Below are 60,948 nucleotides of genomic sequence, written 5' to 3' on the forward strand. Positions count from 1 at the left end.
GGAATAAATGAATTTAAAGCACATAGCAAGCACTCAGTGAATCTGAGTTCTTCCTATCATTCATCCCTTTTCCTGGGGTTCCTCCGAGACACTGGGGACAGGAATTCTCCTTCCTTTAAAAGGTATTTGTAGGCCCTCCTGCCCCTTCCTGTCCTCGTGAGGCTGAACAACCCCAACCCCTGAATGAAGAACCCAGAGAGGCGAAGCAGGCAAGGTCCCCCATCTAACCAGATCTGCCCTCCAGGTCTGTCCCTCAGTGTGGACGGTGACAGTAATGAGGACCACCTCTTGCACAGGTTTACTGATCTCCAGGGCACCAAAAGCTCTGACACCCATTGACCCTCTTCTAGCTGAGAGATGAGGAAGCAGAGGTTTGGGGAGGTTAAGCCCCAAGGGGTCATGTCACAGTCACATGTCCAGGGCTCTGGGAAGCTGGAAACCAGTTTTTCACCCCACGACCTGGGGAAGGATCTGCTCAGCTTCTTCTGCATGGGCTCTGCCCTTTGATGGCATTCCCCACTCTCCTGCTTCACGAACTGCAGGTGCTGGGGAGTGGTGGGTGTGGCGAGATGGTTAAGTAAGTGATTGCTAGACTTCTGGCTTCAGCGCTGCTCAGCCACGTGACCTCAAGTCGTGTTTTTAACCTTTATAAAGCCCAGTTTCCTCATCTGTAAAAAGAGGGTAATGCCTCATGCCTAGAATGAGAAGCTGAGACATGGTTTCTTAAACATGTGATCTATGGAGGGCGTGTTCTCAGGAAAAGGGGTGTGAGGGAAGCAGAAGGGAAGAAAAAGGGGAAGGTTAAGTGAGGCTGCAGTCTCTGCCAGAGACTAGCTTCGGCCTGGATCCCATGGGGAGCTCTGGAGTACAAGTTGCATCCGAGAGCTGGTCCCACCTTGAGATAAGGGGACTGATTTTTTGTTCCCATCTCCCTGAACTAATTGCTTCTGGACTGCATGTACCCCATCTGTCATACGGCGTGAAGGAAATGGTTCAGGGATTCAAGGGATCATGAAAGAAGAGATGGAAAGAAAAAGAAGAAAGCGAGCAGGGCTCATATGACATAAAATCAGTAGACAGATGTTCGCTCCTTTTTATACAAAAGGCTACATCACCGTTCTCTTCAATTTTTCCCCTTAAGAAGATAACTAGAATTTGCTTCCAAATAATTTAGGGTGCAGGGGCACCCTAAGAATAGATAAGCGGGGGGTGGTGTGTGGGGGGGTGTTGGGCCAGGATACAGATAAACAGTATTAACCAACAACTCTCTCCAAATAGAGTTGGTTTCACTCCCACCACCCAGACAAAGCTGCTCATTTTTTTTTTTTTTTTTGGTTTTGGTTTGTTTTTAGGGCTGCATCTGCGGCACATGGAAGTTACCAGGCTAGGGGTCTAATCGGAGCTACAGCTGCTGGACTCCATCACAGCCATAGCAATTCAGGATCCGAGCCTCGTCGGCAACCTACACCACAGCTCATGGCAATGCCGGATGCTTAACCTGAGCAAGGCCAGGGGTCAAACTCCCAGAAGTCCCAAGCTACTCTTTCAAACACCATCAATGGTCACTTTGCTAGTTCAACGATCAGTTTTCAGACCTCTTTTTATGTAACTTAATTAGCAGTTTTGACATCGGTAGTCCCTACCATCCTTGCAAAACTTCACCCACTTGGCTTTCGGAACACCACCACTCCTGATTTTCCTGCTAGCTCAGGCCCCACGCCTTTATGCTTCCTTTTGCTTACTCCTAATCATCTTTCTGTCCTCCTCTGGAACTGATGTTCAGGCTTCCTCTCATCTTTACTTGCACTTACTTCCTTGGTGATCTCATCTAGTGTCTTTGCTTAACTACCACCAAAATGCTGACAACAGCCACATTTTTTTATCTCTAGGCTGGGCCCCTCTCCTCCCCACAACCATCCCAATGCCCACCTGACCTCTTCCTTTGAGTGTCTAACCATGCTCCCCACTCAACAGGCTCCCCTTGCTCTGCACAAAACCTGCTGCTGCCACTCTTTCAAATCTAGTCAAAGGAAACTCTGTCTTTCCCGGTGCTCAGGCCAAAGCACGTGTCTTCTCTGTTTCATACTCCACTTCCTGTTCATCAGCATCTCCAACTTACTATAAAAATAATTTAGAAACTAACCGCCTTCACTGCTAGCCCTCTTGTCAATCCATCACAATCTTCTCCTGGCTACTGCAACGGCCTCCCAACTGGTCTCCATGTTTCTGTTCTTGTCTTTATCAACCCGATAGACAAAGTGTGTTTTTCTTGTCTTTTTTTTTTTTTTCTTTCTTTTTAGGGTTGAACCTGAGGCATATGGAAGTTCCCAGGCTAGGGGCTGAATCAGAGCTACAGCTGCCGGCCTACACCACAGCCACAGCAATGCAGGATCTGAGCCGAGTCTGCAACTTAACACCACAACTCTTGGCAACGCCGGATCCTTAACCCACTGAGCGAGACCAGGGATCTCAGGTATACTAGTAGGATTCATTTCCACTGTGCCACAACAGGAACTCCGATCTTTTATTTTTTAAAAAAGTTAATTTTTTTTTTCCTTTTTTGGCTGCACCTGCTCTCAGGCCAGGGATGGAATCTGAGCCACAGCTGTGGCAATGCCACATCCCTAACCCACTAGGCTGGGCCAGGGATCAAACCACCAATGCCACAGAGACAAGATGGATCCTTAACCCACTGTGCCACACAGGGAATTCCCAAAGCATCCTTTTAAATCCCCATCAGATCATAGCACTCCTCTGTGCAAGCTCCTCCAGGATCTTCCCATTTTTCTCAAGATAAAAGCCAAAGCCTTGAAAGTGGCTCACAGAGCGCCATACACTCTTCCCCCATTTGTTGTCACCCTGTCTTAATCTACTTCTCTTTCCCTGGCTCCCTCGGCTCCAGCCACACTGACCTCCTTGCCACTCTTCAAACAGGCAAGGCACACACACTCCTGCCCCAGGGCTTTAGCAGAGGCCATGCCCTCTGCCCAGAAGGTTCTCCCCAGAGAAGTCCACGTGGCCTGTTTCTTCACCTACTTTGGGTCCTTGTTTACATTTCGTCTTCTCCATGAGACCTTTCTTGTCTATTTCAAAAGAGTGCAAGCCTTTCTCTCTGCCCCCAGACTCCCTCCTCCATTTTCCTGATTTATTTTTTCTCTACAACAGATACACCTACAGACATGATATGTATATTATTCTTAGTTATTTTGTTGTCTGTCTCCTCCCACTAAAACATAAGCTTCACAAGAGCACGGATTTTTGTCTATTTTGTTCACTGTTTCATTCCCAGAGCCTGGCACAAAGATACTCAATAAATACTTATGGATAAAAAAATAAACACACTTCCTCATCCTTATCTTCTTTTATTTCGCTCTTAATTTCTGTTATTATACTTGAAATTATGCTTTTAATTTAATTTAAAATTAATTTTAATTTTAAAATACAAAATTCATCCTTCAATTTTTTTCTCAGAATATTCTTTTTTAATTTTAATTTTAAATTACAAAATTCATCCTTCAATTTTTTTCTCAGAATATTCTTTTTTAATTTTAATTTTAATTTATCTTTTGCTTTTTAGGGCTGCACCTGCAGCATATGGAAGTTCCCAGGCTAGGGGTCAAATCGGAGCTACAGCTGCTGGCCCATGCCAGAGCCACAGCAATGCCGGATCCGAGCAGCATCTGCACCTACACCACAGCTCATGGCAATGCCGATCCTTAACCCACTGAGCAAGGCCAGGGATTGAGCCCACATCCTCATGGATCCTAGTTGGGGTCGTTAACCGCTGAGCCATGAAGGGAACTTTCAGAATATTCTTTTTTTTTTAAACACATTTTTTATTTCACGATTGCAATACCTTGGCTCGCTGACAATTTTTAGGGCAGCATTTCTCTAACACGAGGGAGCATCAGCATCTCCTGGAGTTCCTGCCGCAGTGAGTGTGGAGCGGGACCCTAGAATTTGCATTTTTCAGTAAGTTCCCAGGTGATGCTGACACTGCTGGTCCAGGTACCACAGTTTGAGTTTTTCTGTTTTGCATAGTCTCTTTCAAGGAGCTTTCATGTGTTTGACATTTAATTATTCTCCTAGGTTTTATCTTAGAGGCTTTTCTCAGCTGTCTCTCTAAAAGTTTTAAATTAACGCTCACATATGTCAATTGTCCAGGTAATGGCTTTTGCCGTATCCATTAGCCTCAGCGGCCACCATCCCACTCAGGATGTAGAGTGCTGGCATCACCCCCCACAAGCTCTCTCACGTCCCTTTGCAGTCAATCCCCGCCTCACGCATTCCAAGCAACCACTGATCATCTTTCTGCCACTAGACGAGTTTTTGCTCCTTCTACATGTCTATATAAACCGAGTTACACAGGCATGTAATCTTTTACGCCTGGCTTCTTTCACTCAGCATAATGACATTCATCCACATTTTCCCAGGTACCAGTAGTTCCTTCCTGCCATACAGAGCACAGTTTGTTTACCCATTTACCTGCTGAGAAACACTTGAGTTGTCACTACTTTAGCTTTATTAAGCTGTCTGCTGTGAACACGTGAGTAAAGTCTGCAGTCGATCACAGCCAGGGCTAGGGTGAGGCAAGCCAGGAAGCCTAGGTGACAAAATTTAAGGCGGTCCTCACTCCTGTGTATGTCGAAGTGCCAACCCTGCATCTGCACATCCCCGAGAGTGAGTCCCTCCTTAAACTGTCCACCCAATGTAATTTAATTTAATTTAAATATCCACACCGTGGACCTCGGTGTGGATATGTTTCTGTTTTTCTTGGCTAAATACTTACAAGTGAAACTGCTCCATCAGAGGACAGGTATGTATTTAACTTTATAGCAAACTGCCAAAGAGCTTCCTAACGGGGTTATACCCTTGTACACACCTACCAGCAATGGATGAGGGTCCTGCATGCTCTGCATCCTCACCAACACAGGTATTTCCAATCTTTGCTTTTCTGTTGTCACAGATGGATGGCTCCAAACATGGCTTATCGTTGCAATTCTTTCATCATCTTCATCCCCTTGGCTTTCCTGATCTAAACCAGATTCAGGAGAGTTTGTCTTGTTGGTCTTACTCAGCTGCCCCTGCCTGTTGTTGCAAAAAAACAAACAAAAAAAAGGAATACCGCTGTGCAGCTCTGAGTGAGCTCTTCACCTTCAAGAGGAGAGTTTTTACTGATGCTTTTCTGAGATCTTCCCCCTACCCCTGGGTCCCTTCAGTGAGTGAAGCTGTCTGATCTCAGGTGCTTTTGTTAGCTCTTACAGGTAGGTGTTTTGGTATCTGTGGATTCTATTTATCTTGTGGCTTTGCTGTAAACAGAAGTTTCAGAGTTTTTTCCTTTTTTGCTTTTGTATAGTTTCTAACAGTAAAAGAGTCAAAATGCTTATTTACACATCCATTCTGCACTGGAAATCTTGATCTGTCTGAGTAAACAGTGGGAGCAGAGGTAGAGATTTGTATATTGGGGGAAAAGCTATCTGGGAAAGTTAAGGAGACGTTATTGTATGCTAATTTATAATTAGGACTGCAGAATGATAAAACCGATGGAGTCCTAACAGTATCTGCAAACGGTGCAGCCTTCTTTTCAAGGGACTCTCTAAAAAGGGTATGGTGGTTAGGTCAAAGGAAGAACTTTATCTAGTTAATGCATCGCAGGTGCAGGTGGGGGAGGCAAGTTCCCACTTGCATCTGTAATTCCAAAGGGGGAGCTGCATGATTCTCATAAGCTCTGCTTTCCTGGGATAAAACTTTAGGAGCTAAGGAATCAATGAAATTCAAGGCCTGGAGGTGACCTAAAGGGGGTATTCCTTGACTGGAGCTCAGCAGCATTCCAAGGACAGCTCCTGGCCCTGAACAGTTAATGCACTGGGGAGTTCTTCCTACGGATGCAATGAACTCATTTGTCTTCATATTTTGAGCATGAATCTACATTCTTTTCTCTTTTGCTGGCGAAATGAACCAATTGTAGTAGATTTTAAAAAACATATGTATAGTTTATAGAACATGGAATTCCCATGGTGGCTCAGTGGTAACAAACCTGAATAGTGTCCATGAGGATGTGGGTTTGCTCCCCAGCCCTGATCAGTGGGTTAAGGATTCAGCATTGCCGTGAGTTGTGGTGTAGATGTGGTCTGGGACCTAGCGTTGCTGTGGCTGTGGTGTAGGCCAGCAGCTGCAGCTCCGATTCTACAAAAAAAAAAAAAAAAAAAAAAAAGAAAGAAAGAAAGAAAAAAAGAACACACAGAGATTTTAAACATACATACCTATATAAAGTAACATGTTTATGGAACCATACAAACAGCACAGACAGGCCTTCCTGTTGTGGCTCAGCAGAAAAAAACCCAACTAGTATCCATGAGGACGCAGGTTTGATCCCTGGCCTTACTCGGTGGGTTAAGGATCCAGTGCTGCTCTGACCTGTGGTATAGGTCACATATGCGACTCAGATCTGGCGTTGGTGTGGCTGTGGTGTAGGCCAGCAGCTGCAGCTCCGATTCGATCCTTAGCCTGGGACCTTTGATATGCTACAGATGCAGCCCTAAAAAAGGCTAAAATAAAATAAAATAAACAGCACAGATAGTAAAAAGTGTTAAGCAAAACAACAACTACTGGTATTTATGATCCTAAATTTTAACACCAGGCATCTGCACATGTCTATATAAAGATATTTCTATAAATACATAGCGTTTGGAGGATAATACGTGCTGGTAACTATAAATCTTTGGAGAGGAGAATAAATTTGGAGAAGGGGAATTTCCACTGTTTATACACTTATTTCTACACTTATACATTGCCTAACAGCTCTAATAAAATATGTTAATGTTTTACTTATACAATTTAATGAATATTTTAACAGATTTATTGAGGTATGATTTACATACAATAAACTGCACATATTTAAATTTCATAACTTTCAACATATATATTCGTGCAACCATTACCACAATCAAGATAATATATTGGTCACCTTGAAAGTTTCCTTATGCCCCTTTCTAATCACTCTTTCTTCTCCTGGCCTCCCCATCCATTCCCAGACAACCACTGCTGTGCTTTCTGTCAGTGTAGATTATTTTAAAATTTCTAGAATATTGTATAAACAGATTCTTTTCTCTGACCTCCCCCCCTTTCACTTGGCATAATTAAGATTTATCCATGTATAATTATTTTAAGATTTATCCATTTGTAGCTGTAGCAATATTTTTTTTTGGCTGGGTAGTTAATTTTCAAAAGTAAAATCTGCTAAGAGGAGGAAAGAGAAGCTTAGATAATACATACACCTCAAACATACAGAAATGTTGCCATTCATTTTAAAAGGTTACTTGGGAGTTCCCCTCATGGCTCAGTGATTAACCAATCCGACTAGGAACCATGAGGTTGCGGGTTCGATCCCTGGCCTTGCTCAGTGGGTTAAGGATCTGGCGTTGCCGCGAGCTGTGGTGTAGGTTGCAGACGCGGCTCGGATCCCGCGGTGCTGTGGCTCTGGCGTAGGCCGGTGGCTACAGCTCCGATTCAACCCCTAGCCTGGGAACCTCCATATGCCACGGGAGCGGCCCAAAGAAATAGCAAAAAGACCAAAAAAATAATAATAAAAATAAATAAAAATAAAAAGGTCACTTAAATTTTTAAAATAGGAGTTCCCATCGTCCTGGCTCAGTGGAAACAAGTCTTACTCGTATCCATGAGGACTCGGGCTGGATCCTGGCCTTACTCAGAGGGTCAGCGATTCAGCGCTGCTGTGAGCTGTGGTGTAGGTCGCAGATGCGGCTCGAATCCGACACGGCTGCGGTGTAGGCCGGCAGCTGCAGCTCCAATTGGACCCCTAGCCCGGGAACCTCCATATGCCACAGGTGAGGCCCTAAAAAGACACACACACACACAAATTGTAAATATATTTAAAAAGGCAATGTTGCCTTACCTCACAGTTCTGTGTCCGGTGGCAAGCTCCCGTTTGTGTAAAACGTCTAAAAATCTGACCAGAGGAGATTTTTTTTTAGTGTACTATTTTTCGATTATAAAAGCAACAAGTACCCATTGAGACGTGTTAAAGAAAAGGCCGCGGGTGTAAAACGGAGCAATCTTTCGCAAGCCCACAACTCAGGGGACGGTGCTGCGGCTCCGGACTGGCGGCGGGCGCTCGGATCTTCCACGCCCGACTCAGTCCCCAGCCACATCATGCTGCCTGTAGGGACAGCATCCGGCCGCGAGGTGGCGGTGCGGAACCGAGTTTCCGAGCCCCGCGAGAGGAAAGCAGCCGCCTCGCGCGGGAGCACGTGACCCGGCTCTCGGGTTTGGGCGCCTGGGTCACGTGATGGGGCCCGGAAGCGGCTGCCAGGGCAGCCGGCGGTGGAGATGGCAAGGGTTCCACGCTGAGGCAGGGACAGGTGGGCTGCTGGGCTGAAGCAGGAGCCAGAGCTCAAGTCGGAACCCCGAGCGGTGAGTCCGTGCACGGACGGGCTGGGGCTGGCGGCGGGTCAGCGCCTTTGCTGAACCCATGTCCCCTTCCTCCCCGCGCCGCAGAGGCTTCGGGTTAGACACTGACTGGCCGACTGGCCTGGGCTGCGGGTCCGAGTCTCCTCGGCTCCCCGGCCGCAGCTGCGGTGTGGTGCACACCCCTCCGGGAGAAGGGGAGCTGGAGAATCCCTTGTCCTTCGCGCTCTTCTCCCATGACCTCCCTGACCTGTTTGACAGGTGTGGAAACAGATGGGAAAGATTGCCAAACGACCACAGGGCTTCTGCGGAGGTTCCTGAAGGGGTCAGGAGATCGCGGTCAAGTGACCTGCCCGCTGTGGGAGCCCTGCTTGGAACTTGCTAATAGCGGGTCTTTGAGTCGTAGAGTAAGGAACCGCAAGGACTCTGGGAAATTATCTTTTATAGCCCCCGTCTAGGGCTCTTGGGGAGATTGAGGTCCAAGAAGGAGTGGCGGTTGCCTACGGTCATGCAGTGAGTTAGTTGCAGATGTGCGACGAGAAACCAAGTCTCCCTGAGCTCCAGCGGCTCTTTGCTTTTCACTACCCTGCCTCCTGCGAAAAACTTAATAGGTGAGAAGTCACCGTACCCTTTTGCTGTCCCCTTGTCTTTCATTCCACTCCCCTTTTGTAGCTCTTCGTTCTCTCTCGCTGGGATCCGGCTCTGGGTGTGGTTCCCTGTTTTCAATATTCAGGATTTTTCTGCAGACTCATCATTCGGTAGGTTCTGTTTCTAACCGTCACGCAATTTTGTGTAAACCATACTAAAACCTGAAATAAGAGGCGGAGTATGCTCCTGGGAGGGTAGGTGGCTCCCAGCTCTGGTTGTGAAGAGCTCTGGCATTAAAGAATGTCAAGACCTTTGCTTTATTTGTAATGTAGCTTGTCAGATTCGAAGAATGCTGGTTATTCGGATGGATGTTTTGCAGTTATTTGAGGCTTGCTGAAAGTAGATAGTGTGAGGTAATGGAAGGAACCGAGATTGAAGAATCAGGAAATTTTCTTATAGTTCTGACCGTTGGCTTTGCAACCTTGAGTGACTCCCATCCTTGCCTGGGTGTAGGTTTCCCAGTCTGCACAGTGATGGGGTGGAATCTCAAAGGGCTCCTTCTGCTTTGCCATTCTTTGCATCTCAGGCTGTTTGTTTCCTAATTAGAAAGGTTTTTTCTTTTCCCCTGTGTATATTAGTATCTGTCTGTAATAAGGCTTAATACAGTTGGCCAGGAGGCAGTTTCCCTTCTTGTTTGTAGGTTGCCATGAAATCTACCTCCTCTTTCTTCCTATCTCTGTGTTATGTCTAAGCTTAATGCTGATAGCTGAAAATGGTTTTAACTTTTATTATTTTAAATATGATCAAGGCTCTCTTTGAATTTTGTTGAGAGTCTAGGCTATAGTAAGTAACTCGTACATTTACAGTGTGTGTGTTTTTTGTTTGTTTGTTTGTTTGTTTTGAAAGATGTCCTTGAAGGCAAAAGGAGACAAAAGACTTGGTCATTTGCTCTGAGTTTGGGACTGTTTGGGATGCAGCCCGTTTTTAGCAGAGGTTATACTTATGATGTTAAATCTGTCTTCCTTTGTTTTGTAAACAGTCACAAAGCCATGTATAATTGTCTGCTATTGAGTTCTTGTTTTCCCTTTAAAGCATATATCTGTTCATTTGACCTTATCCCTGTGGCAGCTTGAAGTGCTCAGTGCTGTCTTTGTCTATTTTAAAGGCGCTCTGAGGAAGTAGATTCCATTTTTTTGGGTAATGTTCCAAAGACCACACCTTGGACCTGTGGATAGAAGTACCAGGAGGGAGGTGGTTTTGAATGAGCATGAATAAGGGCTTTAAAAGAATCAGCGCTCTCACATCACAACGTGGTGGTCTCTGTCACTGGAGGTCCTTGTCCCTGGCCAGTTACTTTGGAGAATGTAGTAGATTGGATCACCGTGTTGGGTAGAGGGTTGGACTAGACAAAATTTTAGAGTTTCTTCTAACTCAGAAGGCCTGTGAAATTCTAGGACGGAATCTCTTGTTTCGTAGGGCATGAAGTTGTGTAGATGGAACAGATGTCTGCTCTTGTGACTGCTTTATCTTCCTCCTTTACTCAGATAACCATTCTCATGTTGAAAACGCCTCCTGTTTCTTTTTATCCCTCCTCCCTTTGCCAGTGAGTGTCTCAGTCCTTTATGTTCTTGTTACCTCTTCCAGGGTCAGAGGCTGGAGAGTCATCTCTATTGATAATATAGTGCTTATTTCTACCCTGACCCGAAATGAGATCCCCAAACGGGGCTGAGTGAATGGCTTTGGCTTCTGCTTTGCTCTCTGGTCCTGGAAGTGTGGGACTAACCACTAACTCTTAGGCTAGCTTTTGTCTTTTTCCCATACAGAAAACCTACCTTGAGTCTAAACCCAAGCCGTGGAAGAATCCTGTAGCTCCTTCCTTTGGCCAGGCCTTACTGGGTCTGAGCACACAAAGCTAGCCTCTGTTTAATGGGTATGGGGCCCAGTGGTTAGATCATTCTGCCTTTGCCAAAAGAGAAGCTATAGGATGCTATTATTTAGTGCTCTTTTCTTTTTTTCTCCCAAACTTTTCTCTTGTAACCCTGGCCACCCAGGGCTGGTTCTCAGTGGCCCCCCTCTAGTAGGAAAGCCTCCTCTGTGTTTGCCTTTTCCATGAAGTTCAGATATCTGTCTCCATGGGTTACTGGGATGCTCATGGCACATAGATCACTGTTTCTGAAATGGGGACCTGGCTCAGCTCTCCAGCGATGGAATGGAGGAAGTCCTGAAAGCTTTGTTTGTGTAGTGACTCCCTGAATTGAACTTCTGACTTCCTGTCCCTGAACTCCTCTCCCGTAGTAATCACAGTTGCTACCACTAATGAGCCTGCATTATGGACCAAGCAACATATATAACATCTTTTCCCTCTGACTTTATAGCAATATTGTGACATAAGTATTATTAATGACATTTTTCAGATGAGGAAACTGAGACAAAGGGAGGTTAGGGTCACACAACCAGGGTCTGAACTCATGTACTTTTTCTGATGCAAGAATTCTTCCTGCAGACCTAATCCTGCCCCATTTTTGTTCCTTCCTTGTCCGCCGCATATAGGAACACAGTTTGCATTGTTGTTCATGTTTTTGGAATCCCAACAATGAAGAACAGAACATATATCAAGAGAATTCGCTGCTTCTCTGGGTTCCAGAGAATGTAATTGTTTCAGAATAACAGGTAGAACCCTTAGTCTGCATCTGTCACCAATCCATGAACTTTGGTAGGACGTGAGGGCTGATAATAAGATCACATCTGTATATTTCTTCTTAGTGCTTTAGAGAAATCTGCCTGTAATCAAGACCTTCTAAGAAGCTGGTTACGACTAGAATGCCCAGTTTGAATTAGGTTGGGCCCAGAAATTTGTGCGTGTGTGTGTGTGTGTATTTTTAAAGCTCTTTGTTGGGATAGAATTAATATAGCATACTTTTCAACTATTTAAAGTGTACAGTTCAAAAAGCTTTTATATTGAATTCAAAAAGTTGTACAACCATCGCTACAATTTTAGAACATTTTCTTTTTTTTTTTGGCTTTTGTCTTTTTGTTGTTGTTGTTGTTGTTGTTGCTATTTCTTGGGCCGCTCCCGCGGCATAGGGAGGTTCCCAGGCTAGGGGTCGAATCGGAGCTGGAGCCACCGGCCTACACCAGAGCCACAGCAACACGGGATCCGAGCCGCATCTGCAACCTACACCACAGCTCATGGCAACGCCGGATCGTTAACCCACTGAGCAAGGGCAGGGACCGAACCCACAACCTCATGGTTCCTAGTCGGATTCGTTAACCACTGCGCCACGACGGGAACTCCAATTTTATAACATTTTCATCCCCCTAGAAGAAACTCTGAACCCTTTGCTGTCACCCCCTAATCCCTCCCAGCTCCCTCCCCCAAACCTTAGGCAGCTACTCATCTGCTTCTTGTTTACAGGTTTCCCAATTCTGGACTTTCATATAAATGAAATCATGCAGTCTATGGTCCTCTCTGGCTGACATTTCATTTAGAATATTGTTTTCAAGGTTCATCTGTGTCGTAGCATCCATCAGTATTTCATTTCTTTTTAGGCTGCAGAGTCTTCCATTGCATGGGTCTACCACATTTCATTTGTCCATTAGATTTTTCTTTCCGTCTTTTTGGCTGTTAGGAATAATGCTGCTATGAACATTTGTGTATATGTTTTTCTGTGGACATCCATTTTCATTTTGGTAGGTACCTAGGAGTGGAATTGCTGGGTCATATGGTAAACATGTTAGCCTTTTGAGGAACTGCCAGCCTGTTTTCCAAAGAGATTACACCATTATACATTCCTACCAGCAGCGTAAGAGGAATTTCCCTACAATTTCTCTACATCCTTGCCAGTCCTTGTTATTGTCTGTCATTGAGTCTAGCCATCCTGGTGGATGCGAAGTGATATCTCATTGTGGGGTTTGTTTCTCATTTACCTGATGGCTAAGAATGTTGAGTATTTTTTCATATGATTATTGGCTCTTTTCAAATCTTTGGACAAAAAGCTATTCAGAGCCTTTGCTCATTTTTTAATTGGGTTGTCATTTTATTATTGAGTTGTAATAGTTCTTTGTATGTCTGAACAGAAGTCCCTTATCATAAATGCAATTTGAAGAGATTTCACCCAGTTCTGTGGGTTGTCTTTCATTTTCTTGAAGGTATCCTTTGAGGTATATAAACATGTAAAATTTTGATTATGTCTATATAAGAAACTGCTTAATCCACGGTTGCAAAAATTTATGCTCATGTTTTCTAAGAGTTTTTGTTTATTTATTTATTGCCTTTTTTTTTTTTCTCTCTTTTAAGGGCCTCACCTGTAGCACATGGTGAGGATCCTTAATCTGCTGAGCAAGGCCAGGGATCGAACCCGCAACCTCATGGTTCCTAGTTAGATTCGTTAACCACTGAGCCATGATGGGAAGTCCCCATGTGAATTTTAAAATCAGCATGTCAGTTTCTGCAGAAAGGCAGCTAGGATTCGCTAGGGATTCAGTTTAATCTGTAGATCAATTTAGGAAATATTGCCATCTTAACAGTATTAAATCTTCTAATTTATCAATATTGGTATGTTTTTCATTTATTTAGGTTTACTTTATTTCAACAATGTTTTATAGTTTTCATGTACAAGTCTTAGGTCTCCTTGGCCAAGTTTCTTCCTAAATATTTGATTCTTTTTGATGCTGTTGTAAATGGAACTTGTTTTCTCAATTTCATTTTCAGATTGTTTATTGAAAGTGTGTAGAAATTAACTGATTTTTGTGTATTGATCTTATATCCTTCAGCTTTGCTGAACTTATTAGTTCTAATAGTTTTTAGTGGATAATTTTTTGTGGGTTTACAAGTCAGCCTTAGAAGTGTTGTTTAGTTTTTGATAATGAAACCGACACTTTATTAATTAATTAATTTATTTTCACAGCCATACCCACACCATATGAAGGTTCCCAGGCCAGGGATTGAATCCGAGCCTCAGCTGTGGCAGCGCCAGATCCTTTAACCCACTGCACTGGTTGGGGGATTGAACCTGCACCTCTGCAGTGAAGCAGAAGCATTTTGGTTCTTCACCTACTGCACCACAGTGGTGGGAACTCCTGGCCAACAGTTTAGTGCTGCCTTTCCTTCCAATCTCTCCATTCTCCTCCCCAACCTTCCCTTGTACCATGAAAGAGACCTACCAACTCATATGAATGGATTCTCCTTCCTGTATTGGAGTTATCTTGTTTATTGTACTGAATTTGGAATAGAATCTAATCAATAAACTCTTAAACAGCTATCTTGAGAACATTTTAGTATTTTCAAAAATGAGTTCAGAAGTGAGTTTAGTATTTTCAAAAGTGTAAGTCTGATAGGTGGGGGAAAGATGCTCTTAGAGTTTTTATGCTCAGGGGTCTTTGTTGGAAATTAAAGAAATACAAAGTAAAACAAATATAGGAGGCACCCACTCATCAGACAGAGCAAAAATTAAAATGATAAAATCCATTGGTGGGGTTATGAAAAGAAATACATGTCCATATATTGCTAGTGATGCTGTAGGTTCCTCCCATCATTCATACGGTAAGAATCATAAAAAAAAAAAAATCTGTTCATCTAGCTCTATTCCTAGGAAATGACTTGAAAATTAAACACTATTTTCAAGAATTTTTTAGCTGTGATATAAGATAGTCATTAGGAAAAAGAGAAAGCAGAAGCCCCTGAATCCAGTAATTGGGAGCTAGTGAAACAAATTATTTTGTTAATATAATAATGGAGCATTATATTGCAACTAAATATCATTAGTACGTGCACTGGTTAGAATCAAGGTAGAGTAGATATGAAATAAGTGGGAAAAAGCCTTAAAATAATGAGGATATCACTTAACTAAAAATAGTTTATGTAAGGAAAAAGAATAAAATTTATCAAGGTTATTCAAATAGTTGATATTTCAATGCAATTTTGGTTGAAGGTACACTTGAAAAAAATATGTATATCCATATTTTTTCCCACTGAACATGCAGACTTTTAAATTAAAGTGTAGTTAATTTACAATGTTGTGGCAGTTTCTGCTGTACAGCAAAGTGACCCAGTCATACGTGTGTGTGTGTGTGTGTGTATAATATAAGAAAAGGAATGTGTGTATGTATACACACACACACACACAAACACACACACACACACACACATTCCTTTTCTTATATTATCTTCCATCATGGTCTATCCCCAGCAGTCGGATATAGTTCCCTGTGCTGTACAGTGGGACCTCATTGCTTATCCATTCTAAATGTAATAATTTGCATCTACTAACCCCAAACTCTCAGTCCATCCCACTCCCTCCCCCTCCCCCTTGGCAACCACAATCTGTTCTCTATGTGAGTCTCTTTCTGTTTTGTAGATAGGTTCATTTGTGCCATATTTTAGATTCCACATACAAATGATACCATATGGTGTTTGCCTTCCTCTTTCTGACTTACTTCACTTAGTATGAGAATCTTTGGTTGCATCCATATTGCTACAGATGGCATTGTTTCATTCTTTTTTGTGGTTGAGTAGCATTTCATTGTATATGACATCTTCTTAATCCATCATCTGTTTATGGACATTTAGGTTGTTTTCATGTCTTGACTATTCTGAATAGTGCTGCAGTGAACATAAGGGTGCATGTATCTTTTTGAATTATAGTTTTGTCCAGATAAATACCCAGGAGTGAGATTTCTGGACCCTATGGTAGTTCTTTTTAAACATTTTTTAAATTATAGTTGATTTACAGTGTTCTGTCAATTTCTGCTATACGGCAAAGTGACCCAGTCATACATACATATACATTCCTTTTCTCATATTATCCTCTGTCATGTTCCATCACAAGCGATTAGGTGTAGTTTCCTGTGCTATACAGCAGGATCTCATTGCCTGTCCACTTTAAATGCAATAGTTTGCAACTACTAACCCCAGACTCCCAGTCCATCCCACTCTCTCCCCGCTCCCCCTTGGCAGTCACAAGTCTGTTCTCCATGTCCATGAGTTTGTTTCTTTTCTGTAGATAGGTTCATTTGTCCCATATGTTAGATTCCAGATATAAATGATATCATATGGTATTTGTCTTTCTCTTTCTGACTTACTTTGCTTAGCATGAGAGTCTCTCGTTCCATTGATGTTGTTGCAAATGGCATTCTTTCATTCTTTTTTATGGCTAAATAGCACTCCATCGTGCATATGTACCACATCTTCTCAATCCATTCATCTGTTGGTGGTCATTTAGGCTGTTTCCATGTCTTGGCTATTGTGAATAGTGCTGTGGTGAATATAGGGGTCCATGTATCTTTTTCAGTGAAAGTTTTATCTGGATATATGCTCAGGAGTGGGATTGCTGGGTCATATGGTAATTCTATATTTAGTTTTCCGAGGTACCTCCATACTGATTTCCATAGTGGTTGTACCAATTTACATTCCTACCAACAGTGTAGGAGGGTTCCCTTTTCTCCACACCATCTATAGCATTTGTTATATGTAGACTTACCAATGGTAGCCATTCTGACCAGTGCGAGGTGATACCTCGTTGTGGTTTAGATTTGTATTTCTCTAATAATTAGTGATGATGGAAATTTTTTCATATGCCTTTTCGGCATCTGTATATCTTCTTTGGAGAAATGTCTATTCAGATCTTCTGTCCACTGAAATCTGGAACAAGACAAGGATGCCCACTCTCACCACTTTTATTCAACGTAGTATTAAAAGTCCTAGCCACAGCAATCAGACAAACAAAAGAAAGAGGTATCCACATTGCAAGAAAAGAGGTAAAATTGTCACTCCATGCAGATGACATGATACTATATATAGAAAACCCTAAGGACTCTACACAGAAAAACTGCTTGAATTGACCTATGAATTAAGTAAAGTAGCAAGATACAAGGTTAGCATTCAGAAATCGGTTGTGTTTCTGTATACTAATAATGAAATGATAGGAAAGGAATATACGGTAGTTCCACTTTTAGTTTTCTGAGGAGCCACGGTACTGTTTTCCATAGTGGTTGCACAGACTTCTCTTACTACGTGTACTCTTTTGAGTCCTATGTAGTCTTATGTAGATTTTTACTTTGTGTTGATGAGCTGCATGAGATGCATAGACTCTGTTCATTGTCCTGCAGAACCTGAGGACAGTGTTCCAGCTTGTCTTGAACGCTCACATATTACAGCCCTCGTTTTGACAGTTGACAAATTCTGTTAAAAATCTCCCACAGGGCAGGAATCAGCAATTACAGCATTAGATGGTGAAAACCAGGTTTCATCAAAGAAAGCCTGGGACAAAGTGGCCATGGAGCCTAGTGCTAGAGAGAAGAGGAAGAGGCCTTGGTTGTCAGAAAGAAGTCCTGGGAGGCGCTCCCCAGAGTGACTGCAGCCATCTACAGTGTTTGAATTTCTGCTCAGCAGCTCTAAGAAGGGCTTGCTGGGATCTTTTCAGGGAGAAGGAACACATCGTCTCCTGGAGCAATCCATTTGGCCAGCTCCTTTTTTTTTTTTTTTTTGACATCAGAAGCTTCTTCCTATGTCTAGCCAAAGACCTGCCTCCCTTTAGTTTCCACCTGCTGATCCTGTTTCTCAGTGGTCTTTGAGGCGCCAAAGAAAGAGTGTGATCCATAGGACAGCTTTTAAAGACAGTTTTTCTCATTCCCAAATTGCCACGTCTCCAGGTTGGGCCTTCTCAGGACTTCCACCCATTCTTCATTTAGCTGGTTCCCATGCCCCTCATGATCTTGGTGCTGACCTCTGGCTATACCACAGTTTATCCTTATCCTCCTTGTAGTGTGCTGCCTGGAACAGACTACAAGGTGTGGCCAAAAAGAACAGACGCTCAGCGCTCTGGAGTCCTCTCTTGAAGAGCAACCAAGAATTGCAGTAGCTTATTTGGCGTCTATTATGATATCATTGATTTCTGTTGAGCTTATCATCAACTTAAGCCCATAAGTAGCATTTTTTTTCCCTTTCCGACATGCATGCAGCTGCCAAGCCACATTTTCCCCGTCCTGCGGTTGTTTATTGGACTTTTGATCTGCAGATTTCAGCCTCTTTTTGAGCAGGTTTCTTAACAGTAATCTGCCCTGGGTTGCCTCAGTTTTTATACACAACATAAAGAGGCCTCTTTGCAGTGTTCGAAATAAAATTGAGAGTCTGTGCCAAATAAGCAACAGAGTGCTTTCCTGGTTGGTAGGGAGGGATTGGGGAACTTGTCAGTGCCTGTGTTCTGTCTCTCTTACTTAGTAATATGCACGGCTTGCCTGGAAGGCTCTGTTGTTCAGACATTTGTGGTATGTTGGAAGAAACCAAAAATTAGCTGTTGTTTGCATAAAGAATTCCTTTAATTGATGCCTGGACTATTAGAGCTGCAGAGCTGCTGATAGTTGGTTCAATACACACCACCCCTCACCACCCCCACCGCCTTTTTGAGCATTTGGAACTAAGACCCTAGAAAAATAAAGAAAACTGTTCCGAGTTACCAAGCAAACTCATGACAGAGGCAGTTTTAGAACCCAGGCCTTCTGACCTGCTTAGAAACTAACTTAATCACTTCTGCCTGTATCGCAGCTTTCAACTGCTCATGCTAGTATACTTTACAGGGTTGATTTTGTTTGTTTTTTTTTTTTTTTTTTCCTGACCCTCTTATGAGTTTAACTGCCCAAGAGCAAGATAAATTCTTTGCATTTCTCCCTCATGGGAGTAAGTGATGCTCTCTTAGATGTTCAGCAAAGTCGGCTCTGGTGGTGAAGTGGGCGGGATCCTCTCTGGGACTGCCACGTCCTTTGCTGGCTTTCTGTCAGGCTCTTTCCCTATGAGATTAAGTGAGGTCCTTCCTCCTTTCACCTGGTGGGAGAAAATGACATCACTCCTGGATCACTCAGGTATGGGGGGTGGGGGGCAGTGTCTAAAGAGTCCCTTGGGACTTGACACTGCCCCGTCTGTTCTCTGGCAGCAGGTGTTGGGTATTGGGCCGGACGGTGTGTTGTGATGGCTGTGGGGGGTCCTGTCTCCTCACCAGGTATCTCAGATAGCACATCAGACTCAGGATGGGCCTCAGGCCCACAGGCTGGGGGAGCGCCTTAGAGAGGCGGGTGGTTGTGCCAGTCCGCGAAGTGTCAGGAGGATTTTTCTTTGTTTTTTTAAAAAAATTTTTGTAAAGTTTCCTTGTTATGTTTTGGCCTCACCTGTGGCATGAGGAAGCTCCCGGGATCGAGCTTGCATCGTAGCAGCAACCCAAGCCGCAGCAGTGACGCCAGGTCCTTAACACGCTGAGCCACCAGGGGAACTCCTGGAGGATTTTTAACTGTAGTTTTTAATGTTCGTGGAAGCTTTTTTTCTTTTCTTGGTTGCAGATTCTTGGAGGAAGCTGACTCTTTGATTACGATATTCCGTCACTGCACCTGTTGTGGTATTCAGTAGATGTTTCCAGATGCAGGCAGGGCACCAGGATCTGTGTTTCCTGCTTGGCCGCTACCTGGCTGTGGCAGAGCAGGTCATGTCATCTTTTAGGTGGTCGAGTCTTTATCTGTAAAATGAGCAGTTTGGAGTGACCATCGAAGGTTCTTTTAGCAACAGTCTCTAGCATTCCGGGAGCCTGCATGACTCTCAGAATGTAGTCTTACTGTACAACTTGGTGCAGTCCTTGTTTTTCTCTTTTCTGCAGTATAATTACTGAAAAAGTCCACCCAGGGGCATCAGTCACCCTCACAATCCTCCCCCAACCTGCAACAGGAAGGGTTTCTTTTCACCGTCTTTTGAAAATTGGCAAATCTGCAAAAAGTAAAGAAGGAAGAAGGGTTGTAGCGGGGAGATGTTAAGACAAGGGCCAGTGGGGAGGGAGCCCCTCTCGTGTTTCTGCTCTTCCCCTGAGCTGCTTTCAGCTCGGTGTTCAGGCTGATGGCAAGGTAAGAGACCTAGGATGAGGGGATGAACATCGCTTCTGACCTCTAAAGAGTGTAGGACAAGCCAGAGGTCATGGCAGACAGAAAGAGAAAGTCCCTTGTGGCTCTGCGACTGGTGGGGGAGTTTGAGCAGAATTGGATGGTCTGGTGGGAATTTCTGGAATGCAGAAGGTTCTTGCTCCAGCCATCGCAGAGGAAAAATAAGGTGCAGTGGGGAATATTCAGGTTCCTGTCCTCTGAGAGCTTCTCTTGGGGAAGATGGATGTAGAATCCCTGCCACTGTTGCTCAAGATCCAAGACCTGAGCTTAAAGAAAGAGATCGTTAGTCTCCGCCTGGGGAATGGTGAAGGCTACGTAGAGGTGCCGTCTGCATCTTCCCCCGCCCCTCCCAAGCATTGGCTTACCTTTGCTCTGTCCAGGTGTACTGGCAAATTTAGAAACTTGTGAGTGTAGCACTGACTGGATAGGTTGGGAGGCAGAAGCCGCGCGGGAGCTCAGCCCGCCCTTGTGTACTTTGTACCTTTTTCATTTCTCTTGGCGTCAGGCACTTTGATTGTACATACTCCATAGTGCAGCTGTCACTGAGCGACGGTGGCAATGGCTGCTTCTGCCCGGGAGCCCACCCAGGGCTTGGAGCTAAAGGCCCCAGCCACTGGCGATCTTAGCGCTGCCCCTGTTCCCCCAGCTACCATGTCCACGCAGCGACTTCGGGACGAGGACTACCGTGACTACAGCTCCACTGACGTGAGCCCCGAGGAGAGCCCATCCGACACCCTGAACAACTTCTCTTCCCCAGGCTCCTACCAGCGGTTCGGGGAAAGCAGCAGCACAACGTGAGTAGCCGTTCCGTCTGCGCTCCTGGCTGAGATGTGTGTTCCTAAGTTCCATCTTCGTGGTGTGGTCTCCCTGAGAGGGATATTTGCTCCCCTCTTCGATCCATTCTCTGCAGGTGAAAGGAGGATGCTAGCGATGCTGCTGAGATTTGAGCTTCTTGACTTCCTCTTGAGTCTCCTTCCTTTTCTTTTTTCCAGTGTATTTAAAAATGTATTATAGGTGACCTGCAGTGCTGTGTTTCAGGTGTACAACCAAGTGAATCGGTTATACGTGTGTGTGTGTGTATGTGCGTGTATTCTTTGTCCGATTCTTCTCCTGTGTAGATCATCACAGTGTTAAGTAGGTTTCCTTGTGTTATACAGTAAGTCTTTGTTACTCAGTCTATTTTGTATATAGTAGTGTGTATCTGCCAATTCTAACCTCCCAATTTACCCCCCACCCCCCCCCGCCGTGTTTCCTCTTTGGTAACCGTAAGTTTGATTTCGAAGTCTCTGAGTTTCCGTTTTGTGAATAAGTTCTTTTGTATCATTTTTTTTTATTAGATTCCACGTATTAGTGATCTCATATGGTATTTGTCTTGCTCTGTCCCTCTAGTCGCTTTCTTATTTGTTGTTCATTTGAACCATGTTGGTTCCAGAAGCCTGAGTCAAGTTCTGAACAAAAGGGAAACTTCCAGAGAGGACATTCCCTTGTTTGGAACCATGGGGAGTTCCTGCCAGGGCGCAGTGGGTTAAGAATTGGACTGCAGAAGCTTGGGGTGCTGCAGCTTGGGGTGCTGGGTTGCTGTAGGTCACAGCTGTGGCTTCGATTCAACCCCTGGCCTGGGAACGTCATGTGCTGTGGGTGCTGCTATAAAATGAAAAAAAAAATTTAGAACCATGGATCGTCTGTGTTAGAACCTCCAGTATCTCCAAGTCCAACTGGAAGCTTCCTTTGCAAAGTCTCCTCTAGACTTCTGCCCCTGTTCCCAAACAGCCTGCGGGTGGGGGAGGGGCATGTGGCGGAAGATGTAGGCAGAAGGAGGAATAATTCCTCCTGAATTTAAGAGATTCAAGGGGTTGATAGCGAAGGCCTAAGGTGGCCTGCTCTGCATGCCCTCAGGAGGACTTTAGGTTTTATCCCTGGAAACTGAATTCCAAGCCTCCTCTGGGCCAAATCTGGCCCTCTGTGGGTCTCAGTTTTTCCAGCTGTAAGATAAAATTGAGGCCAGCCCCCCACGCCACCCGGTGAAGTTATGCCAACTTGTCCGGTGCTCACCATTCAAATGAGAAGGTTTCAGAGGAGGGTTTTCTCCACTGAGTGTCTGGCCCAGTTCTGACACTCAGCAGACTCCTGAGATTTCTTCTGGATCCCAGCATCCCTTTTGCAGCCTTTCTGTTTATTCGTCAAACTTTTTTGCTGTCACCCTCTCTGTGTTCTCTTGTTGGTTGAGTGTGACTTACTGAGGGATTCATTATGTCCTTTTTTCCCCCCCTGCTTTTTGCTTTTTAGGGCCGCACCCACTGGCATGCGGAGATTCCCAGGCTAGGGTTTGAATCAGAGCTACAGCTGCCGGCCTACGCCACAGCCACAGCCGTGCCAAATCTGAGCCGCGTCTGCGACGTACACCTCAGCTCACGGCAACGCTGGATCCTTAGCCCACTGAGCGAGGCCAGGAATCGAACCTGTACCCTCGTGATTCCTAGGCGGATTCGTTTCTGCTGCACCATGACGTGAACTCCTTCATTATGTCCTTGACTCACATCGTCCCCCGTGGCTGCGCCAGGAGACCAGGGCAGCTTCTCGTGGAGCTCATTGCTGGCGAAGCTCCTACTGGCTGCTGTCTCTCCTGGTGCTGGGCGTGTGTCCTCTGTGAACTCACATGGAACTAGTGGACGTGGTCTGCCCGCATTAAAGCCCCTCTCCACCCCTCGCCGCTTTTCCGCTCACAAAGATTCATTCTCCATAGCTTCTTGCGGCTGGGGCCTGCTTGCTGAGCTGGGTCCCCGCCTTGGCTGGCAGTGTTGGCTGATGGAAAAGATTGCTTAGAGCCCAACTGGCAGCACTGAGGACTATCTTTCCTCTCTTTCCTCTGACCTTATCTGCCCAGTCGGCTTCCCCCAGGCAGAACGAGTGTCACAAGAAGCCAGTGGCTTGGAATAGCCTCTTTTCAGAAGTCATTGTCTCTCTCTTTCTCTAGTTTCCTTTACAGTTTTTTTTTTTTTTTCTCTTTGTTCTCAGGCATCCACGTGTGTGTGCAGTGCTTGCCATATGGGATCTAGATTTTCACTTTCAGAGGGACCTCCTTGAAGTTCAAAACTTAGCAGCCACTTAGCAACTTCAGGATGGTAGCTTAGAGGTTTTCTTTGTATTGAAGATAATGCGTGACTGTTAGCTACTCTGAATATCTCTTTTTCCACATTGGGTTATAACTAGTAGTTGACCCCAAATTATTACCCCTTGTTCAAAGAAGGATACTTCGCTTGGGCTTGCCTTGGGACATTTTCTGAGGGCCCATCCAGCCCTGATATTGTGAGGCAAGGTAGGTGACCACGAAAGCCCATTGTGGCAGGTATCACAATCCCATCACAAGTGTACAGGGCAAAGGGTTCCCTTGGTACTCGAAGGCGTGGTTAGGCACTTGCCACGGGCCTGCATCCACACAGGCGTTACGTGTAGAAGCATGCCAGGTGTGGTTAAGTATAAGCTGATTTGGGGGACCTCTTAGCTTAGTAGGTGAAAGTGTTAGGGACAAGTTTTGAGCTGGATTCCTGTCTCCTAGGACTTGGTCCACTGTGTTATCTAGTTTACTGAGGAACAAAGTATATGGGAAAAGTACATGAACAAAGTACAAGAATCAGCACATATGCCTGCACCAGCAGGCCCTTCTAGGGGTGAAGGGCTCAGTAAAAATCTTGAATCAGGGGAACAGGTAGGAACCACAGACACTTCCCTGATGATGTGTTTGGTGAGGTCATTTTCTAACACTTGATGTAATCCAGCTGTTGACTGCTTTCACGACAGCCTCATTTTTGCTTTTTGGGCTGAGTTTTCTTTGTGCCCTCTTGAGCTCCATTACCGTAGCTCTTGAGTGAGCTTTGATACTTCTTTCCCAGGCTGGCAGGCTGATAAACCATCCAGCTGGAACTGGTCTTCTGGAGATTATCTGGAGCAGCTGTTTGCATGGTATAGTCTTCAGACCCTTTGGGGGCCCCAAGGCCGTTTTAAGAAGTCTGTAAAGTCAAAACTCTTTGCATAATAATACGAACATGTGATTTGTCCTTTCAGTTGTGTTGCATTTGCACGGATAGTTCAGAAGCAATGGTGGGTAAAGTTGCTAGTGCCTTAGCACCAGTCGAGGTGGTAGCACCAAATTATGCCAGTCACCATTGCATTGTTTACTGATACACAGATAAAAAGAATAAGCACATTTTCACTTAAGCTCATCCTTGATGAAGCCATCAGATTACTAATTTTATTAAATCTTAACCCTTCAGTACAAGTCTTTTAATATTCCATGTGACGAAATGGGAAGTAGGCATGAAATACTTTTACTGAACAACTAAAGATCTATGTGTCATTCAGAACTGAGGACTTGGCAGACATTTTCTTGAAAATGAAACTCGTGAAACTGTCACCTCAAGAAAAACAATGTAGAATTTGTTGCTGACAATAAAATTTGAGCTTTCAATAAAATCGGGGAAGAAAAAAGCATGTATGCAGCACTGTGACCTCAACGGCTTCCCTCTACTTAAAGACTTTTCTGATGAGATTAGGGATGCTATGAATGGAGGTGATGTTTTGGATGTTGTATAATGAAGTGGTGTGCCAGCATTTGGAAGATCCACATAACTCAGGGAACCGAAATCTTCTCGATGGCCAAAGTGTGATGTTAGAAAATTGTGTCTGGGAGTTGCCGTCGCTTCATGGTAGAAACGAATCCAACTAGGAACCACGAGGTTGCAGGTTCTTCGATCCTCGGCCTCGGTCACTGGGTTAAGGATCTGGTGTTGCTGTGAGCTGTGGTGTAGATCCCAGATGCAGCTAGGATCTGATGTTGCTGTGGCGTAGGCTCCAATGCCGTGAATGCAGCCCTAAAAAGCAAAAAAAGAAAAAGAAAAAAGAAAAAAAGAAAGTTGTGTCTGGGTAAAAGAGCCATTCAAGGAGCAAGATCACCAATGGGTATTCATGAATAGTGCATGGCAAGTTCAGATTCCACATTACAGCTGACTTCTAAGAAACGACTGTGTGTCGAGTTTTGGTGTAGCATCAAAGAAAAATGATCACAATTATCTGAGGAGGCCGTTAAGATACATTCTAACTACATGTTTGGGTGAGGACAGATTTCCTTCAGATACTTCCACTAAAACAACCTATCGCAGCAGATTCAATGCAGAAGTAGATAATCCAGCTGTCAAGACATTAAAGAGATTTGTCAAAAAACGATAGTACCCTTCTTTTATTTTTTTTGGAAAATAGAATCACTACTTTTTATTGCAATTGGTTATTTATATTAACATGTAATAGGTTTATTATTCTTTTAAACCAATAAATATGTTTACATTTCTTGGTTTAATTTCTAATGTAATACATGTGAGCGGACATAATCCACATACTCAAAAAAGTATTTGGGATCCTCAGTGATTTATAAGTGTATAAAGGACTCTTAGGACCAAAAAAGTCTAAGAACTATTGATTTGGAGCCTGAACAGACTATAGAGATTTGCAAAACTTTCCTTCTCACCCCCTGTGGTTAAGACTATGCATCCATGGAGTTGGTTTTGTGATACTCATATAGTTTACCAGCTTGTGGCCATTGATTAAAATGAGTAATTTTGGTTAATTGCCTAGAATCCTGCTGTTTCAGAGCTGAAGTATACTGTTCTGGTCCAGTTCCTCCCTCACCCCCATTCTACAGATGAGGCAACAGAGCCAGAGAAGGGGTGGGACTTGTCATATGGGGTTAATGGCAGAGCCAGGGTAGAGGGACCTGATCTCCCACCAGACCCAGCTCAGATGCATTTGGAGGAGGCCTCTGGTAGGTAGGTGGGTTTGGGAGAAAGCTTACCTTTGCCCTTAAGGGATTAAACATTTTCCAGGAAGGAAATTTGGTTGACCTACCATCCCTCCCATAATCTCCTGGTCACTGGCCACTGATAATGAAGGAGTCAGCCCTGGGCCCTTGCATCCTTGAGCTTTTCCGTTCATTTAGGCCAGAAGAACACTCGCAGGGCTCTGATTGACTTACCTCTTGTCATTCAGACTTGAGGCAGTTTTCTTGATCTTGCCTGTGAAGCTTAGAGGTAGTAGGAAGGTCAAGAGATTGTCTCCCAGGAGGCCGAGGGTGAAAGGTTACCAAAAGTGAAATTCATTTATTACGTTCTTGATGAGTTAACACTCACATTTCCCATCAGTTTCTGCTGAGTTACAGATTTGGGGAAATATGCAAACCCATCATTTAGATGGTATTTAGGTTACCTGTGAAGATGTTTTTCCAGACAGGGCCAGGGGGCCAGATCCTGAGTAAGTCAGTGATTTGGGGCCAAGCGCTACCATGTTGACCCTGCTGGAGATAACAGAGGATTGAAAATGCTGAAGACAAGACCGCTGCTGTCTGTCTTTTGAGGGGTTCCCAATTCTCTACTGAAGCCCACCCTCACTCCCACCCCCCGCCAAGGGGCCAAGAAACTGACGCCCTCCTCCGTGTTGGTGCCTGCCCCTCTCCCAGGCCCTTCCCCGTCAGCACACACGCAAGCCCTGTTGCCCTGCTGGGCTCAGCCCAGGTCTCTTTGCACTTTAAACACTCCCCTGCCATCCGATCCCTAGGCACAGTTCTTGGGCTTCTCTGAAAACAGGCGTCTTTCTACCTTGGGTGGTGGTTCTTTTGGGTGGGCCTTATTTTCCTGGAGATGTTAGTTTCTAGAGACCGAGGTCCATATCTGATTCCTCCGGATTTCCACTGTTGTGTTGACTCAATATTTTATACATTATAGATGGTGTTTGTTGAGTGAAAAAATTGTGAGGATCCATGAGAGGCTTTACAAATTTCAGCTTGCGGGGCACAGTCCGTACAACGACAAAAGAAGACACCCGTCCTCAAGGCAGAAGGATAAACTAGTGACTGTCTGAAGAGGGCTTTTCCGATCCTAGGACTCCATGGCATTTGCCTATTTTTTTTTTTTTTTTTTAATACAAAGCAGACCAGGGACAGGTCTTTCATGGAACCATACAACTTTTACTCTGTTCCCTTTGCATAAAACTTTCTGTTAAGTGTTGGGGGTGCTATTTTTAATCCTCCCCCCCCCCCCGTTCTTTTCTCACAGGGGGTGTCTGTCCTTCACAGTTATGCTTGGCATGTTCTGCTGCAATTCTGGATCTGAGTCTTTACAGAAAAGCTCTGGGGTGAAAGGCAGGCCCAGACAGACCAGGAATGAGATCCCTACCACCCCTCTGGTCTAATCTCCAAGAGAGGCAGACTCTCGGAGATGCCCCAGGGAGGGAAGCTTTTAGCCCAGTGCCTGGGAGAGTGAGCTCGGGGGCTAGACCTAGATGGCCTGGGTTTGAATCCAGGCTCACACTCAGGTGTGTGACCTTGAGCGAGTTTTGCTTCCTCACGCATGGGATCATACCTCTCTCGTAGAGTTCTAGAAATTGAATGAGGTAATTCATAAAGGCCCGAAGCACAGTGCTGAATGCTCAATAAATCTTAGCTCTCATTATTGCTAACATGCCCTCGTCTGCTGCCTTCCCATTTCAGATGGTTCCAGACCCTGATTCACCTGTTAAAAGGCAACATTGGCACAGGACTCCTGGGGCTGCCGCTGGCGATGAAAAATGCAGGCATCTTGGTAAGGGTCTGTGTTGGTGTGGGGCAGTACTGTGGCAGATTTTAGAAGGTGGCTTTTTGTTTTTTAATTTATGTCACGTAAGACATTTAAAAAATTTTAAAACGGGAAGTTTTTCTTTTTCAAATTCAGTTGAGAAAAAGCACAGTTCCGGTGTTCATCTGAAGGTATTTGTGGAGGATCTTCTGCATGTCAAGCACTGTTCTTGGCTCTTAGGATGTTATCAGTGGGTAAAACAGACAAAGATTCCTGCCATCATGGAGCTTACTTTGTGGTGAGGAGGAAGTACTTAAAGTTTTTCTGGAAGTTTCTAGCAATTTTATATATATATATATATTATATATATATATATATATATATATATTTGCTCTTCAGGGCCGCACCCATGGCATATGGAGGTTCCCAGGCTAGGGTTCTAATCGGAGCCACAGCTGCTGACCTACACCACAGCTGCAGCAATGCCAAATCTGAGCCGCGTCTGTGACCTACACTGTAGCTCATGGCAACGCCAGATCCTTAACCCACTAAGTGAGGCCAGGGATCGAACCCGCAACCTCATGGTTCCTAGTTGGATCTGTTTCTGCTGCACCACAATGAGAACTCCTCTAGCAATAATATTAACAAATGAATTAGTAACAGAAGTCCTCCCTGCCCTACCCTCAGATGGCCAGCTCTGAGAATCTTATTTTTCCTTTAATGATTCCCCCTCTACAGACTGCCTGTCGAGAGCCATTCTGGTTTCTCTGAAAGCTGAAGATAGCTCAGAGCTGGAGATTGTTCCCAGCTAAGGCCTGTCATTCTTGTGGCGCTGCTCTGAAGAGAACTCTCCCCTTCCCACCACCTCTCAGCCTGTCTCTTCTTCCCAGAGAGTCACAGGAACCTTCTCTTCTGCTGAATGGCAACAGTCATAGAATGGCCTCATCTCGTGTCATTCTCCGCTGGGAGACGAGCTCTCTAGGAGGCCTGCTGAGGGTCCGAGGGTGCCTGTCCTATGGAGCTAAGCTCTGGGAGCACATTTGTCTCTCGAGTGCTGTGCCGGAAGTTGTGTCATTGGAAGGTGCCTTCAGGAGCAGGTTGATCATTTGCAGATTCAGTTCTAATTCTGCCCCTTTGTCTCTCCCTCTCGTGCCCATGACGTCTGTCCCCAGGTGGGTCCCCTCAGCCTGCTGTTGATGGGCCTCGTGGCTGTGCACTGCATGGGTCTGCTGGTGAAGTGTGCCCACCACTTCTGCCACAGGTGAGAGCCCGGGAGCTACCTCTCGCGTCTCACGTCATCCTCTCGGGTTCCCTTACCAGCACCGAAAGAGAGCGCTTAAGACAGGTCACCCTAGACGCTTTGAGCTGCTGGTTGTCACAGCACTGCCTCTCCCTGGGGATTTCTGTGTCTTTTTTTCAGCTTATTGTCAGCTGTCATACTCACTTGGGTCCAGTGGACAGATCGCACGTTCTGGCTTCAAGTGCTGTGTAACCGTCCCCCCTTGTAAAGATTTACCAGCTGGTTGTTAACGATCCCAGTGACTTAACTCTTCTGCTCCTTGGAAGCATTAGACGCAGGACTCAGTGCTGTGTCTGGGGTGGCAGGGTGGGGAACCGGCCTAGGTGTCCTTGAGCTACGTTTGTTCTCCCGTTGTTGTCTCACCGCTGCACTCTGCCCTTCTCTCCCCGCCCCCTCTCCCAGGCTGAACAAGCCGTTTTTGGACTACGGGGATACAGTGATGTACGGCCTGGAGGCCAGCCCCAGCGCCTGGCTCCGGAACCATGCACACTGGGGAAGGTAATGGGTTTTCTTTTTCTTTGCAGCTGTGGCCTCCAGGTCTGGGGCCTTCAGATGGGGAGGTGAGGGGTGGGAGATGATGTAGGTGGTGGGAAGAGCACTCGGGGCTAGAGTTCCGGCCCAGCTCTGCCGGAGGTGATCTGTGTGACCCCTCCCTCCCCTGGGCCTCATGTAAGACACGAACCTTGCCTGAAAGATATCTGAGAGCTGTGCCAGCTTTGACAGCCTGTGACCAGTGACCATATTTCATCCCCCCATGTGGTCAGTAGGTATAGGTAAGCACACCCTTGTAAGTGGTACAAAACCCTTCTAGGTATAGGGAGGAGGGGTTTCCCTGCGGTCACTTACGTGGCCCTGGCCCTTCAGGAGAAAGAGAAAGATGCGTGGGAACCTCGAGAGCAAGAGATCAGGAATAGGATATACCAGTAGAGAGAAGAGTGTCATGAGCTGGAAATACATCCCAGGGGCTCTGACGGGAAGAGGAGCCTTAAAGATGCTCTTACCCACTGTGCTGGATGAGAAGTACACATGATAGGTGCTTTCAGGGCAGGGCACTGGGCAGGAGAAGGAAGGCTTCAAGGAGGAGGTGTGAGGTGAGCTAGAACCAGTGGGTTTGTTAGAGAAAGAGACATTTCACGAGGTGGGGAGTGGGGAGATGTTTGGAAATTTTGTACCTTTTTGGATGCGTTAAGAGCAATATTCTACTGTGTGTTTCATATTTGAGGAAATAGTGCATTTATTTATTTATTTAGTCTTTTTTAGGGCTGCGCCCATGGCTTATGGAGGTTCCCAGGCTAGGGGTTGAGTCAGAGCTGTAGCCGCTGGCCTACACCTCAGCCACAGCAATGCAGGATCCTCGCCCCGTCTGCGACCTATACCACAGCTCGCAGCAACAGTGACCTAGGCCAGGGATCAAACCCGCGTCCTCATGGATACTAGTCTGGTTTGTTAACTACTGAGCCATGATGAGATGATGAGAACTCCCGAAATGGTGCATTTAGATGTAGAAAGTTGATAACATCAAGGGCCGAATCCATTTTTTTTTTTTTTTTTTTTTAAGGGCCGTCTATGTGGCATATGGAAGTTCCCAGGCTAGGGGTCAAATTGGAGCTGCAGCTGCTGGCCTACACCACAGCCACAGCAGTGCTGGATCCAGGCTGTGTCTGTGACCTACACCATAGCTCACGGCAACACCAGATTTTAACCCACTGAGTGAGGGCAAGGATCGAACCTACATCCTGATGGATACTAGTCGGGTTCATTTCCACTGAGCCACAATGGGAACTCCCTGAATCCTTTTTTAAAAAAAGAGCACAAAAAGAAAAAGAAAAAACTGAGCCATATCAAAGTTACGTTCTCCAGAACAAACTCCCTTTTGTGGTCATAGGGAGACTTGTGCCTTCACACACAGTCAGCTATGGTACAGGTTTCTGTAATTCTTTCCGCAAAATCATTTTGTGTGCCAGGCAGAAGCCAGATTGCCAAGTGACCGCTGTTGGCTGGTTGGTCGTTGGGCGATTCTTTCTTTTCCTCTTTCCTTGTCTTCATCTCTCTCCTCTCTCCATGCCTCCCCCCTCCTTCCTTACGCCCTTCCTTCCTTTAATAAAATTAATGTGTGTGCTTATGGTAAAAAAAAAATTTTTTTAGAACAAGTTAGAAAGACATAAAGTGGAGAGTAAACGTATATCCTGGTCGTAGTTGCACGAGTATTCTTCTGGAATTTTCTGTATATGTATGAACATGCACACATTTCTTACACAATTACTGCATTATGCATACAAATTGGAGACCTGTTGTTTTTTTTTCCCTTAAAGTGGACATTTCTCTCTCCACGCACATAGATTTAACATCCTCTTTACCTGCTGTCTACTGTTCCATCTCAGAATGCTCTATAATTTAATCACTTTCCTTTTGATGACCCCTTAGGTTGTCACCAGCTGTTGTTGTTGTAACAGTGCTTCAGCCAGCAGCCTGTTTGGTACATCTTTTTCTGTGTCCTTATGTGAGAGTCGGTTAGTTCTTGGATCCGAGTTATAGAAAGAGACCCTGAAGGGGTCGGTCCGCTCCTTGGGCTTTTATGCTGAGGGCTTCCTGTAGCTTGAGAACAAATGGTGTGAGATGGGACAGGTGAGCAGGGGGGGAGGGGGAAGCCACGTGCCTGGGCAGTGGTCCTGGTGTGTGTGCTCCACTCTGGTCAGTCCAGTCCCGGGCCAACCTGACCGCGTGCAGCATTCCTGACACGAAGCCAGGAAGGGGACCTGGGGAACCATGTAGAGAGTGCCTCCCTCACCTTCCTCCAGGGATCTAGACCTGGTGACACCTGGCATACTTTCTCCTGTTACCAGGGCACGTTCATCCTTGTCGCCTGATGGGAAGGGTCTGTGATGACTTGGGGAAAAGCGCTGTTCAAACACCAGGCTCTCCCACAGTCTTGCTTTTTTTTTTTTTTTTGTTACCATCTTTGTCTTCTTTCCCCACCTGCAGGCACATTGTGGACTTCTTCCTAATTGTCACGCAGCTGGGATTCTGCAGTGTCTACTTTGTCTTCCTGGCTGACAATTTTAAACAGGTAGGGCCCTGGTAAAAATAGAGGATGGCAGGATATGTGTGGCTTTTCTGTTTAGGATCCCTTCCAAACACAAGAATTGAGATCTGAACCCTTTACATGGGTCATTGTCATTTGTTTGACTTTATCTAAAGACCCAGGGCATCGCGAAAGCTCAAGATGCCATGGTGTCCTCCTCCTTTGGGTAGGAGATGATCAGACCCAGCTCAGACCCTTGGGTTGCTGATGACTCTTAGGAAGACCTCCAAAGACAGTTCACCTGCCACTGACTTCTGTACAGCCTTGCTCATGCACCGAACCTTCAGCAAAGAACCCCTCTGCTGGGAGGTTCCCTGGCCTTTGTCATTTGATAGGCTTTTTCTGTTTCCTTTCTTCCTCTCATTCTAGGTGATAGAAGCAGCCAATGGGACCACCAACAACTGCCACAACAACGAGACGGTGATCCTGACGCCCACCATGGACTCCCGACTCTACATGGCCTCCTTCCTGCCCTTCCTGGTGCTGCTGGTGTTCATCAGAAACCTCCGGGTCCTGTCCGTCTTCTCCCTGTTGGCCAACGTCACCATGCTGGTCAGCCTGGTCATGATCTACCAGTTCATTGTTCAGGTACAAGCCCACGCTGCCCCTCCACCTATTAAATACTCGGAGAAACAAACACCAGGAAGTGGAAGGTAAACAGAGGTATGTGACTTAGGAGCAGGATCCTTAGAGTAGGGCTTCTTAACTTGGGCGTGTTGACATCTGGGGCCAGATAGCTCTTTGTCGTGGGGACTGTCCTGTGCATCACCAGATGCCAGGCAGCATCCCGGTCTCTACCCACTAGGTGCCAGTAGCAACCGCTCCCCAAGCTGGGACAACCCAGAGTGTCTCCATACATTGCCAGATGTCCCTTGGTGGGGGCACAGTCAGCGCCCCCGAGATCACTGGTTTAGACTTTTTCCCAGTTAGATCATAATATGTCATCATTGTATAAGATTGGAAAATAGAGAAAAATATTAAGAGGATTCTTCTATTAAAAGATGTATGTTCTTACATGAAGTAACACAGGAATCATCTTACTAGTACATTATATGATAAGGAATATTAGCTTATTGTTTTATTATTATTATTTTCCCATTCCAGTTTTATATTTATTTGTCAAAATTATAAATCCAGTGACTCTTCCCGCTTGCAAGGCCCACACGGGCGGGTCTGTGGGGTAGATGCTGGAGAGGCATCTGTATATTTGGGTAGAAGACCAGGCTGAAGAAAAGGTGCCCTTAAACACTGTAGTTGGTTGTGGACACTCTGCCAACATTTGAGAAAAGGAAAAGAATGAAAGCAAGTAGATCAAAGGATAACTTTATTTATTCATTTATTTTGCTTTTTCAGGCCGCATCCTCGGCAAATAGAAGTTCCCAGGCTCGGGGTTGAATCAGAGCTGCAGCTGCCGGCCTACCTCACAGCCTCATCAGTGCCAGATCTGAGCCGCATCTGCGACCTGCAGCACAGCTCACGGCAATGCCGATCCTTAACCCACCAGTGAGGTCAAGGATCAAACTGTGCAACCTCATGGTTCCTAGTCGGATTCCTTTCCGCTGTGCCATGATGGGAACTCCATAAAGAATAACTTTAAAAAAAAAAAAGTATTTAAATTTAATTCCCCAAATAACTCATCAGTATTAAAATATGGACAACATAAGTACCTGGTTTTTTTTTTTTTTCTTGCTTTGTTTTGTTTTGGCCACTACTTGCAGCATTGGGGAAGTTCTCGTGCCAGGAATCGAACTGGCACCACAGCAGCAACCTGAGCCACATTGGTGGCAACGCTGGGTCCTTAACCCTCTGTGCCACCAGGAAATTCCCACAAGTACCTGTTGAAACCACATCCTGCCCTGAGCCACCTCCTCTCCAAGGCCCACTGCATGTGTTTCTAGTCTGTGAATGCAGACTGTATTCCTGTGTAGAGAAATATGTAGAACAAAAATTTGTTTTGTTATTCAAGATAATTTAAAAAATGATCGTATGTGGCATTTCTCTACCTTGCTTTTTTTCTTTGACAGTGCCTCAGAAAGCATTCTGTGTTGCTATAACTGGTGTTACCTCTTTCTTTTTCATTGTGAAATAGTATCTCAGAGAATAGATGTGCTGTAGTTTCATGGCTTATTTAACCAGTCCCCAGTCAGTGGCCTGTCAAGTCGTCTCTCACCTTTCATGTTATCTCACTGTTCTGACGGTGAATATTCTGCCTTTCTGTTTGTGGACCTGAATAAATACTTCTCCAAGTTATGCATCCGGGGGTGCTGGAAGTGCAATTGCTGGAGAGTATGCACGTTAGAATTTTTTATATTGCCACGTTGATTTTTCCAGAAGCTCTTTATCAGTTTCACATGGACTGCCTTCCCCAGTACGTAAGCATCCTGTGCTAGCCAGCATTGAGTACATCAATCTTTTTAATTCCGGTCAGTCTGACAGGTGAGCGTCACCTCATTTTCACAGTCTGCTTAACAGTGACCTGGTTACCCACTGATGTGGTTTCTAGGAAAACAGTGGGTCGTAAAACGCAAGGACTTCCTGTACTGGAAAAAAAAAATGACGTAATGAATCGAGATTAACATTGTTGTCAGCATTCACCGATTTTTCCTTGTCCTAGTGAGTCAGGTGGGTGGCAGATGTTGACTCTTCTGTAGAACCATTTTCTAGGACATAAAATAGACAGCTGTCCGTGTCCTGTTTTTTATGGGAGTGGAAGGAGGGCCTCTGAACACATGAAAGACCATTTCCAGAGAGTTTCTTTCCCTGTAGCTGGCCAATTAAGTTAAAACAAGGGAGGGTAAATAAATATATGCTTTGACTTCGTAATTAGAGATCTCTATCAGTGTCTAGGTCACACTGCAGTGAACATTAGAGACAAAGGGAGCGAGGCCAGCTCACGTAGACACCGCATTTGATTTCAAACCACCGCCACCGGCTGTTGGACCGTGGTGGTTGCTGTGAGCATGGGGCCAGTGTGGCAGGATGGGGTCCATGGACACTCAGTTCCAGCTGAAAGTAGTGTCCATCCAGAGCATGGTCTCCGCTAACACAACCTGCACTTTTAGCTGAGGCTGCCCTGCTGATTTCCCGAGAACAGTCTTGAACCTGCCTCTGGGCTCAGCCGGGAGGTGTGTTGTGTCTGGGAGGATGGGGCTTTGGCTGTGTGTCCAGCAGCTTCATTTCATTTTGACATGGTGCAGAGCTAAACATATCCCTCTGGGTTGCTTTTGTTGCTGCTCTTACTGCTGTCCCATCTTGGTGGTTTGCTCTCTTTACCTTGATAATTCTCCTGCTGTCCAGAGTTCCTAAATCTTTCCCTAATCCCAAGGGGGTACATGACCGGTGCTCTTGCTCCTCGGGCATGCGCCGTCCTAGGAAGCTGACTGGCCCCTGCCACCAGAACAGGTCTTCCTGTGTCTTTATCACGTGCGTTGACGTATGGCACAGTTCTGAATAGAGTGCCTTGCCTGGAGGGGCTCCCAATAAATGTTTTATCACTGTACATGCTTAATTCTGGGCTGCATTTTTTTCACACTTATAACCTTTCCAAAATTAGAGTAGATCTGGCAATCCTTGTGTACATTTAATAACATTTTCTCAAAAAGCTGCTGTTATGATGTGATAGTGTAGTAGAATTGAGGAGATAATATGTTGAAAGTGAGCTGATTTTCATATGTATATTTCTTTGCAAATTAAAGTTTTTCATGGAGTTGGTTGAGGTATCAGCAGCCATTAGGTATATAGAATTATAAATTCCTTCTGCCAGTCTCATTCACACCAGTACCCTAGTCATGTATTTTGAAACCCCTTCTGTGATACCTCAGCCTGATTGGATGTATGAACCTGGGCAGCCATCATGCGCTAATCAGATTGTTCCTGTTTTTAAGAACTTGAGTTACACTGTGACTCAGGGATAATTACAGGGCCATCTTACTCTCTTGTCTCATCAAAGAGCAAAAGTACATTTTAGTCTGTCTTCATTCCAGAAATTGAAATGTATCTTGTAGAGAGATCTAACTGATTTCTTAGCAGGGGCTCAGGAAAAAGAAAAGTATTTTAAAGATTCTTTATATTTATGGAAACTGTAATATAATTGCCTTAAAATCTTTCAAAGAGAAGCCCGTTACAGAGATTAATAGTGATCTCTTTTTATTCCCTACTATCATGCTGTCACATCATTAGAACATGCCCCATAGGTATCTAGATACATCTGGAGTTAAATCAGTTGTAAAACATTAAAGGCAGTTTTACGGTCATTTTTTAATTTTAATCTAAGCAGTATATACACATGATGTGAAAAGCCAAACCCTAAAAGAACGGCAGCTTCTGCCCCCCCCCCCCTGAGTCCTGCTCCTTTGATGCCGTCCATCACTGGGGACTCTTGCCCATTGGTCAGCCAGGTAGGTACATCTTTACATTGTACCTGCAGTTAACAGTTGCCTTGGTTTTTATTTGCCTACATTTTTAAATGCTCTTTTTGCAGTTTTCCCCCAAATGTTTCAATACTCTTGTTGAGTGCCTATCGGTATTTTTCAGGTGCGCAAATTGACTGACAGAATTTTAAAAGAAAACAGTAGAGAAAAAAAAAGAAAGAAAGAGCAAGCTCTTCCAAATACCTCCCATGTTCTCTTCCAGCATTATCTGTGTATTACATCACAGTGAATGTGTGACTTTTTTTTTTTTGCTTTTGCTTTTTAGGGCCGCACCTGCGGCAAGGGGAAGTTCCCCGGCTAGGGGTCCAGTCAGAGCTACAGCTGCCACCCTGTGCCACAGCCACAGCAATGCAGGATGCATGGCAATGCCAGATCCCTAACTCACTGAGCGAGGCCAGGGATCAAAGACGCATCCTCATGGATACTGGTGGGATTCACTTCCAGTGTACCACAACAGGAACTCCCAATATGTAACTTTTTAAACTGTTTTTCTCAGTATTATTTCATAAGCAGTTTTTCATGTACCGCATACTTATCTTACTTTGTACCTTTTAAATAGCGCATGATATTCTGCGTTTTAGGCGGGCGATGTGCAATAAACTAACTGTTCAGGTATTTGGGAGCATTTAGGTTATTATTACTTACAGTTAAAAAGCCTTGCTCAACTTTTTCTGTATTTTGATCTTTTTTTTTTTTTTTTCTACTAGGATGGCTTATATTCTGGGGATGGGATTACCTAGTGAACAGGTGTGATTCTTTTTATGCAATATCCAACATTTGAGGGTTTTTTAAAAAGTCTTATTGGAGTATAGTTGGCTTACAAAGTTGTGTCAGTTACAGATGTACAGCAGAGTAAATGAATTTACATACGCATATATCCATTCCTTTTCCAATTCATTTCCCATATAGGTTATTACACAGAACTGAGTGGATTTCTCTGTGCTATACTGTAGGTCCTTGTTGCCTGTCTATTTTATAGATAGTAGTGTATATCCAGCTTTTGAGTTTTTAATGGTACATTGGACTAGTCTTTTCCCAAAGCAAGTAGGGTTTTATCAGCTTGAAGAAAAAAATAGAAACCCTATAAATGACCTCACATCATCCATCAAGTGTCAGACTTTCTCCCTCTGAGACTCTTGGATTTTGGAAACGTTTGACTTGTCTGATGTTGGAGTTGAAATCACGAATCTCTGTATAGCATTCACTCTGTTTTATTTTCTCTCTTTCAGGAGATCCCAGACCCCAGCCACCTCCCCTTGGTGGCATCCTGGAAGACATACCCTCTGTTCTTTGGCACGGCCATTTTTGCCTTTGAAGGCATTGGGATGGTAAGAGTTACACTGTGATTCTCTGGTGTCCTCGGTCTGCTTTAAGGCATGCTGAGAAAGTGCTATTAGAAAAATAGAGTGATTGGCCACCCAGGAGCTGCTGTATAGCACAGAGAATTCTACTCGGTATTCTGTGATAATCTACATGGAAAAAGGATCTGAGAAAGAATGGATGTGTGTATATGTATATTGAATCACTTTGGGGTTTTTTGGTTTGTTTTTTTTGCTTTTTTTGGGGGAGAGGGGTGGGCATCTGAGGCGTATGGAGGTTCCCAGGCTAGGGGTCGAATTGGAGCTACAGCTGCCAGCCTACACAGCAATGCAGGATCCGAGCCGCATCTTCGACCTGCACCACAGCTCATAGCAACACAGGGTCCTTAACCCACTGAGCGAGGCCAGGGATCGAACCCACAACCTCATGGTTCCTAGTCAGATTTGTTTCCACTGTGACACGACGGGAACGCCCTGAATCACTTTGTTGTACAGCAGAAATTATCACAACATTGTAAATCAACTCCGATAAAACTTTTAAAAAATGAAGAAAAAAAAAAAAGGGAAAGTATCTTCTGACGCGTATTGACTGGTTAATGACCAGCATTTCAGGGGCTCCACTGAAGTTTCCCAGCTTCAGCTTTTGAAAAGAAGTTGTATGTAAATTGAGACTGTTTCCCTTCCAGCCCCCTGTGTTGCTTCCTCATCTTCTGGGTGTGCAGAGAGCAGCAGTGTGCGCACAGCACCTCAGAACACAGGGTCTAGACTCAGACTAACGTGGGGTGAGGCTGGCTCTGCCGAAGAGTAGCTGCGTGACCTTGTGCAAGAACTGGCCTTCTCGGAGCCTTCATGGTCTGCTCAGTGTTGAGTGGTTGTTAGGATTAAATGAGATGTACGTAAAGTGCTTCGCCTAGTCCCTGACATGCGGTGAACGTTAAGTAATTTTTATTTTCATTAGTACTCTCATTGGTTTTTGTGTTAAATCAGTAAATGTGTGAATAATTGCTCTGGGGCAGTGGCGTGCGGCCTTCTCCCTCTGTGAGTGAGCAGCCTTCCCTCCCAGCTTAGTTTCCCTCTGTTGTGGCTGTGATTTTCACCACATTCTTCTCCTCCAAAGAGGAATCCGTCACTCAGGATTTCTAATTTGATTTGTATTTGTGTTTTTCCTGCTAAAGGTCCAGAATTCTTCTCTGAGAACGTTCTTCCCTCTGCTGGCCAAGGGCTTAGGAAATAGGAAGATGCTTTTCCTTTCATGAAATAATTTTTTGCCCCCATTTAATTTCCCTATCCCCTTAATTCACTTTTAAGAAAACCTAGAAACTGGACTTTTTTTTTTTTTTTTTTTTGGTCAAAATTGGAGGAATTGCACCGGCGGTGTTGCTGCAACACATGTGTTCAGGCTCTAACAGAGCAGGGGAAGTTGAGAGATCATGTGTTGTCCTAAGTTTCTAAACCTTTCCTTGTGCCCTTTCTTGGGGCTTCTCATTGCCCAAGAAGAATGGCTCACCTTGGTTCACAAACATACAGAGTTTCCCTGCTGCTGGCGCAGAGACCTGAAGGGGAGCAGGAGAAAGAGCTCCTGAGCCTTGAGACTGGAAAGAAGAGGCAGAATGAGTGTGGAAATGTGCCCGGGACCCAGGGTTCTTAAGGAGCATTGAATGGAATGTATCAGGTTTCCCTAATAGCATAAGGCGGAAGTTGTTCTTTGCTTCAGTTCATTAGCCGAGGCCTGGATCCGGAGACATTCTGTGATCATCGTTCTCTGTTGCTTAAAGATTTGTCCATGTTTTCTCTTTTTACAACAGAGATACTGCTGTTTTGACTCTAAGTTTGGATTTGGACGTGTCCAGGAAAAGGCCTGGGCTCCCTGGGGCTTTGCTTGCTTTCTCTGTTTGTGCTGCTGGCCCAGGTTGGCTGGCGTGGAGGAGATGGGTGCCCTGTCCTCTGGCTCCCGATGAGACTCTCCATGGAAGGAAACCTAGGGGAAGCCTAGGATGTGGATTTTCTCACTGGATGTGGATCACCTGACGCCTGAGCCCCTTGAGCTAGTGGGGGGCGTGCTGAGGGCCGGCTGGAAATACAGATCCGTGACGATACCCCTGCAGCCCCGGGCCTGCAGCCGGCCCGCAGTGTCAGCTATGTGCTGGATGCGTCTGGCTCAGACTTACTCTGTCTCGTGGCCACAGGCCCTCATGGAAAATGAGTGTCATGAAGATCAAAGACAGTTGGGGGGCAATGAGACATTGACCTGAGTTGCTTTTCCCCTGTCAGTCCAGCCGGATGCAGTTGATGGCAGATCACGGAGGCTGTCACCATGATAGCTGCTGTTTCCCCACGTCCCTGTAGGAACCAGTCTGCCTCAGCTTTAGCTAACGTTACAGAAGGTCCTCCACTGTGAGGAAAGATGCCATGAGGGTCAGTGGTTTGAATGAGGAGTTTGGAAACTGGGTCTTGTTCTATGTCTCCGAGAGCCTCGGTCTCCAGAGCCCTCTCCTCAGTCCATCCACCCCCAGCACCTCACTGTCTCTGACTTGGAGGTTTAACCTGCACCACTAGCCCCCCTCTTTCGAGGTGAGTCAACAGTTTCTGGAAACTGAAGTGGCAGTGTTCCCGGACCTCTGTTTTGCACCCTGGGAACAGGTTAGCAGGGCTGTGATCTCAGGTGAGGTACAGCTGGCCTGTGCCACCACCGATGTCTCTTTCCCATTGTGCCCGCCGGCCTTGATGCGAGAGGCCCTGCTGGATGCCAGGTATCTGCATTCAAGGGGCAAAGAGTGCTCCCAGCCCGCAGGGATCTTGTAGCAGGAGGCGGAGAGCTGGCCTGTGTCCGGAGCCCCGGCTCCCCGGCCCGCTCGCGCTTACCTCCTAGGCCTGCCTGGCTCAGACCACAGGCTCCAGATCTTCAGCGCAGCGAGCATAACCTCTGATGCAACAGCGTGCATTTGCCTGTCTGGTAAAGAATGATACGAGGCTTGGGGGGTGGGGCATTCCGGGCAAAGTGAAGTTACTTTTTTCTGAGAATATTTCTTTTTGTCTCCGTTGGTCATTAACACACCTTTATTCTATGCTTTCTCTTCTCTCGCTGCTCTCCTAGGTTCTGCCCCTTGAAAACAAAATGAAGGATCCACAGAAATTTTCCCTAATCCTCTATGTGGGGATGGCTATCGTCTCTGCCCTCTACATCAGCCTGGGGACTCTGGGGTACCTGCAGTTTGGAGCTGCCATCCAAGGCAGCATCACCCTCAACCTGCCCAACTGTTGGTACGTAGAGGATGCCAGCCTGGGAGCACTGTATTGTTAAAAAATTAATGAGCGTCGGGATGTGTACCTTTCCTCCTCCCCATCTCTTACATCAGCCCGCTTCGCTTTCGTTCCCTCTTGCCACCTGCCCCCATGCCAGCACCACCCCTCCCTGGCTGCTCACCAAGCCTTTCGGCTCATCTCCCTGCCTGAATCTGACTCTCTCTCTCCAGATCTGTTTTCCCCATTACCCATAGGAGCCATCCCCCCGCAGTCCGGATATGCACTCCCTCGTTGAGAAGGCTCAAAAGCTTCCTTTAGTTCTTTCCTTTTTTTTATTATAATTAAAGTATAGTTGATTTACAAAGTTTCCTTAATTTCTGTTGCACAAAGTGACCCAATCACACGCAGTTCCCTGTGCTACACAGTAGGGCCCCATTGCCCATCCATTGCAAATATAACAGTTTGCATCCAAAAAACCCCCAAACTGCCCGTCCATCCCACTCCCTCCTGCCTCCCCCATGGGAACCACAAGGCTGCTCTCCTTGGCCATGGACTGTTTCTATTTTGTAGATAGGATCGTCTGTGCCATATTTTAGATTCCACACATAAGTGATAATCATATGGTATTTGTTTTTTCTTTCTGGCTTTCTTCACTTAGTATGAGAATCTCTAGTTCCATCCATGTTGCTGCAAATGGCATTAGGGTTTTTTTTTTTTCATGGCTGCATAATATTCTGTATAAAGGGGAAACCCTTCCATGCAGTCAGGGCCACCCAGGCTCTAGCCCTACTCCACCTAATACCTGCTCAGCAGGGAGGACTTAGCCTGGGAGGTGTTCTGTTTGAGAAACTTCTGTAATGTCTCAGCTACCACAGCTTCAAGTCTAGGTTAGTGCCCCTCCTCTCAGCTGCTGTGGGATCCCTTGAGGATCCTGTCCTAATTCTTACCCCGTTGTGTTGTAGTTGTCCATTTAGCTGTACTGTGCTCTCCCTACGTTGTAAGCTCTGAGGGCAGCAGCTGTCCAGTTCTTCATTTTCCCCCAGCCACTGGCACAGCATCTGGGACATGATCAAAACCCAGTGAAAGGCTTTTGAACAAGAAGGAGGACTAAGCGCTGAGATTGTGAGGCATTTGTAAATGAGGAGAGGTTACCAAGAAGCCGCTGGGGCTTGGGGGACAGAGGCGATCTGCTGTGTCCCAGCTCTGTGGCCTTGGACAGGTCACAGCCTCTCGCTGCCTCGGTTCCCCCTCTTGGGAGCCAGGAACAGTCATTTCTTCTTGCCAGGATTGTCATGATCAAATGATAGGCATGAGCTTTGTAATACCATACTGGCACCACGGAGACGCGGGATGCTGCGGGAGCTTCTTGCGTTGTTTGGGTGAGTCATTCGGGTGGAGACAGATGCTGCACAGATTGGATGACCCACTGAGTGATGTGCCACTTCCCCCTGGAGACCTGAGCCCAGAGGGCCAAGCATCCAGTCCACTGACCTTGAGCTCTTCCAAGTAGGTGGGGAAAGAGGGAAGTAAGCCTGCCTGGTCCCCAGCTTCTGCTCTCCCCGTCCTGTGGCCCCCTCTAAGTGCCCGCTGTAAGTGCAGGCACTAAGGCGTCCCTGCTTATCACTCCCCCTAGGTCTTGGTTGCTGTATTGTAGGGAAACGCTGAAACATACTGAAGTGCTTTCTGAAAAGGTAGATGTCACAGGGTGTGTCCTAAGCTGCAGTTCTGTTTGGAAGATGAAAATTTTATTGCCGAGAGCAGCCGTGAGTAGATTCTGAGAAGCTTGTCAGGTCCCCTGGGGATCAGAATAACCTTTCAGGCTGGCCAAGTGGATCTGCCTTTGTGTGTTAGAGCTCTGATTGGTGAGGCATTGTGTAAGGACAGATTGAGAAAATCGAGAAGAGTGTTTATTCAGTAGTGTCTTCAGGATTTAGTACAAGATGCCCTTATCAGCAGGGCTCTGTGTACAGCCAGCCAAGTGGTAGTTCTGAAATGGGCCATTGTTCTCAGAAGGTCTTTCTCTTTCCTTTGGATGCCTGCTTTTAAATTGCCAAGTGTTCCCTTTCGAAAGGTCAGAGTCAGGCGGTAGCTTGGCACAACTGAGGATACATGGATCAAGAGCGGCAGAAGCAGCCCATGTAATCTGAAGCTATAGCTGAGCATCTGTCATCTTAGCTCTGTTGTTCCAAACCCAGCTACCCGAATCTTTCAGCCTCCATTTGGGTATGATTTATGTGGCCATCCCAGCAGGTAATCTCCTGATTCCAGATTTCCCAGCACTCCAGAAGGTTTTGGTGCTGCATTGAGTTTAATTATAGAGCCACCAGCTGTTTTTGTTGTTTTTTTCCCCCAAGAGGTTCTTATTATCTGTTCTTGGAACAGCTAAGACCTTTTGTCAATCGCAATCTCTCCCAGGGTGTTCTCCTGCTTATACCATTGGAACATCTTCTAGGTATTAACTTCCACCACAGAGGAATTCAGTGCACATGATGCAAAATGTAATCACCATCTTAAAAGAGCTTTCCAACACGCTGGGGGGAGGCCCCTGTTTCTCGCTGCGTAACTCGCAGGGGCCTTGTTTGAAGTGGAACTTTGCTTGGGGCAGGGTGACCTTCCCTTTCATGACCATGTCAGATCATCAAACGAGTTCTTACTGATCAGACTTTCCTTCTGCTCTGCGCAGTCCTAGACCTGGGATGAGACAGGGATGTCCCAGAGTGGCGTACCAGTTTCCCTGAGAAGTACGGCTCCCCATGAAGCGGTGGTAGGATGGTGGCCATAGCAGAGTGGAAAGATGGATTTCACTCCCACCTCTTGGTCCTGTGCGGTCACCATCTGATTCTAGCGAGCCTTGAGTTGGGTGGGAAGGATAGAAATACGTTTGTTGCATTTAAATTACCCTTTTAATTAAAAAAAAAATTGAAAGGATATAGGCCTGTGGAAAAGATGCCCAATGTTCAGAGGGCATACAGAAATTGTTAAGTTTCCACTTGCCTCTGCAGGTCCCCAATTTACCGTTTCAAAGGCAACCATATTACCAGTGTCTTGTGTTTCTTTCAGAAGATGTTTCCTGTATGTGGGAATGTCACATGTCTGTGTGTCTGAAGGGGACTGTTTTTCCCTTTTTTCTTTTTTAGATACTTGGTAGCAAACTGTCAACACTGTTCTGCTTCATGCTCGTTTCACTTCATAACATGTCATGGAGCTAGTTGCATATCTGCAGCTGGATTTCTGTCTCCTACTTTTCACAGGTATAGCGGGGAGCAATGATTTATTTAACCAGGTCCCCACGGATGAACATATAAACCCTTTCCAGTCTTTCAGACTTAAATAATGCCGAAGCAACATATTTTTAACGTAAGTTTATGTGCACCTGTGCAAGTATATCTACAAGCTAAATCCCTAGACCTGAAATTGCTCCTTCAAAGGACACGTGCGTTGGTGACTTGCGTGGAGACGGCCAAACTGCCGCGGGACCGTTTTTGCACTCTCCCTGCTGGTATCCGAGCACGCGGAGGTGGCTCTGAACGTGTCCCGGCTCTCTCTGCAGGCTGTACCAGTCGGTTAAGCTGCTCTACTCCATCGGCATCTTCTTCACCTACGCCCTCCAGTTCTACGTCCCGGCCGAGATCATCATTCCTTTCTTCGTGTCCCGAGCGCCCGAGCCTTGGAGGCTGGTGATAGACCTCTCTGTACGCACCGTGCTGGTCTGCCTGACTTGTGAGTAGGAGACAAGATCGTCGCCTTGCCTGTTGTCTCCCAGAGGGCACCCAGGCCCCAGGGCTCTCATGAGGGAGCGCTTGTGTTACGGTGAAACAGCCAGTGCTGTGTGAGCAGGAAACGTGGGGTGCTGTCCCAGTTTCAGAGTTGAGACGTGGCCTTGCAGGAAGGACGTTGATTATAGATGTATTCTAAAGGACACGGGAATGGGGATGGCGGTCTCTTTATAGATATGGCTTAAAATGTGAAGGCAGTGGTCATGATTCATAGTAAACATGTGCAGTTACTTTTCCATATGAAATATGGCAGAGTTTAGGGAGTTCCCGTCGTGGCGCGGTGGTTCACGAATCCGACTAGGAACCATGAGGTTTCGGGTTCGATCCCTGCCCTTGCTCAGTGGGTTAACGATCCGGCGTTGCCCTGAGCTGTGGTGTAGGTTGCAGACATGGCTCGGATTCCGCGTTGCTGTGGCTCTGGCGTAGGCCGGTGGCTACAGCTCCAATTCAACCCCTAGCCTGGGAACCTCCATATGCCGCGGGAGCAGCCCAAGAAATAGCAACAACAACAACAACAACAACAAAAAGACAAAAGACAAAAAAAAAAGAAATATGGCAGAGTTTAAAAGAGAGCCAGTTGAGTTCCCACTGCGGCACAGCAGGTTGAGGATCCAGCATGACTGCAGCTGTGGCATAGGTTGCCCCTGTGGCTTGGATTGGATCCCTGGCTGGGAAAATTCCATATGCCCCAGGTTCAGCCAACAAAGGGGGAGAAAAAAAGAGAGAGAGAGAGCCAGAGCCAATTATGCCATGTGCATGAGGACTGTAGGTTACTTAAGACAGTGGGTGGGTGTTTTTTCAGATGATCGTGTTTCAACATGACAATCTATTCCTTGGATTTCATTTTGAGACTGTTGGATACTACACGAAACATTTTGAGTGTTGGTCTCACTAAATATGTTTCTTAGAAAATTTCTCCTGATTGACCTGGGTGTTTGATTTATTGATTTGTGTTTCATTCCTCTTCCTTGACTGCACACCCAGGATATGAGAGCTGAAATATCACCCTGTTTGCTCTTGGTTAAAACCAGCATACGTTCAAAGATAAAAATAAAAATTTTTTGGAAGTTTCTGTGAGCTGTTAGACTAGAGAACCCCTGTAATATCTGAGGTAAATTTCTAGGTGACTCGTAGTTTCTTTCCAAAATGAAAGTGTGTGAATCATAGATTATTTCTCCTTTTGGCTGTTTAGCTTTTTTTTTTTTTTTTCCTTTAATGTTTTCTTTCGGGAAAAGAAACACCTTTGCTTATCATATTGGGACTTGAGACTTCCCTGGGACTTTCCTTAAATTATCCAGTCCAAACCCCCAGCTTTGGCGTAAAGGTAGGTCTGTAGCATGTTTTAATTGGACCAACATAGATGGAGTGTTTTGGGGATGGACGATGTGAAGGTTGTCTAGCGTTCGCTCCCAGTCTGGAAAGTTAGAAATGACTTCATTGGTTGTCTGTTAGCAAGAGAAGGGCAGGCAGGAGGCTGTTTATCCTTTCCTTCTACCCAAGAAAACGGGTGCAGACTAGCACCCATCCCAGAATGGACGTCCCCAAGCCACCCGCACTGGTCTTCCTGATGTTACTTCTAGGATAGTGGTTGGAAGCTTAGCATCCTGGATCTGTGTGGAAAGAACTCACTGGAACCGAGGATTCAAAGACCTTCCCATCACCTTCTGTTTTAGCTTTGGGCAGCTCTCCTGCTGAGGATGTCTGGCAGGGTGGACCTGGCGAAGAGCCAGGCAGAAAGTGGTCACCTTGGAATCGCCAGCCCCAGAGAGCTGATGGCCACCAAGAATCTGACTTGGTAGCCTTTGTTTGGTAGCGCCTCTGGCTCTCTCCCACACCACCCGAGCGAGAGAGCCCACTCGGCAGATAATCCAGCGCCCAGGGGTGCCAACAGGCCACTGCTGCCTCAAAAGTGAGCGAAAGGAAGGAATGTGATACAGCTTGCTTTTCCAGTAAACTGCCTTACTGTGGGATAAGATAGGAGGCTTGAACTCTAGATTCTCCTTCTGCCTCATGCAGCAACTCTGGGCGCTCTGATCAAATCTGTCTCCTCTGTGGGTGGATTAGCTCTGAGTGTTGACGAGACACCTTCCACGTGGGAAAGCGTTCGTGATGTCACCTCTCGGGGCCCCAATTCTTGAATCCAAGGGGGCACTGGAAGACAGGACAGGGACAACTCAAACAATGGGCTTTGTTTCTCAGCGGCTCCTCTAGAGAAAGTAGGTCTGCCTGGGTAAAGTGTGCTGTCCCTGCCAGAAGAGCTGGGTGGTGAGCTGGCCATGCCTCCTCTCACTGCCCCATTTCCTCCTCAAGCTGGCTCAGCCTCCGGTGGCATATGTCTAGCTTCCTGCCAGCTTCCTTTCCACCGCGCCTGGCAGGAGCCGCGGTCTCTGACTCACAGACCTAATGCTCTACTTAGATTCCTCTTGGTTTTCGCTTCGCTTTTCCTGGCTCTGTGGGTCTCACCTCCCTTCTGCAGCGTGACGCTCAGAGGACACGAGCTGCTTTTGATCTTCAGGCGCATCGGGTTGTTTTCCCTTCTCCTGTGATCTCTCCTGACTTTGCCTTGCATTGTCATACCATTAAAGAGTTCAGCCCCTTCATCTCCAGGCCCTCAGCTCCTCTTGCTTTCCCTGGAGGCTTTGAAGTAATGATGAGATTGAGGACACGCATTGTACTGTAGCACCAACATAATTGCATTTATGGGAATTCAATTTGTTTTTGTTTCTCTGTACTTTCAGATCCTTTTACAGAAGGTTCATTGGTATATGATTTTAGATCTTTTTTCTTTCTTTCTTTTTTTTTTTTTTTTTATTTTTAGAGCTTCATCCAAGGCATGTGGAAGTTCCCAGGGTAGGGGTCAAATTGGAGCTATAGCTTCCAGCCTACACCACACAAACAGCCACAGCAACGGGGGGAAATCCGAGCTGCGTCTGTGACCTACACCATCTCACGGAGACGCCAGATCCTTAATCCACTGAGTGAGGCCAGGGATCGAACCCACATCCTCACGGATCCTAGTCAGCTTCATTTCTGCGGTGCCACAATGGGAACTCGCTATGATTTTAGATCTTTGATATAACTGATTGATTTCAATTATCTCCATAAACTTCAATGGCAGCTTGTGTTTGTGCTATTTCAGGTATTTTCCTTTTCCCCGATTTTCCCTTCCTCTTCCTCGCCCTGCATCCTCAAGAGAAGCAGGAAAATTCGGTCCAGCCTCAGTTTGTTTGTTTGTTTTTTCCCACTTGGAATTCAGCTTTCTCACTACTCTTCTGCATCCTCCAAAGATAGCTGTGTCTGCTTTTCAGTGCTGAATTTTAGACTGTTGGAGAGGAAAGGAAGAGAAAACACACACTTCAGGGAGTGGTGCTCATTTTGTTGTGATTCCATGTGGGCCAGTATATATATACTTCCAGCCCATCCGCTTGGACCTGCAGACTGAGCAGGTCACCTTATGTCCAGAGCTTATGTAGAAGGAGAGGCTGCTCCACTGGGGGAAGCTGGAGGTGTAGGGAGACGAGTTTTTTTGGATTCCTGGAGGCACTAACCTGTCCTTCAGTGGTTTGTACCAATTCGCAGGTGCCACACGAGATGTTTTATTTCAGTTAGGTGTGGGAATGTCACAGACATGTCGAAGATTCAGTAATGATTAAGCCATCTCAGTTCAGAGGCCTGTTTAGAATGTAAACTATTCCAAGAAGCCAGGCCTTTAGAGAAGGATGCTTCTAGGTCCAAACAGAATGGCTTCTCAGCACCTTTTGACCTTTCACGCATCTCAGTCTTGCAGCTCCAGAAAGAGAGGGCAGCCGTGTTAATTAGCTGTGCTCTGGGCACCCCCACCCCCAGGAAACCTCGTGAGGCCTCCGTGGAAGATACTAAGGCTGTCTGATCACTAAGGTTTCTTTCTTGTCTCACATTCTATAACTCTATACAGCTGTTTGGAGCCAGATTTTAAATTCCTGCCAAAATATTGCTCGAGAAAAGAGAAAGTTAACGTAAAAACATTTGAAGAATGTCTAGGTCTGGAGTTCGTCAAGAAGACATTCCCAGTGTCCCACCGACTTAAAATAAATTTTTTTTTCTTTGCATTTTATCATCTGTTAATCCTCACAGGTGCTTTTGGCACATAGTTGCAGCCATCGTATACACTCTGGCGTTTTGTTTAAAATTACGTCATGAGGGTGCAGATCCTTCAGAAACCTTTTAATGACCGCATGATACCCGCTTTATTGGTGGCTCACACTTCCTAAACTGCTTCTTGAGTGTTGGTCAGGTAGGTTGCCTCCCATGAAATGAAAGTACATGTCCGTCCCAAAGGCTCATCAATTTTCAAGGCAGACCTCTAGCCACTTCAGAGTCACACGGGTGGGCCTCACCAGCATCCAGCAAAAGAAACAATAAGCAGTAAACACTTCTGGGCACAGGAGCCGTACGTCTCCGAGGGATTTCTGCCATCAGGTGTTTGTTTCTTCAGTGCTTTCTCTCCTCTTGTGCCAAAGTCAGCTCTTCCTGTTGCTGGTCTGAACCACAGGCTCCAGACTCCCAATCAGTTCCTTCTCTGAACACGGCCGTTGGCCTCACTGCTGCTTCAGCAGTTAAAAGGTCATATTTTCAGGGCCTCTTCACCCGAAGAGAAGATGTTTTGTAATCCTCTGGAGCCCTCTTGACTAGTCACGTGGGCTAGTTGTCCTCAGTGCCCCCTTTCTGGACAGGCCACGGCCAGGCTGCTGCCGAGGGCTGTGGAACTGCCAGCTGGGAGTATGCTGTCTCCCTCTCTCTTGGGGGAGGGGGTGTCTTTTTGTGGGGGAGTGGACAGGGGCTATTTCCAGTTGGCTGCTTCCTGAGATCTCTGCCTTCTTGGGTGTCTCTTTCCAGAAGCCTTTCTTTAACTCACACAGTAAAGACATTTAGTGCTGGAAGAGGTTTGCGTTGCTCCCATCTCTTTCCTGAGTACCTGGTTCCCACCTCTGGAATTAGTGAAAACTAATTTGTGGCCAACAGATACCTTAGCTGTCGCGCCTGTGGTTTGGGTCCCTTTCTCTTGCTCTTCTTGCAGTGTATTAGTGGGGGCTCACTCTTCCTGCCTTCTCCAGCATCAGGCTGTGTTTAGGACTCGCTTATGTATCCAGCCCAGCTAGGACAGGAAGAGGGCCCTCTCTTTGCAGCCCTGTGGTCCTGACTTTAAAAGTTTTGCCCTTTAAAAAATATCTCTACGGGAGTTCCCCTTGTGGCTCAGTGGTTACGAACCCGACTAGTATCCCTGAGGATGCTGGTTCAATCCCTGGCCCCACTCAGTGGGTTAAGGATCCAGTGTTGCCAGAAGCTGCAGCATAGGTTGCAGACGTGGCTCGAGTCCTACATTGCTGTGGCCGTGGCTGTGGCCAGCAGCTGCAGCTCCAGTTCGACCCCTAGCCAACCTCCGTATGCTGCAGGTGTGGCCCTAAAAACCAATAAAATAAAATAAAATAAAATAAATATCTCTACTAAGGACATCTGTGTTAAACATACTTATTATATATATGTCTGTTGTAGTAAAAATAAGAACAAGTTTTTAGATAGTCTTTTAAATGTCCTGATGAAATTGAACATCTCCATCCAATCTGAGAAAAGATTCCCATCTCACAAGCTTCTGTTTCTGTCTTCACTAAATTCTTATCAGAGTGGAGCACATGTGAGTTCACTTAACTCCCATCCTGAAGTGCCATCTCTCCCCCAGGCTAATGTGGGAGAGGCGAGGATGGACTCTCAGAGCTGGGAGGGGCTCGTTGTCTTTGACAAAGGCCTCCGTTCCCTTGAGTGGGCTGGAGCCTCCTGGGGACCAGGAGGAGTAACTCAGCTCCCTTTAATGGTACAAAAGCAGGCAGGTTAGAACGTATGTTTGCGGCCCAGCCATGTGTTCTAAGCATGGAACCCCATCCCTCAGCTGTGTCACTCTGGAGCAGCACATGGTGCTTCCCAGGTGACAGTGAGTAGAGGGACGTGTCCCAGAACACGTTCCTGAGTGACTCCATCTGCATCGTGCCGTTTCCTTAAAATTTCAAAGTTGAGTGTGATTTGGGTGACCAACACTAATGCAAATGCAACCTTACTTTATGGGACCCGAGGCTCAGACTGGGAGCCAGTGTCCCCCCGGGTCACAGCCTGCTGCTGAGCAGGGACTGGTGATCTCTTAGGTAACATTTACGAAGCGTTTATTATGTGTGTACTACGTTATGTTCTTTAATGCGAATGATCTCATTTGACCACCCCTAGGTCAAGTTTAGTCAGCGATGGAGCTGGGATTGGAGCCTAGGTTATGTCTCCAGAGCCTGTACCGTTAACTACGCTCCTGGACTGACCTCTCCCAGGCTCAGGTCTGATTGCTGCCTCAGCTGTTTCCACCCTAGAACTCACCCACATTGGAACATCGAGGGTCACCCCTGTGTGATTAAACATCAGGCAGTTGGACATGTAAACCCCAGAGAGGGCAAGTGTCTTATTCCGGGTCACACAGCAGATCCACGCTGGTGGAGTGTTAGGGTATCTATGATGAGAACGCCATTCTGTCATCACCCTGCAAATACTTCACCTCCACCTTTCCTCCAGACTCAACCCCGAAGGTTCGAGGGTTATCACCATCCCTAGAAATACCTATGGGCTAAAACAGACTGTTTTAAACATGCAGGGCAGGTTAAAAGCATACACTTGTTGTTGACTTTCTGAGGGCTTTAGAACAGTGAGGCTGTTAGTGGACAATTGCCTTGATGGTTGAATCCTAGAAGGAAGGAAGGTATTGCCCCGAGGCCATCAGCATAGGCAGATCTGACTCATTTTCCCTCTACCCCCCCTTTTTTTCACCAGCCTTCAAAACCCTTGTCTGATGTCCTTTACAAAGCAGAGAGGGGTCAGAGGTGACTTTATACCGATTCTCTGTCAAACGATCGTGGTGCACCCCTGAGAAAGCTAACCTTGTATCTGACTCTTCAAAGACAGGCTCTTCCTGCCCACCAGCCAGATCCCCTCTTCTCTCTCCTTCTGCACTTACCATTTCTTGCTCATCAGGTCTGTGATGCGACTGTACTTGGGGGCTGGAGGTCCTGGACTTCCGTCCAGCTCTGTCACTTTCTGTCATTTAACCTCTCCAGGCCGCTTTCGGCGGGGACCACGACGGTGTGGTGGAGCCAGGGAGGCAGCTTCAGCTCAGTGAGTGTGTGGCTGCTTCTCAGGGCTGTCAGCTAGACACTGGAGGGTCTGCCGTGTGGGGAGTGCGCCACGTCTGTGCTGTCCGGGACAGCAGCCACTAGGCACGTGGCAGTGTGGCGAGTGTGAATGGGGAACTGCACGCATTTAGATTTAAATAGCTAGTGACTGTTACCAGGCAGCACAGCTGCAGAGTTTAAGTGTCACTCTGCCCCTCCCCTGCTAAATCTCCATTCCCAGCAGGCCTCTCCCTTTCCTGCAGGGAGTGGCCTTCCAGTTTAAAAGTAACTCTTTCTCATAATACCTGGCCTCTGAATGCAGCCCACTTCTTTCTTTCGTCTGGTGCTCAGCCAAAGAAGCAGTGATCGATTCAGATAATCCATCTGGAGGGTCAGATTGCCCTGGACTAAGACTCTGGCCTCTCACCAGCGAGACGCCTTCCTCAGAGCCATTTGACTTCACTTCTGCTTTATGAAATGAATTAGAGCCGAAAGCCCCTTGTCCAGCATGAGTCTCTCATAGGGATCAGTGAGGTAATAGACCTGCCCTGGTCGCTGTCTCAATGCTCAGGGCCTCCAGCGGGAGCCTGGCAGGGGGCAAGACCATCCACCAAAACACATTTGATTACTATCGACTTAATGACGCACATGCCATGAGCTGCAAAATACACACCAGTAATGATAATATGAACTGTACGAGGTGGCTGTTGTACACCAGGCCTTTGGTTAAGTGCCAGTGTGACCTCTTTTGATCACCGCGATGTCTGCGTGACTGGGAGCTTCTTGTGTCCCCATTTTGCCAACAAGAAAACTGGGGAATAGAAAGGAGCCACCTGTCGCTCAGGCCAGAGCCAGGGGTTCACACACGGGTGCCTGACTTTAGAGCCTGTGATCCTCCGTAAACCTGCGAACCGCTGACCTCTGCCCCCAGTGGAGAGCTGAATTAGTGGGGTGCGGTTGGGGTCAGTGAGCCTCCTCCCCCAGTCTGAAACAGCACTGCCAACCAGCCGGACGGTGGTGCGGGCGTTGGTATGGTGTGGAAACCACTGGCATTTCCTCATGCAGCCCCCATTCATCTGCATCACCGGTTCGACCTTTGTCACGGACTCTGGGCTAAGTTTCACGCATGGGAGCCACGGCTTGTCCTGGCCCAGGGGACGCAGTCCTCGCGGGGACCTTGCTCCTGAGGTTGGCCTGCGTGGAGACCTGCTTCGCCTGCCCCTCTGTGAAAACGCTCTGTGTGATGGGGCAAGTACAAGATCCTTCCAGAAGAAGGAGGGTTTTCCCCCTACTTCCTTTCTTGTCAGTCAGGTGGAGAGGTTTGTGTTGGAGGTCCCCTCGGCGGCAAGAAGATGAACAGTTGCTCAGAAAAGGTCCACTTCCTTTTCTGCTCCACACTCACGCTCCTTTGGTGGCACCAGGTTGCTCCGGAATGTAATTGGGTTCCTTTTCCTCAGAAAGATGGAAGTCAAGGACTGTGGCAGGAGGAGCTGGGAGCATCTGGGTTCCAGACCCTGTTCGGCCAACTTGCAGGGAGACCCAGATGGTGCCACCCCTCGGGGCACCGGCACTCTCATCTGTGGAATGAGAGATTGGACTGGGTAATGGCTAAGTTTCCCTGGAGCTCTCCATTTTATAAGGAGGACACTTTTAGTTTGCTGGACGGTGGGGAGGTCCCTCCCGGCTCTGGGCAGTCACCAACAGGCATGTCCTCTCTCCCACAGGCGTCTTGGCCATCCTCGTCCCCCGCCTGGACCTGGTCCTCTCCCTGGTGGGCTCCGTGAGCAGCAGCACCCTGGCCCTCATCATCCCGCCCCTCCTGGAGATCGCCACCTACTACTCGGAGGGCCTGAGCCCTCTCGCCATCATCAAGGACGCCCTGATCAGCATCCTGGGCTTCTTGGGCTTTGTGGTGGGGACGGGTGTGACCCTCTATGAGCTGATCCAGCCCAGCAGTGCTCCCATTTTCATCAACTCCACCAGTGCCTTTGTTTAGCGGGCTGGGTGCCGTTCCTGCCCCGGCCCTTCTGCCCCGTTTGCTCCTCAGCGCTTGGCCCCGGAGGCGGGTCCAGGCTCTGGGGAAAGGCGATATCGCTGTCCTGGAACCCTTCTACCTGGCACTCAGGTACCCTGGGCCAGCTGGCATGGAGGGCAGGGGAGAGGGAGGTGCCGTTAGCAGCAGCGTCGTCGCTGTCATTCGTACTTAGTTTAACCCGACACTTTCTGCTCTCTTTCCGGATCGTGCCTGCCCTCTTCCCACCTGCCTCTCCTTCTGACCCATCTCACCCAAATTGTTCCTGGTGCACAGCTCACTTTACTTAAAAATGTTAGCATCCCCCTCCCCACGTTTTCTCCTTTCCTGGGCCAGGCCTCGAGGAAATAATTGGGAACACCCCTCTTTGGAAAGCTGGGCCTCTCTCCCTTCTCTCGCCCCCAGACAGCAGGCAAGTCCCACCTAGTACTGGAGGCCACTCAGTCGTTGAAAACCAGCCCCCAAAGCGGGAGTTTTTCGCCTTCCCTCTCTGGCTCGCCGTGACCCTCCTCTCCTCCAAATTCCTCGTGTGGGTCACAGTGCTGTCTTCTTAGCTGCTTTCGCTCCTGAAAGACATCAAGTGCTGCCAGAATTGAAAATATTTATATTTTATTTAAAAGTAGCCTTTGTTTTTAGACGCTCTCTCCAGCTCTGGGGTGATAGTGAATTGTTCCTTCCTCAGTAAACCCGGCTTCTCCTGCTGAGAAGAAACTTACTCCAGGAGAGACGTCTCCCGGGGCCCTCGGCACCCTCGGCTGAGGCCCCCAGAGGTCTCACAGGATCATCAAGCGCGGACCTCGGCCGGGAGCCACGGACCTTGCCTCCCGTTGATCAGCCGGATGTCCTCCCGAGAGGACGTGGAGGACTCAGGCCGTGTTTGCCGGTGCACGAGGCTGAGGGACCGCAGGCCCATTCGCGAGGCGTTTCTCTCTCTACAGGAGGTTGATGAAGTGGCCTCTGCGTGCGTTCAGGCCTCTTTCCCAGCCTCAGCCCCTGACAGACAAGCGGCATGGCAGCGTCCCTTTGCCCTCGTGCCAGGAAGACAGCCAGCCTCTTGTGGTGGATGAGGAGATGAGGCCAGTGTGCACAGAGAACGTGCAATTCAGTTCCCAGAGTTTGCATCAGCTGGTCCAACACTAGAGCCGTGCCTGGTTGTTTACGGTCGCCGGAGGGTGGGGCAGAAACGGTGCCCTGCCCCAAGCTGCCTCCAGGACCTGGACTTCTTAAGGAACCACTTGGATGGGTGTCCTGTGTTCTAAACACTAATCTCGTGCCCTTGTCTCTGCCCCCCAGGCTCCCACCCCCATGCCTTCCTGGGTATCAGAAAAGAGACAGCCTCAGGGCTGACTCAGCTCAAGGTCAGCCTTTGGGTTTGAGAACAAACTGCAGAGCAGGCGGGGAAGGCCCACGGCCTTGCTTTGGGCGGCCTCCACTTCCCTCTTGGTGGGAGAAGTATGGCAGAAGGGTGCTCACCGATTCTCCATCTCTGGAGTGTGTGTGCGTGTGTGTGTGTGTGTGTGCACGCGTGTCATTTGGGTGTGTAACAGGCTCCTGCTGTCCTCCATCCGTGCCACCAGACTCCTGCTTACCTGACAGTGGGGAGAGCAGCACAGCTTTATCAGGGTCTTTTGTTTTTGTGTTTCACCAAAGCTCCTCGGGGCTGTGACCCACCCCTGCAGTCCCAGCTTTTTTCTTTCTCTTCTGTTCCAGAGCCACCTCATTACAGTGACTCTGGACCGACCTAAGGATGCCATCAGTGGTGACTTGCTCTCCCCTAGGAAAATGACCTGTTTCACCCACCCTCTCTGCTGTTTGGTGGTCGCTTGCCGGTGCTAACATGACCTAGGTTCTAGCTGGAGGTGGCAGCAGCCCTACTGTCTGAAGCCTCAGGCATAGAAGTTTCCAAAGTATAACTTCAAGAACTGTCAGCTCCTGTTTGCAAGCCTGGGCCCCAGCCATCTTTTCCGAGCAGTCCTGAGAGTTGTTTTCAGTGCCAAGGTGCAGGCCAGTGGCCAGTGAGGGAAAGGGGTCAGCTGTGTGTCCTGCCCACAGCTTCTTCGGGGGAGGCTCTTGTGCTCTCAGAGTGCTACCAGAGGCAGTCCTGTCCAGGCAAGTCGTATGAATGGAACTGTGATGCTTCATCTGAGGGCTGGACACACAATGCTGAGGTTCTCTGGCCCTCACGTCTGCTGCTTCAGGGCCGCTGCCCAGAGAACGGGGTGTGTAGGAGACACTGCTTTCACTTTGGGGCTTTGGGAAGCTCGTTAGGCCGGCCTTGGTCCTGTTCAGTCACTTTCCTGTCTCTCGCTGCTTTGACAGCCCAGTTGCATGGCTGATTCAGGAGATCCAGGCCAGGCAGATCCCTTCCTGCCTTGTACGGTTGCACAGCGATTAGGTGTTGAATAGAGGGCTGGCTGGGAGCTTGTCGTGGAGGAAGCCCTTCCTCTTCTGGAAGCAGCCCCTGCGAGGGGCCAGCTCCAGGAAGCTTAGGCCTCTGTTGCCGTGGGGCTCCTCAGTCAGGAAGCCCTCCCTGCTCTCTCCCCACTTCTCGTTAGGAACCAGCTTCCCAGCCTCTCCCCAGGCCCTGCTCCCGTCCCTGATGAAGCAGGAGACTGATCAGGCAGCAACAGATCAAAGGCTGGACTGAAGGCCAGCCATGAGCTCTGGCCCAGTGCTCACAAGCTATGTCCTCAAGTCTCCCCAGGGGAGTCCCACATTCTATCAGCCCAGAGGTAGCTTCTCAGATCCCCTTGTTCTCTCCTGCAGAAACCACTGTTGGGAGCAGGCTTCCAATTCCCTGTAGGCAATATACCTCTCTGTATATGTGGGTTCTTGCTGGAAACAGCATGACCTGGCCCCTGCCCAGAAGTTGGACCTTCCACAAGTGGCATTATTTGTATTTATGTTGTGCTGCTGTCTGGCTGCTGGGGGCCGTTCATCTGCACGGCCCCTGGCCAGATATGTGTGACTTGGTGGCATGTCTTAGCCTAGAACCTGTGGCTTCCCCCCTCCCTCTTCTCTCACTCGCTTCTCCAGCCAAATTCATTGGCTTTTGCTCACTGTTCGCTCTCTACCCCCACAAAAGGTAAAGTGGGCAGTTTTACCAGTTGTCTTCAAGTGGTGATCCCAAACAGGACCCAGTGGGGCCGCCTGTTCCCCGTCCTGTTCTCCTGTCTTGCTTTTTATCTCTCCAACCTCTCCCTTCCTAAATTGTAGAGTATCATCTCCGTGTAACACTACATGTCCACCTCATGTTTCTTGGACGTGCAGAATCTCACTTTATGTCTGCTTGCAGCTCCCGCTCTTCACTGCTTACCGCAGGGGGTCTGGGCCCAGTTTGTTTGACGTCGTGGCTGCCTGGATGTTAAGGCCAGCCCCAGTGCCTGCTCTGGTCAGAATGCAAAGCTGCTTCTTCACAGTGGGGACACACAGCGCAGATGGCACGACTTGGAGATTCAGGAGTCGGCTCCAAGTCTGCCTGAGAGTTACAGGTTTCCAAGTACCTTATAGCATCTCCAAGACCATTAAGGGGAACGGAGAGAATGTGGTTTGTCTTTGGAATCAAAGTTAATACTTTGAGACAGTCTCGCACTGGTTGCAGGGCTCTTTGTTCTCACAGCATCAGCCTGTGGCATTTCTTCCCTGTCCTTTGTCCCACTGGGTCCTTCCCTGGCCGGGGGGACATAAATGGTGCTGGATGGAAGTTATCAGTCACGGCAGGAAGCGAGGGTGGAGGGTGCCAGTTATAAACCGTGTTTTGTTTGAATCAAGGTGGTGCTGCAGAAGTGATTTTGTTGTACTCAGTGATAAAATTATGTGACCTTATTATAAAACATATCCATGGATGTGTGAATAGGAAGAATATGAAAAATTGCTGTCCGATAGGTCTTGCTAACCAGACAGTCCCATGTATGTCATGTGCCTACGTGGATGTGTGTTTCCTGCATGGTGCATGTAGAGATGTGGCTCATGCAGGAGCTCTTAGAAGCTCTCGTTTGGGGTTCTGCACATGAATCATGTGTTAAAACTTCTCCTTAATAAATGAATTTTTTTTATTTTTGAGAGGTTCAGTCTGCTTCTTTGTTTTCCTTATTTATTTATTTATTTATTTGTTTGTTTGTTTGTTTATTTATTTATTTTGGTCACTCAGATCCGTTTACTAGATCTTAGGTCAGAATGTTTCTGGTTTCTGCCACAGAGCTCCTCTGAGGGAATAGTGTGAACAGTAGAACCATCTGTGGATTAAGAGTCCCCGAGAGGTGGTTTTTTTCTGTTAGACAACCCTGCCGCTCCCCTTCCTAAGTCTGCTCCTGGCTCTCTGGAAAACTTCAGTAGGAAGTCTCAGCCCTTTCTGTGCATATCACGTGACTGCCCAGCATAGGCGTGATGGTTGGTTCTAAATGTCAGCATGTCTGGGCAGTTGTATTGAATAACTCAGTTATTCGGCCAAACACAAACCTAGGTGCTGCTGTGAAGGCGTTTTGGAGATGCGGTTAACGTCCACAGTCAGTTGACTTTAAATGAAGGGGGCTGGAGTTCCCCGGTGGCCTAGAGGTTAAGGAACCAGCATCGTCACTGCTGCGGCTCAGGTTCCACGCCTGGCCTGGGAACTTGGTATGCTATGGGTGTGGCAAAAAAAAAAAAAAAAAAAATACAAAACTAACTAACTAAAGGGGGTTATCCCCAAAATCTGGGTAAGGGCCCATTAGCTGAAGGGCCTGCAGGGAAAAACTGAAGGAAGAAGAAATTCTGCCTCAAGACCACAGCCCCAGCTCCTGCCCGAGAGTTTCCGGCCGCCGAGCAGCCCTGTGAATGTTGGACTTGCTGGTCCCTGAGGTCCTCCTCTCCCGCCTCCAAGTCCCTGTTCACATACGTGCATGGATCGCTCCATCCTACAGGCCCGTGTCGCTGAGGAACCGTGACTGAGCAAGAGATTGATTTCAGGACCGTGGGAGAGATGACTCTCCTTCCCTTTCCGTCGCATTTACAGCCATCTGATGATGGGAAAACTAATGCTGTTGGCTGCTAGATTAGACTCATCCAAGAGCAGAGCCCTCAAGCACAGTTGAAGCGCAGTTGAACCTGAGCACCGTCGAAGCGTTACTTTACTGAGAGCGGAAAGGGGGGACAGTATTATGACTGTTTTCGCTTACCAGTGTTATTCCTGGAACTGGGGCGGGGGGCGGGGGTGTCAGAGGGGTCAGTGACCCTTCCAGGACCCCAGCCAGCAAGGGGCAGAGCTGGGATACACACGCAAGCCCTTGGTGGCAGAACCTAAGCACTTGGCCGAGCTCTTTGTTACAGCCTCAGGAGGGAGGGCCACCCTTAGGGACTATTGAAAGAGTTGGAGAGAATGTTATAAAGTGCCTGGCATGAAGGGCTTATGAAACATCTTGTGAAATATTAGCTGATTTGAAGAAAAGTGCAGAGAAGCAGGTCTTGGTGTTTTTGTTTGTTTGTTTGTTTTTTCGGTTGTGCATTCATTCATTAGAGTCTTGCTCACGTGCTTTGGGCAGAGCATTCACCCCTTCTTAGTTCGCCTCTTCTTGTTTTTATTCCTGCTCATGTCCGCATGTCATGGCCTTTAATCCCTCCTTCCAGGGAACCACGGTAAGCCCACTGCACTTACACAGGCATAAGTTGAGTGACAGTGGACTGGGTCTGAACCCTGAATCTAGGGTTTTGTCTAAGTAGACTGGAGTCCTCAGACCCAGCCTACTGCAGACTGCGTATCTTCACCTGGTGCCCTTTTTCTAGACCCTTGGCCAGTGGTCCGCCCTAGCCTTCTGGGGGGAAAAAAATGGAGTATAATTTACATAGAATAAAAGTCACCTCTTTAAGTGCACAATTTGTTCCATTTGGGCAAATGCATATAGTCATGTGACAACGATTTCAATCAAGACGTGGATGTTTCTTTTACCCCCAAAGTTCCCTTGTGCCCCCCGCAGTCAACCCCATCCCCGTGCCTCTAGTCCCTTGGAAACAACTGATCTGATTTTTCTGTCTCTGGTTTTCTCTTTTCTAAAATAGCATATAAATGGAAAATTAAGTATGGTCCTTTCTGTCTGGCATCTTTGACTTTGCATAATACTTTTTATACCCGTCCGTGGTGTGACATGTACCAAGAGTTTGCCTCTTTTTATTGCAGACTAATATTCCATTGTACGGCTGAACCATAATTTGTTTATTCATTCACCAGTTATTGGATGTCTGGGTTGCTTCCAGTTTGGGGGTATTATGAATAAAGCTGCTATAAATATTCAAATACACATCTTTCTGTAGACATATGTATTTATTACTCAGAATGGAATTGTGCATTTGAATGGTTAAGTGTATACTAACTTTATAAAAATGGGAATCTTGCTTTCCAAAGTGGTTGCACAATTTTGAATTCTTGCCAACAATTTATAAATGTTCCATTTGTTCTATATCCTCACTAGTACTTCATTTTGTGGTCTTTTCAGTTTTACTCATCTTGATGTGTAGTGGATTTCATTGTGATTTTATTTTATTTTGCTTTTTAGGGCCGCACCCATGGCATATGGAAGTTCCCAGGCTAGGGGTCAGATCGGAGCTTCAGCTGCTGGCCTGTGCCCCAGCCATAGCAACGCGGGGTCCAAGCCACGTCTGCGACCTACACCACAGCTCACTGCAGCACCAGATCCTTAACCCACTGAGGGAGGCCAGGGATCATACCCACATCCTCATGGATGCAAGTCAGATTCGTTTCCACTGTGCCACAACGGGAACTCCTGATTGTGATTTTAATTTGCATTTGTCTAACTACTAGTGGTGCTCTGCATGTTTTCCTGGGCTTATTTACCATTTCTCTGTCTTACTGAGCGAAGTACTTGTTCAAATAACTTTCCTCTTTTAAAATTGGTCTTGGAGTTGCCTGGTGGCTCGTCAGGGTAGGGTTCCGGCGTCACTGCTGTGGTGTGGATTTGAACCCTGGCCTGGGAACTTCCACGTGCTGTGGAAGCAGCCAAAAAAAAAACAGTCTTCAAAAAAATTAAGCTTTTTACTTTGCGGTGATTTTAGATTCACAGGAAGGTGCAAAGAAA

General features: G+C 46.9%; 1 protein-coding gene across 5 annotated transcripts; it reads left to right on the forward strand.

The window, feature by feature from the left end:
- The first annotated feature begins 8,299 nt into the window (after positions 1–8,299).
- On the forward strand, positions 8,300–57,946 carry SLC36A1 (solute carrier family 36 member 1). Of its 5 annotated transcripts, XR_007133869.1 has the most exons (12): positions 8,300–8,433; positions 20,576–20,723; positions 27,461–27,551; positions 28,697–28,785; positions 29,227–29,322; positions 31,807–31,891; positions 32,276–32,494; positions 37,566–37,664; positions 40,750–40,916; positions 44,449–44,618; positions 53,577–53,977; positions 54,567–57,946. XR_007133869.1 is itself a non-coding variant. In XM_047771104.1 (11 exons), the coding sequence occupies exons 2-11, from the start codon at positions 20,581–20,583 to the stop codon at positions 53,846–53,848; spliced, it is 1,431 nt and encodes a 476-aa protein (XP_047627060.1). In that variant the 5' UTR covers positions 8,300–8,433; positions 20,576–20,580; the 3' UTR covers positions 53,849–57,946. The 5 variants fall into 5 exon arrangements, 4 of the variants coding, with proteins under 4 accessions (XP_047627060.1, XP_047627186.1, XP_047627275.1 ...); XM_047771104.1 differs by having other exon boundaries at positions 53,577–57,946; XM_047771230.1 differs by lacking the exon at positions 20,576–20,723 and having other exon boundaries at positions 53,577–57,946.
- The last annotated feature ends 3,002 nt before the right edge of the window (positions 57,947–60,948 follow it).

Source organism: Phacochoerus africanus, chromosome 1 (assembly GCF_016906955.1).
Source record: "Phacochoerus africanus isolate WHEZ1 chromosome 1, ROS_Pafr_v1, whole genome shotgun sequence".
Classification (NCBI taxonomy): domain Eukaryota; kingdom Metazoa; phylum Chordata; class Mammalia; order Artiodactyla; family Suidae; genus Phacochoerus; species Phacochoerus africanus.

Excerpts from the sequence above, each read along its gene's own strand:
- SLC36A1 (XM_047771104.1), top strand. The coding sequence starts at position 20,581 with ATGTCCACGCAGCGACTTCGGGACGAGGACTACCGTGACTACAGCTCC. Across the intron at positions 28,786-29,226 it reads GCCCACCACTTCTGCCACAG|GCTGAACAAGCCGTTTTTGG; the intron begins GTGAGAGCCCGG and ends CCCCTCTCCCAG. Across the intron at positions 29,323-31,806 it reads AACCATGCACACTGGGGAAG|GCACATTGTGGACTTCTTCC; the intron begins GTAATGGGTTTT and ends CCCCACCTGCAG.